Source organism: Magnolia sinica, chromosome 7 (assembly GCF_029962835.1).
Source record: "Magnolia sinica isolate HGM2019 chromosome 7, MsV1, whole genome shotgun sequence".
In the NCBI taxonomy this organism is placed as follows: domain Eukaryota; kingdom Viridiplantae; phylum Streptophyta; class Magnoliopsida; order Magnoliales; family Magnoliaceae; genus Magnolia; species Magnolia sinica.
This window is the reverse complement of record NC_080579.1, coordinates 9,071,944-9,144,032: the sequence shown is the minus strand read 5'-3', so window position 1 is coordinate 9,144,032 and position 72,089 is coordinate 9,071,944. Positions and strand designations below refer to the sequence as shown.

The following is a 72,089-nucleotide window of genomic DNA, read 5'->3' as shown; positions in this document are numbered from 1 at the left end:
ACCGTGATGTTTGTGAGAAATCCATCCCATTCATCCATTTTTTGAGATCATGTCAGGACATGGGGTAAAAAATGAGCTGGATCCAATACTCAAGTGTACTGAAAACATGAGGATTGAATGTTCACGATTTAAATATTCATGGGGCCACATAAGTTTTGAATCAAGATAATATTTTTGTTTTTAATTATTTCAGTAGAAATGATGCTATTAACGGTGCGGATGTCATGTAAACATTGCTGTCGAGCTCGCAAGGCTGTGTATGGCATGTAAACATTACTGTCCACCTTACAAAGCTCTGCCCATTCAGGCCGGCCGGCCGGGGTAGGACGTAATTCCCGTCCAAAACTGACTAGTTGAGAAGACTTGCTATTGAAGTGACGTCACCTAATTATGTGGGCCTCACTATGATGTATGTGTTGTATCCACACCGTCCATCCACTTGTAGAGATCATTTTATGGCATGACCAAAGAATGAATCAGATCAAAAGCTTGAGTGGACCCCACCACAGAAAACAGTGGAGAGAATGATGCTCACCATTAAAAACTTTTAAGGGCCACAAAAGTTTTTCAATCAAACTGATATTAGTGTTTTCCCTTCTTTAATGTCTAAGTTAACTTATGAACAGGTTAGATCTTAAATAAACATCAGAGTGGACCTTAGGAAGGTTTCAATTGTGGGTGTCTCTCTCCCTATTATTTTCTGTGGTGGGGTCTACTTCAGCTTTCGATATACTCATTCCTTTTCTCATGTCCTAAAATGATTTCTAAAACTAGATGGAAGGTGTGGATACAACAAATACATCAAGGTGGGCCCTCAAAACTTGGTGACGTCACTTAGGTCTCACTGCTCAACTTTGCGGTAGTTAATCCGCCTCCCTCGGCGTGAGGGTAAGAGTCTTTTTTTCGAAGACTCTCTCTTTCGCAACGCAGTGAAATCCCTGCCGCTCTCTTCATCCTACAGCGTACATGAAGGCTCGCACATAAATTCCGTGCAATACGGTTCATAGGAGACCGACACTCATATATATATATATATATATATATATATATATATATATATATATATATATATATATATATATGCACCAAATTGAAGCCAAATGCAAGCACCAAATTGAAGCTAAATTGAAGCCAAATGCAAGCACCGATAGTCGAAGCCGAAGCCAAGCTGTCTCCACTATCTTCCAAAAGACACGTCATCAGAAAACTCCAAAAGAGCTACTGTAGCGAATCTTCTGTAGCAGCATGCCATTTCACTGTAGCACTTTTACTATTCACTTTCCAGAATAGTAAAACCATACAGTGCCAAAACCAGTTACTGTGCGCCCACAGTTTCTTTCCCCCTGTTTTGTAAATCCGCTTTGTAATAGTTCCATTCCCAACTCTATATAAGGAATGTAGTTTTCGTTTTGTAGGTAGGAATTCGAATAGCGAATTCAATGTTTAGTCCAAGAGAGTGCTTGACTAGCAAGCAACTGTGAGCTTTCTTAATTTCCTGTTTTTTCTGGTTTTCTCTTTCTGCTGTTTTTGTGTGACACTGCTGTGTGTGTAATACTGCTGGCAAGTAGATCCTGGCAAAAGTGGTATCAGAGACAATCTTGTAAGCAGTTGTATTTGTATTTAAAGTTGTTAGTTGTTATATTGTATTTAAAGTTGTTATATTTTCTTGTTATATTTTCAAACCTTTGTGATTTAGATCAATTCCTTCTTCTGTACTTAGCTTTAAAGTAAAAGAGGTTCGAGGCTTCCTTGTCGTAATACCCTTTAGTCATTAGCCAGTGGTGCGTAAGACTGTTTTTGGGAATTCTATTATTGACAAGGCACTCTTTTAATTAAAAGTTAGGATATGGAACCAAGAAGAAAATCTCTTTCTGAAAGGTCTGCTAAATATTCAAAATTAGATAGATCTAATAGCTCTGCTTCTGTTAGCCAAAATACTATTACCCCTTCTAAAAGTTTAAAATCCAAAATAACCAGATGGTTTTCTACCCAAAGTAATTTTGACTCAGAATCTGCAAAATCAAGCAAAACAATAGAATCTACTAGCATTGGCAAGACAGCCTTTGCTGAGACGATGTCTATTAAAAATCTAGAAGAAATTCGGTACTCAGATATCGAACAATCACTCCAAAATTGAAACTTACCACAAGTTCCTACAAATGAAATATACATTAAGGGATCTTTCCAAAATGATGAGTCACTTGAATCTGATTTCATCATCAAAACTGTCGAACAAACAATTCCTATATCTCACCAAAATGAAGATTTATCTTTACTCTCTGTTCGAGAAATAATCCAAAATTCTTCTAAATATAATTACCTTCATCTAGGGTTTGTTCAGGTTGCTGTAAAACCATTAACTCGATTGGGTTTACAGACTTCTTGCTTGGTGACTTTAAGAGATAAAAGACACATTGCCTTTAATGATTCCTTAATTGGAATGGTTGAAGCAACCCTTGCAGATAGACCTGCATATTTTATATGTATCCCAAACTATGCTGTATCTTTAACAGATAAGCATTTATTAAGATTTCTAAGATTAGGAATCTATACCCAGGGATTCAATATGTTACTAGGAAACGAAAATATTACGATAACATATCGTATATATTATAAATTAATGAAAACAAATGCTCCAGGGACAGCCTATGAAGACAGGGTTAAAGGTTTAACTACTCTTTTTATGGCTAACCTAAACCACAATATAGTGGTTCCCAAAAGAATTAAATGGGATGAAATCAATATTGCTAAATAGCATATTGAAGATGCCCATGAAAAACTTCCAAAAGAAATAACTGAACTAGATATTATACAAGTAAATAATGATGGTTCTGTTGATATCCTCTTTTCCAAATATTCTAAAGAACCAAGTTCTTCTTTTCAACCTACTCCTTTTCCACAACCCAATTCTATTCCAAAAACAGTCCCTACTCATGTTTTTAGTCCTCGATACCAAGAGGATGAATATAACCCCACGGAAAGTGACTTTATACCAAGAGTAAATGTCATTTCCTCTGAATCCAACCTTCCCAAATCATTTGCTATAGATACTGAATATCTAAAGCAAGATTTCCAAAGACATCCTTTAACTAAATGGTATTTTAAAAATATACCTGACCTAGTAAAAAATGATCTTAAAGAAAAATGGTATCTTCACATGGAAACAGTGAAAGAAACTATTCCTTTCTTTACATGGTTTAAATTAAATACTGAACAAATTCCAAATCTCTCAAAGGAAATTCTTATACTCCAAAATCTTACAAGAAAATGGAAATCTCAAGCTGGAAATCAATTAAACCAAACTTTTCCTCCCTTCCAATCCATCAAAATATCTGGTACTATAGCATCTCCCATAAAAATAGGAGAAAAGTTTCCTGCAGATAGACCAGTTACTCCAAAAGATTTAGCTCCTATAGTTGAACAAAACAACTATACGAACACTTTTCTTCATACTCTTGGAGAACAAATGAATTTGAATAAAATACCCTTCTCCCCTGCATCTTCTTCTTCATCTCCAATAGAGCAAAGAAAAACCTCTTCTTTCTTCTTACCCAAAGAAGCTGCTAAGCCAGCATTTCCAAATCCAAATTCACGATCAGATTTTATATCTGAATTAGCCAAAGAACTGGAAAAAGTAAAAAATCCTTCTGTTAATGTTCTTTCCCAAGAATTTCAAGAATCTTCTGAAATAAATAATCAACTCCAACAAATTCGTCTAGATTCTACTTCTGAATCTGAATCTGACAATGAACATAGCAATTCAGAAACTGGTTCTTGTACCGATCCCGATCCAGACATTGAGCGAATAAAAAGTCAATTTATTGAAGCAAGAAATCTTCCCCAAATTCAAAGCATTGTTAAACCTACTAAACAATATTACCAAAGACCTACTCCTGTTGATCTTCAGATAGAAGAACAACAAACATTCTCTAGACTCCATTTTGATGGAAACCATCTTTATGAATGGAATCTAGATGGTATGACTGAATACCAGATTCTTCAGTTATGCAACCAAATGTTAATTTACCAAAACGCTTGTTTAATCTACCATCATACAATTGCCAATATTGCTAGTGCTATTACGCAAGGTTTTACTGGCCAGTTATATGGATGGTGGAATTCCTTTCTTTCTCAAAATCAAAGAGATGAGATTCTTTCTGCTGTTAAAATGGATGCTCAAGGAAATCCTATCCTTGATGATAAAGGAAATCCAATTGATGACCAAGTTATTAGTCTTCTTGTTAATATAATCCAACATTTTGTAGGATCTACAGATGATGTTTCTGAGAAGAACAAAGAACAATTAATGAACCTTAGGTGTAAAACCCTAACTGATTTTCGCTGGTATAAAGATGTTTTTCTCTCCAAATTATACAAAATTACTTCCTATAATGATGTTATATGGAAAGAAAAATTTATCTTGGGCCTTCCTCCTTTGTTCTCAGAAAAGGTCAAAGCTAAACTAAAAGATTTAAATTTCGGTATACTAAATTATAACCGGTACACTTTTGGCGAACTCATTCAAACAATTTGCCAAGTCGGTTTAGGAATTTGTACCGAAATGAAACTCCAAAAGCAATTAAAGCGAGAACAATCTAATGGCCGAAAAGAATTAGGTACATTTTGTTACCAATTCGGATATGACCCCATCGTTTCTCCTTCTACTTGAAAACACTCTAAATCCAAAGCTTACTATCCTCCAAAATACATTAAAAGAAGAACTAGGGATAATCTTCCTAAAACCTACTCAAAACCAAAACCCAAACCCAAGTATTCAAAACAACGAAGAAATTCTTCTCCCAAATGTTATAAATGTGGCCTTCCTGGTCATTATGCAAATAAATGCTTTAAAAATACTCCAAAACGCAGAGTCAGAGAAATTGCTGCTGAACTTCCCTTTGATTCTTCTGATAAGGAGGAGAATCAGCAATGTAAATGTAAATTCTCTGAAGAAGACTCACATCATTCTTCTTCTACTTCTTCCAAACCAAACGTCATGGTGATCACTGCCAAAGATCAATTGATTCTTGAACTTATTAATCAAGTCCATGACCCTGAGGAAAAAACGAAATATCTTAAACAGGCCCTTGATCAGGCTTTAACACCAGAAGTCCATAAAGAAAATTCTAGAAATAACTCAATGCCTTTCCAAAAAATTGTTGCTAATACATCCATGCTTGATGTGTATCAACGCCTTCAGAACCATCGTAACATTTCCCTAACCCAGATTAATTTGCAAGACCTTTATAAGGAAGTCAATATCCTTAAAAAGGAAATTTCTGCTCTCAAAAAGCAAGTAGAAATCTTGTAATCTATTTCTCCAGATGAAGAACTAAATGATCAAATTGAAAATTACATTAATCCAAATATTGTCAATTCTTTGACAATTTACCAATTCCAAAAATGGTATACTCCTATTACCATTACGAATCAAAATTTTAAAAAAGATGTGATTGCTTTAATCGATACAGGAGCAGATGTAAATTGTCTTAGAGAAGGATTGATTCCTACTCAATATTGTGAGAAGACAAATTATACAATTTATACTGCTAATAGCCAAGAATCTCATATTGAATACAAATTACCAAATGTTCATATTTGCAAAAATGAAGTGTGTATTCTATTCACTTTCATTATTGTTAAAAATCTCCAACAAGATGCCATTCTTGGCACTCCTTTCATCCTTAAAATACAACCCTTTACTACCACCAGTAAAGGAATCCAAACAAGAATAAATTCAATAGATTTATTCTTTGAATTTATTAAACCACCTCAACATGGTTTAATATCTGAAGTTGTTAATTGTGTTTCCAATAAGGAGACCCAAATTCATTTCCTAAGAAATGAAATTTCCCATCTTCAAATCCAAAAACAACTTCTACACCCAAATTTCCAAAACCAATTATCAAAATTCCAAAAAACTTTAGAACATCTTTGTTCTGAGGTTCCAAATGCTTTTTGGCATCGAAAATCTCATTTAGTTACTCTACCATATGTAGAGAACTTTAATGAAGATCACATCCCTACTAAAGCACGTCCTTCCCAAATGGATGCCAGACTTCTTAAACTCTGTGATGAAGAAATCAATTCTCTTCTCCAAAAAGGTCTTATAACTCCCTCAAAATCCCAATGGAGTTGTGCTGCTTTTTATGTGGAAAAAGCTCCTGAGATTGAAAGAGGTGCTCCTCGGCTTGTTATCAATTACAAGCCTTTGAATCAGGTTCTAAAACAATCAGATATCCAATTCCAAATAAAAAAGATTTATTAAATAGATTGCATAAAGCCAATCTATTTTCAAAATTCGATCTCAAGTCAGGATTTTGGCAAATCCAAATTCATCCTAAAGATAGATACAAAACAGCATTCACTGTTCCCTTCGGACATTTTGAATGGACTGTAATGCCTTTTGGTCTAAAAAATGCTCCTTCTGAATTCCAAAACATTATGAATGATATCTTTCATCCTTATAAAGATTTCATTCTCTCATATATAGATGACTTACTCATCTATTCCCAAAATATACATCAACATTGGAAACACTTAGAAATTTTTAAATCTGTTATTGAAAGAAATGGTCTTGTCCTTTCTTTAAGAAAGATCAAGCTCTTTCAACCAGAAATTCAATTTCTAGGATTCAAAATCTCAAAGAATACAATCAGGCCAATCCAAAGAATCATTGATTTCGCAGATAAATTTCCTGACAAAATTACTGATAAAAAACAACTCCAAAGATTTCTTGGATGTTTAAATTATATATCAGAATTTTATAAAGATTTAGCTAAAGACAGAGCTCTTTTACAAAATCTTTTAACCAAAAAACCAAAATCTATTTGGTCAGACGACCATACAAATGCTCTCAAAAATATCAAATTGAAAGTCCGACATCTTCCTTGTCTCAATCTTTCGAACCCAGATTTTCCAAAAATCATCCAGACTGATGCTTCCGACATCGGTTATGGCGGAATTCTTTTATAAAAAGATCCAAAAGACAAAGAACAACTTGTTTGTTTTACTTCTGGTACTTGAAACCCAACTCAACAAAATTACTCTACTATTAAAAAAGAAATTTTGTCAATGGTTTCTTGTATCCAAAAGTTTCAAAGCGACATTTTAAACCAAAAATTTATTCTTCGTGTCGATTGCCAAGCTGCCAAAGAAGTTTTGAAAAAGGATGTGAAAAACTTAGCTTCAAAACAGATATTTGCTAGATGGCAAGCTATTTTATCCATTTTTGATTTTGATATCGAGTTTATCCCGGGAAAAAAGAATTCTTTGCCTGATTTTTTATCTCGCGAATTTTTACAGGGTAAACTGAATCGAGATCTACCCCAAACCGCCAAACATGCCTCAAAAGTCCAAAAACAAGGGAAAAGAACTAATGGAATTAGAAATCAAGAATTCCTTCTTTCCTCTTCTCCAGACTCCTCTCCAGATTGGAGAACAGAAAAAACCTTCGCTCCAAATTGTCCCAAAAGACCCATTTCAAACAATCCAAATACCTCCAAAAGCAGCATTCATACCAAATACCAAAAATCCCGAAGAATACAAACCAAAAGGAAAACATAGGGTATTAACCCTAGATCCAGAATTCTCCAAACTTCCAGAAGAAATTCTCATTCAAAAACTTTTTCTTCCAAATAATCATTTTAACCCAAGACAGCCAAATTTCTCCAGAAACTTTTATGAGGCTATTCTGATCCAAACCAAAAGTGCGATTTTTGAGCATCGCACTAACCAAAACCAAAAAGAAATTTCATTTTCCAAAATGAAAATCATCAACATCATTCTCCAAAAGGAATGGGGAGATTCTCTTTCCCAAGTCCAGAATATCCATAGTCCTGATGGAAAATCTCATTCTTTTTCTTATTGGGATTATATGGTTGCATGGAAATATGCTCTTTTATTCCAAAATTCTGAAAATAGCCATTTGTGGTTTTTAAAATTTTCAAGACCATATACCAAATCTATCCCATCATGGTTTTATACTCAATGGTGGATTTTATTTGGTGGCCATTCAAACATTTTGCCAGAAAATTTACTTTCTCATTATTCACATATTGAGAAAGCCCAAAATCCTGAATATCCAGGATCTTGTCTGATGCAATACTATGCCAAACACGGGATCCCATGGATTCTTCAATGGAAATATGAGGTGTTACCCTCTGAATATCAGAATGCCAAAGTTTTATTCCAGTCCACATACATAAAGAGGTGGAATAAATTTGATTGCTCCATTGTTCTCGAAGCAACAAAGAAGCAAGCTTCCTCCAAAAAATTGCCAAAGTCATTCAAAGAGGCTATTATAGCATCATCTCCTCCAGATGAAACAGCCAAATTAAAGAAAGAGTTGAGTGCACTCAAAGCTGCATTCATTGCTTTCCAAGATCAAGTATCTAGCAGACAAAGATCAACTTATGTGGAATCCGAAGAATCTTCAACAGCTGCTCCTGATATTGATCTTCATCCTGATGATCAAGATGTATTTTTCTAAAAATTTTTGAGAAATTCAAAATGCAATTTCTTTCAAAGCACCAAATTGAAGCCAAATGCAATCACCAAATTGAAGCCAAATGCAAACACCGACAGTCGAAGCCGAAGCCAAGCTGTCTCCACTATCTTCCAAAAGACACGTCATCAGAAAACTCCAAAAGAGCTACTGTAGCGAATCTTCTGTAGCAACACGCCATTTCACTGTAGTACTTTTACTATTCACTTTCCAGAATAGTAAAACCATACAGTGCCAAAACCAGTTACTGTGCGCCCACAGTTTCTTTCCCCCTGTTTTGTAAATCCGCTTTGTAATAGTTCCATTCCCAACTCTATATAAGGAATGTAGTTTTCGTTTTGTAGGTAGGAATTCGAATAGCGAATTCAATGTTTAATCCAAGAGAATGCTTGACTAGCAAGTAACTGTGAGCTTTCTTAATTTCCTGTTTTATATATATATATATATATATATATATATATATATATATATATATATATATATATATATATAGATATATATATATATATAATGGTACCATGAGGTCGAGCTATGTGGGCCCCACTGTGATGTGTGTTGAACATCTATGCCATCAGCCAGATGCACCATTTTATGGTGGGCCATAGGGTTAAAAATCAAGTTAATCCATAATTTTTCTGGGCCACATCACATACAACAGTTGAGAGGGGCTATCCTTCCATTAAAACATTCATAATCATTTATTGGGCCCACTGAGATGTGGTTCACAAATCCAGCCCATCCATTGTGTGTGTCCCACTTGTATGAGGGGCCGGGCCAAGTTTCAGTAGCATACAAAACTCAGGTGGGCCCCACCAAATGCTTTTATATGTTTTAGGATGCCTTCACATGGTTTTAGATGGTATGGCCCACCTGAGTTTCCTACATAGCTGATTTTTGGAATATCCCATAACCTAAAGGGGGCCATCAAATGCACTATGTTGATGTTTGACACACATCACAGTGGGGTCCACACAGCTAGACCTTATGGTACTATAAGGTGGGGCCTAGTAATATTTCCATATATATATATATATATATATATATATATATATATATATATATATATATATATATATATATATATATATGGAAAAGGTTCTATGTGGTCGAGCTCATGGGATATCCCAAAAATCAGCCGTATACGGAACTCAGGTGGCCCATACCATCTAAAATCATGTGAAGACATTCCTAAAGCATATAAAAGCACTTGGTGGGGCCCACCTGAAATTTGGTCTGACCCCTCATCTAAGTGGGACACACATAATGGATGGGCTGGATTTGTGAACCATATCTCGGTGGGCCCAACAAATGATTATGAATGTTGTTTTAATGGAGAGTAACCCCTCTCAACTTTTGTACGTGGTGTGGCCCAAAAGCCCAACAAGGCCTATATATATATAAAGAGAGAGGGAGAGTAATGCTCACCCAGTTCTCACACCAACACATGAGCACTCCATGAGAACTTATCTTACAGGATGTGTACATGTAATTCAATCGGTAGACTAGATAAGTCACCTTATGAAATCCTTGTGACCCACAACTTAGCTCAATGTAAAAATCTAGTAAGCCATAGTGAAATGAGAGGCAAATCAAAATAAAAAATTACCTCTCGCTTTGCTATGGCCCATCAATTTTTTTAGATCAAGCTAACTTTTAGACACTAGGGTTTTATGAGGTTACTCATCCAATGGACTGTTCAAATTTTGTGCACACATCACTTGACAAAAAGTTCTCACAAGTTTTCTTGAGAACTAGTCCCATGTAAACATTTCACACACTCTCTCTCTCTCTCTCTCTCTCTCTCTCTCTCTCTCTCTCTCTCTATATATATATATATATATATATATATATATATATATAACACGAGTTCTTGTGAATTTTTTTTGAGAACTCATTGTACATGATGTAAGCCCAAAATCTTAACGGGTCTACATGATGCACCACCTCATGAAACTCTTACCCAAAGTTTTAGTGAGCCATAGCAAAAGAAAAACACTTTCCTCTTTTGATTTGCATCTCTCTTTGCTATAGCTTACCAGAGTTTCGGACCGCTGTGAAAATTGGTCCTTATGGGTTTCATGGGGTGCCGCATCACATGTACCCTTTGAATTTTTGTCCCATGATACGTGTGCAAAGGTGCGCACATGCGTAGGTGAGTAACACAAGTGTCTTAGGCACAAAATCCAATCAGCCGCCGCCCACGTGATGCAACAACACCCCATGAAACCTCCCAGGCCCAAATTTCCGCCTGATCCAAAACTCTGGTGGGCCATAGTAACGAGAGAAGTAAATCAAGGGATGAAACTTTTTTATTTGCCATGGCCTACTAAAGTTTTGGATCAGGCTGAAATTTGGACCTAGAGGCGTTCAAGGGGTGATGCATCACATAGACGGTTCAGATTTTGTGCCCAAGACATGTGTGCAAAGGTGAGCATTTTTTCCCTCCATTGTACTACTATAAAAAAAGGAATAGTAAATCTACGATAAAGACATTTACCATTCAAGTCAAGCTGAAGATCTGATATTCCAGTCTTCAAAAATTTTTCCTCAGTCACGTGCTGCTATCATCCAAAGAACTAATAGTCTATGTGGGCCACCTTTCGCGCGACTATCATGTCCCGCACGTGTGTTGTGTGTACATGTAGGTGTACGGATGGGTCCATGCAAAGCTAGCAGAGCTCCCTCAAACCAAGTACATACACATCGTATTCTCAGCTCATATTCTTCTTGTGGATACCATGGTTCATGGATGGATCTGATGACCCTACAATAGATGGACCACCCCTTCAAATCCCCATGGTCAGATAATTCCAACCCCCTATTGCTTGCCTGCAAATGGACGTTTAAGAGAAGAAATACAGCAACCATCCCCACCATCTGATAAATATGTCAAAGTATTGGATGGCTAGGATCTTCTGAACTGAGAGCTCTCCAGGGCAGGAACCATCCACATTTGTGGGCGTCAGATCAACGATCCAAATCATTCAATGCAATGATGCATTATAATGCTTCTCCAGATATGCCTCCAGCCTACTATCATTAAGGGCCCACTTTGGTGCGGGGGTCCCACAAATTCACGACCATGCCTTAATCCCAGTTTTAGTGGACCCCAAACACCCACATCAGATTCCGCAGTGGGAAAACGGACCTCGGCCCACTTAATCACAATTACATTAACAAAGAGAAAATCTCATTTTGATAAATCTCAATTGCTCGAAATCTTAATATTGGGATTTAAGTTGGAGAAAAGCCAAATTTGACAGAGGATAAACTGACATGGACGTTGTGGGGGCGGCCAAAATCAGGATTAAGTAGAGGTGTACATGGGTTGAGCGGAGTCGAGCTTGGCACAGCTTGACTTGGCTCGGCCACTAGCTGACCCTAGCTTGAACTCGGCTTGGTTTGGTTAGCAGCTTGGGCCAGTTCGAGCCAAGATCGAGCCTCTGCGGCATTTTCTCAAACACATGGAGTGCACCTTCAATTTCTCACGGAATATAAAACAATAGCATCAGTTAGGTATTTCAACAAACACTCATTAGGCAACATAAAAATCAAGATACAAGGGTATTTGTTTCATATCCATACATTCCTCACCACCAGCCAACACTTCGTTGAGTCAATTTCATCAAACACTTATTGAGCAACATCAATATCAAAATAACGAGTCACTGAACTGGTTCAATCCGAGTTCGATTCGAATTGGGGTTTGAACTCAGCTCAAAATTTTTTCGAGCTCAAAAAATCAGCTCTACTTGGCTCGAACTTAGTTCGAACCGAGTTGAAGTTTGAGCCGAGTTAAATCGAGCTTTTTCGAGTTGAGTCGAGCGAGCTAACCGAGCTAACTCGGTTCGTGTACAGCTCTAGGATTAAGACATCACCCCAATTTTCCTTGATTTTCTATCTAAACGGGCAGTAAATTTTCAAAAGAAGCTTGTGACCATAATAATAACCAAAACCCAAATTGCTATTTCATATAAATATTAAGAATACATAATCCGCATATTAGTGTGACAAGCGAAACGGACTACTCTTTCCGAAAATTCAAGCAACTGTAATGACATTTTCTTTGCCAAACACGACACAATTGAGATTGCATTTTACAAAACTCGAGCAGAACAAATGCATTCTCTTTCTCCCCAATACTCTCTTCTCTATGTTGTTTGGTAGGGGGAGAAGGGCTAAAGAAAAGGAAAGAATGAGGTAAGAGATGGTGTTTACCTTAAAGGAATCGAGCCGAAGAGGAATACTACTTGCAAGTGCCCATTGACTGTAGATTCTTGCCAGCGGGGGAACGACTGTGCGACACCCAGGCTGTTTCATCAGATGGGCCCCACAGTGGATACACCCAAAAACCGATAATTGATTTAAGGATAACCGATGGTCCATGATTGATGCACGTGTGGACCACCTGAATGCCTATCAACCTTTTTTCTTTGTCTAGGACACATCAGCAATGGGATCTACCTGATAAACGGTCCGGATCTTGAACATGTGTGCTACATTGAAATCTTGGGGGTGCTTGTGTTTCTGCAGTTGGCGCCTGCAAGCGGCAATCCTAATGGGCTGAAAACATAGGAACAATTGGCTGAGTAACTCAGCTTCCCCCATCATCTTTGGTATAAACAGGTATCTGCCAGCTCTTGGCATTCTTCTTTGGATCGTCTGTTAGGCTCAGATCAGTCCCATCTTCCTTGAATGTCTTTATGAAAGTTCTTGCACCCATCAAAACTAGCCGTTCAATCATGAACAACTGATAATTATTCTTGACCACCGGATCCAAAACGCTGCTGTAGTTCGAAGAATATGCCAATTTATACCTGTGAAAATCCATTTATAGCCATAGTCATGATGAGTCTGTAACCATACAACACCTGGGGTTAGACCTCATGCCACGCCTAAGGTTGTCAAAGGACCGGGCTAGCCCGTTGGAACGTTGGGCTGGAATATTATGCGCGAGGCTGGGCCCTGGCCTAAAATTTAATCATGTTTATTAACCGGGCCAGGCACAGTCAATGTCTAAGAGCCTGTCGGTCCAGCCTGGCCTGTTCAGGTATTCAAGCGCATTTTTGTAATGAATCGTGTATGGTGGGGAATATCTTATGAACAGCTCAGATATGGCACAAAAGTGGGTGATTGGGATCAGGCTCAAACTGAGCCATGTGTAATCATCGTGGGCTGGGATTGGGCCTGTTTGTTTTGGCCCAGGCTGGGCTCGGTCCTATGTTTTAGTTTGTGGGTCAGGCTCAGACAGACCTCCACTAGGCCCGTCGACAGACCTACTCGTGCACTAGATGACAGATCTCTACTGGGCCCGTCAATAGACCTCGTGCCCAACATGAAGGAAAAGAATGCCTCATCAAGGTCACAAGGATTGCTAAGGGTACTCAAAATAGGCAGGACAGTATTCTTGTTAGTACTTTTGCAGAGTATGTACCTGGCAGATAGAGGTGAGAAGAACCCAGGTGATCTCTCGTTCGAAGCAATGAAGAGAGTTCGGCCTCGTGGGACCCACTTCTCGATTCTTGAGGCAATGAATTCAGGGCGGGTATCCCTATCCAGATGAGGGTGGAGAGTACGATTGACACCAAACCTGTCTTTTCTTGTCTTTATCTTGTCACCACGGCGCACATGTATTGCATCATAATCACCAAGCAGCCTTTTAATCTGTGGATATATCATTGTTCAAACGTTGATCAAAACATCAGAAAAAGACAACATCGGGAACAAAATACAACTTCCCAAATCAGATGATGCGCGTGTTTGGTTGCACCAAATATCATGATATTTCTTGGTTAATCAGTCTATTTTGGTGCAAAATATCATGATGTTTGGCACACCACCAAACACACGCCAACATAAATCCTTAATTAAAACTCACTAACAAAAATGAAGGAAAAATAGTTCAACAATATCAAGAACAGTAACCAAGTTGTTCCAAAACGGTAACGGTGGCCGTCATGGCCACTACCGTTACCGTTACGATACAGGCCGTTATGGCCCCATATCGGCCGTAACGGCCTCTTTTTTTTTGAAAAAACTGTTATAGGACCGTTATGGGGCCATTACAGTCCATTACAGGGCAGTTACGGCCAGTTTTTTTTTTTGGTAACGGCCATTACGGCTGTTTCAACCCCATAATGCGTAACACTTACGACCGTTACTGTTACGGCCATTATGTAACCGATTTTGAATACCTTGACAGTGACTTGACCCTGAGATGCATCTTCCACATGCAGTTTAACAAAGTGCTCCTCCAACTTGGCTACTACCACTAGGAGAGAAAGTGAGCTGGGCCGAGGACAAAGGGCCTGTAGGTCGGAGGTCTAGGCCTCAAGGCTTGATTACTAATTAGGATGGTTCTTGGCTTCAGTATATGCAAAACAGCCCGGCATGAGAGCCCAGCCCAGCTTATCTACACTACTCGGTGGTGTACTCGCACATGGAATGGGTCGCTCCAGGTCTGTGCTTGGATGCATAGCCAGCGGGCTACTCCTGGGCACGGTATTTAGCTCATAGCCTTGGCCAGGCATATGGTTTTCTCCGGTTACATTTTCCATCTTTCTCACAACTACAGATTCTTTTATATTATCAAGGCTAGAGTATGACACAACACTTAACGGAGTTAGGGGCCATTTGGATGCCACAAAGTTGCGTACCACACAAGCTGTCTTGAATAAGCTATGTAGGTCATAATAGCTGTATTGTCCCTTATTTGTCAAACACTTGGAATAACGAGTGGGAGCTTAAGATGGTTGGTGGCATATGCAGCATCTAGATCACATGTGTGCACATTGACACGTGTAGCGCTTGAAGATTGATGGTGGCACATGTGGATGCTTGAACATGGATATCAAATATGTAACGCATGTGATGCATGTGCACGGAAAATTATGTTTCTGCATGCACCATACTAGGGATAGCGTATGGATAAGGGACGCAGATTGCCTGTGCCCCTGGCATAGGAAGTTCCTGTAGTCAGAAGCTGTGTGGGGCCCACAGAGATGCCCGTCACAAATCCACTGTCTATCAGTTTTGCAGGACCACAATAGGACAGGAATCTAAAAATCAGGCAGATCCAAAACTCATTGGGGCCACACCACACGAAACAGTGGGAATGGAAATGTCCACCACTGAAACCTTCCTGGAGCTGACCATGATGATTATATGCTATCCAAACCGTTCATAGGGTTATTACCACTCAGATAAACTGTAGCCACAAATATCATCCTGATACAAAAGTTCTGTGGCCCCCACAAAGTTTCCAATGGTGGGCATCTAGTTTCTGCTGTTTCGTGTGGCGTGGCCCACTTGAGTTCTGGATCTGACTGATTTTTAGAGTCCTGTCCTGTAGTTGCAAGTTCTGTGGCCCCTGCAAAGTTTCCAATGGTGGGTGTTCAGTTTCTGCTGTTTCAGGTGGCCCACATGAGTTCTGGATCTGCCTGATTTTTAGAGTCCTGTCCTATTGTCACCTTCAAAAACAGATAGACAGTGGATTTGTCACGGGCCCTACACAGCTTCCAACTACAAGAACTTCCTGTGCCTGCAATCCGCATCCATGGATAACGTATTAGACTTTAGCAAAGCATAGACTATCCTTGCTTAACAGTCATATTTTGAGTACTCGGTAACTCATTTTCCTTGCTCAACGTGCAAGAGTGCACTCGACAAACTACCTACAAGTTGCCTAGATAGGACAGTTCATGCAGTACATACTTTGTGAGCATCCAAACAGCCCCTTGAAAGTTGTTGATAACACAAATCAAGAATGACAACGAGGTCATGGGTTTGAGTACCCATTATGGTGAAATCCCACTGTGGTGTGAGTGCGTGGGTGTGTGGGGTGTGAGTGCGTGTAAACAAAAAAAAAAAAAAAAAAGACTGAATGACAATGCATAACAGGACGATCATGTACTCAACTATAATGCTTGTATACTCCTCAGAGACATGTGGCACTCCTGCACATCAGGATAGCTCATCCATTGGGCCCCATCATGAAAGGGCCATGGACTAAAATCACTCCAGTCCGATGATCCTAACTGCTTGAATGAAAGTCTTCTGCCCATTAAATGTGAACTGTTAATTGAGTACTTCCTGGCTGTCCCTTCTTCCCTTAAGACTCCTTCAACTGAATGGTTGGCATCATCTGATAGGCGTGGTTTTGGGCCTATGGTCAGTTCATGACCGGGCTTGTGGATGAGCCATCCAGATGTTGTACACGTGTCAGATGTCCCCAGGAAGTGCATATTGAGTGTGATATGAGTGTTTCTGTACATGTCATTAATGTAGTACAAAATTACTATAAAAACCAGTTCTGAAACTTGAATCAAGACCCTAGATCAGCTGGGATGGTGCTGCAAGGAGTGCCCCTGATGGACTTCAGTCATTGATAGCACTTTATCAAGCATTATCAATCATATCATGTTAGTACTGCATCACCATCTTCTTCAAATAAGTAATAAGACTCACCCACAATCAAGCATGTAAAGACATTTTATAAAGGCAGCAGAAATGAATAGATCCCAAAATGATCTGAACAAGAATCAAGAGGTTTGCTAAGCCCACATGCACCTCCCCATGGATGTGTACATGCAGACACCTGCAAATTTGTATCAAACATCCATCCCATGCATCAGGTGGCCCCACCCTGTAGATAGCCTGGCCAAAATAACAGTCCAGTCCACTTCTCAGGTGGAGCACGCATGTCGTTAAGACCATTGGAAGTTGATTTTAAACCATTTATTGTCTTTATACATATGTGAACCACCTGATGAGTCAACCAATCTGATTTTTGGCTAGTTCATCTACCCACTGGGGCCGGCCTGATGCACGGTTTGGATGTTGCACACGCATACCAAGTGTGGTCATGTGAAGACATATCCGGGCTTATTGCAGCTCTAAGAATCAAAACTAAAAAGGATGAGGAGACTATTGGAGTTCATCACAAGGCCAGGTTGGAGTGAAGCATTTAATTTTTAACAAGGCACTTGAAGTGAGATGCAGCCATTTAAGTTTTGTACACCAACAAAAAGATTTTAAGTAAAAAGAACATTCATTTACTGCATGTTTGTGTAAAAGAAGTCAAAAATTCTTTTTGATTCTGACATGAATAGGTGGCAGACATGTCAACACATGAGATTTTCAGTCCATGCCACAAGGATCAACAGAAAAAGAATGGAGTTTCTTTCATCTTTTTACGAGGCACTTTCCTGCTAGATGACAAGACACTCCAACAGGGAGGCATGGGCCCCCCCCAGTCGAAACATGTCGGAATCGAAATTTTATTTTAATTTTTAATTTTTTATTCTGCTATATAAGTAGACCTTAGATTGAGAAACTGTTAGCTCAAACATATCATACCTGATCTGCTGCATGTCTTAGTTTACTGGCTGCCATCTTAGGAAGAAATGAATACGGCAAGGAAATTGCACTACGGTTGTTTCGATCCTTGCACTCCATAAACCTGGATATTTGTTGCAATCATGACCTACGTGAGAGGTAATCCTCAACGTTTCAAAAATCATAAAGCAATATTATGAATTCTGCATGCATTGTGATTACATGCTCCTATGAACTGCAGTAGATAGATCTTCTATGAAGTGACATCCACACAATAAATGTGGGAAACATGTAGAGTCATCAGGACCATCGATCTGGTGGGCCACCACTTGGATGGGCTATGGACCAAACATCCCAGTGGTTGGGTAACTCTGATTATTTGGTTATTGCAAGTTGTGCAACTGAATGTTAATGTTGCTCATTTCTCAGTCAATCATCCTTTTTTCAGGACACTGATCATATGGCTACCCCATTCCAATTGCCTGCTCTCTACTTTGTTTTTTCTTTCGGATGATTGATACCTATCCTTTTCGGATATGGGCATGCACATGGTGGCCCATCAAATAAATGGTCCTGATCACCATATGCAAGTCCCACTTGCATGCTGATCATGGTCGCATTTGCCTTTCGTTATAAGCGAAATGACAACTTCCCATGCACACGACAGTAAATAAAGAAACGGCATATAAATGACAGATTTACCATGAAAGAGGGCTTGCAGTACGGTTTATCAGCAACAAATTTGAGTAGGATCTATTTTCTTTGAGATCGACTCTACTGATTCCTTCCACATGGGCCACTCCCCTGTGTCCAAGCTTCATACTTGTTAATAGTACGTGGTACCACATTTTTGAATTGTCTAGAATTACTGGCACTGTGTCGTATATGAGGTCCAAATCATACAACGAGTCCATGGCACAGGAGTTCACTGCCCATCTACCAGATAAATGAGAGAACTTCAGATGATGAAATACAACCTTGGTGTTGGAAAGAAAGGGAAAATGCTAGCAGACGAGCAATCGTATGGAGGGGGAAAAAAAACTCAGGTTATAGCAATTTGATGTCTAAATGTGAAACATTCTATAAAAACAGAAATGCACCTTGAATGTAATATAAGAGGAATTATATGATTCTTTACCCAAGGATATAATGGGCCCGCCATGAATAGACCATGCCCTAAAAATTAACTAGAAGGGTTAATCCCAAACCTAAAATCAGTGGGCTGGAAAGAGATGGTTAAAACAGAGCAACAGCAAGTGGTTCATGTTCAGTATATACTTAAAAAAATGCCAAAGATTGTCTGGCCAGGATCTTCCAATCTAGGAGATTTTCTGGAATTTTCTATTCCCATGGGGTCCATCCAATCAAACAGTCTGGATCACCAAAATAAGGGACCCGCTTGTAGGTTCTAAAGACTCAAGGCACGACGACATCGAAGGTCAAGGATCATGGGTAATGATCTAGATTAAACATTAATACCATAATTATAGTGTGAACAAGATGTGTGGTCCCCAAAGTGATGTGTACAAGACATCCACTCCAACCATCATGAACGCCATCCCTTGTTTGGCTATAGGGCCAAAAATCATGCCAATCCATGGCTCAGGTGGGCCACACGAGCAGAAGCAGCCAGGGGGGGGAGGCGTGCCCTCCCAAGTTTTCCCTATGGTGTGGCCCACCTGAGTTGGACTGGGATGATTTTTGGGCCCAGGCCAAACATGGGAAGGCTTTGCATGATGGTTGGTGCGGAGGTCATGAACAAATCACAGTGGGGCCTGCACGATTCATTTGCACCACGATTGTGGTGAAAACATTTGCATTTGATCATTTTCCAAGGATCATATAATTCCTCATAGCATAAGTAAGATACAACTGAACACATGATGCTTAAAATCAGAAAAGGCAAGGACATAGCAATTAACAAGCATGCAATGTGCATGATGAGAGGGAAAATACTAAAATTTCCAAGGCTAATTGCAAACTACAGGAAAACAAAAAAGCATAACTATCCCCAAGAAGTACATTTTTTGAAAAAACAAGATCAGCTCTGCTTTCTTTAAATTGACCAGAGGCAGCAGTAATGAATTCAGTGCTCAGATTTCAGGTGTAAGAAAATCCAAAAAAAAAAACAAACGCACCTTTCCTCAGAACTCACATTGTTGGTCTGATGGAGGATCCCCTTCTTGTTGTGTATTGGATTGATGCACATTCTAGAAGGCATCACGAAAGCCCTGAAAGAAAGAAAGAAGGAAAGGAAATCTCAGAACGAGTAGTTGTGTTTTCTCAAAGCCTGGGTTTTGAGTCTTCTCATCCCAAACATCTGTCATATGCCAATTGGGGGGGAATGTATGATTCTTAACCACTTGGTACTCGAATCTCTTGCAAGATAAACTTAATATAAGGAAATATAAGAGGGCATAAACCCTGTAAAAAAATTTTAAAAAAAACTTTGAATTGAAATTCTCTGAGTCTTCAAATTCTCAAGCCACAAAGTTCTTGGAAAAAAGCCATGGAAACCCATAGAAGTGGATAAAGAGTAAATAACTAAGAAAAAAAAAAAAAACTTGATCAAACCAACCTAAAATTGCACAATTCCTTTTATTTCCTAGGGGCCTGTTTGCTAGACACCTAAAAATGAGTTCATCTCATTTTAGGTTATCATAATTCGTAACTATGTATTAGAGATCATATTATTTTTGGTGAGGATTAAAATTATATTGACAACCAACAATCATCATCTCGGACACATAATTGTGATTACCTAAAATGAGATGAGCTCATTTTTTGGCGTCTGCCAAACAGGCCTAAAATGAATGCATTTGAGGAAACGTAGGAGTATCACCGATAGGTAATAAGATGATGGAAAGTAGACTTAGATGGTTTGGACATGTGCAATGGAGACCAAGAATGCGCCGGTTAGGAGCGAGTTGGTACAAGTTGAAGGCTCTAGAAGGGCAAGAAGAATGCTCAAAAGGATGTGGATGGACGTAGTAAGAAAAGACTTGATGACCTATGGTATAACTAAAGGTATGGCCCTTGAAAGAGTAGAACGGCAGAGCAAGATTCACATAGCCAATCCCGATTAATTGGGATAAGGCTTAGATGATGACAATGAAATAATGACATAATGACTTATAGTAATAATAATAAAGACAATGAAACAAACTAAATAGAAACAGGAAAGTATTCAAAATCGGTTACATAACGGCTATAACGGCCATTATGTAATGGTAACGGTCATAACTGTTACGCGTTACGGGGTCAAAATGACTGTGCAATTTCTTTTTCATTTCCTAAGACCGTCACAAATTTCTTAGAGAGAGAGAGAGAGAGAGAGAGAGAGAGAGAGAGAGAGAGAACCAAAGGGCCTTCTTTTCGTCAACAGTGAGGACCAGAGAGAGAGGACCAAAGGGCCTTCTTTTCATCAACAGTGAGGACCAAAGGGTCTTCGTGAAAAAAAGTTAAGATTAGAGAGGGATAGAGAGGCTACTTGCAAATTATTGTAGGATTCAAGTACGGAAAGTAAAGGTAGCCCTAGCAAGGTTCAGGAAAGGAAATGTAGGGGGGACATTTCATATACCTATAGAGGTGTGGAAGATGCTGGGAGAAATCAGATGAGTTTAGTTAACTAGTCATTGCAATAAAACTTTCGAGCAAAAAATAAGAGATGAGTGAGGAGAAGCACACTTATTTAAAAGACAAAGGAGATTCAAAAACTTGGATTTGCACCCAACAGGGAATCAAACTCATTAGTCACATAATGAAGCTCCGGAAGAAGGTAGAGGAATAAGATTACAATGAGAAAAAATCCCAAAAAAAGTTTGGCTTCATAGCCCGAGAGATCAACAGTAGGAGCTACTTTTCTACTTTGACAATTGATGGAAGCATATAAAGATGAGAGGAAGAATATGTACATGGCTCTTATAGATCTGGAGAAAGCAAATGATGGAATATCTAGGGAGGTTATATAGTGGTAATGAGGAGTAATGGGGTCCTAGATGAATATATCAACATCGTTAAAGACGTGTGAAGGTGCAGTTACAACAGGGAGAATGGAGTATTATGGTGAGATTAAACTAAGCTCTTACTCGACGTCACGAAGCTCTTCCTTGTTTGCGCTTGTTGTAGAGGAATTAATCACTAGCATCTAGGATGAGTTCCCTTGGCGTATGATGCAATGTTGGTCAATCAGACTAGAGAACATGCAGGCAAATGCCAAATCAGAGGTTTGGATGGAGGTTGTAGAGTCTGAAAGCTTAAAAATTAGTAAAACCATTGGAATGCAACTTATTTTTCAAAAAATATTTGGAATGCAACTTCAGTAGGAAAAATTATAGTGTGAGGTTTTAGTAAAATTAAATTAAATTAACAGAAGTAATAGACTGACGATGCTATATACAGCAAGTGTTTGGTGGTTACAAGGGAGGAGGGCAGATTGAGATGGTTAAGTTGAGATAAATGTGGTAAGACTATGAAGGCTAAATCTAAAAACAGGGTGATTTGAAGCAACTTACATGTCGTTCCAATGAGAAATAAAATGGTGGAGAGCAAATTGAGATGATTGGATGACGCATATTGAAGATAGGAGACAATTACGATAAGGAGGGGAACACTTTACTAGGGTTGAAGCACTTGAAAACATGACGAGAGGAAAACCTGAAAGTATTTGGATCAAGATTGTGAGAAGGTATACGTTTGTTTATTTACCAAGGATAGGGACCTTAGATAGGATTGATTGGAGCGACCCCAGATAGCTGGGATAAGGCTATGATGATTATGATGACGACGAATGCATTTCTTCCCCGAGACCCTATAGCTTAATTTTCCTCGAAAACCAATTCCATTGGCATTTGGCAGATTAACTCTGTTCTGATTGCTTTTCAAAAAATCCCGAGTGCTCACAAAAAATTGGACCACATGGCATGCTGATATGGTGACCCAGACTGCTCACCTGCCCCCCACCAATGAAAATTTAAATAATCAGACGATGATGTGATGGGCGGTAAATAAGACTGCAAGCTACAATTCCACATAAAAGAAGAAGACGATGAAGAAAACAAGAAGCAAAGAGGTCACTTTTTTTTTTTTGAAAGATAACTTATATTAAGAGGAAAAAAAAAAAAAAACAGAAACAAACACAGGACACTGCTAAGATAGCAGAAGAAAAACTAAGCCTCGAGAAAGGCTAGAGGTCACTTATCATCTGCTTTCACAAAACATTGGACCACATGGCACACAATCTGGTGATCCAGACTACTCTCTGGTGGGTCCCATGTGGATGGACCACCAATAAAAATCTCAATAATCAGACTATAATGTAATGGGCGGTAAATAAGAATGCAAGCTACAATTCCACACTTGGTGGCAAAATGTCTACAAACCCAGAACCTAGGGACATGGACTGCCTGCGACTCTCGACTGCAGGAAGTTCTTGCAGTCAGAAGCTATTTGGGGCCCACCATGATGTTTGTGAGAAATCCACCCGTCCAGCTGATTTGCCAACTCATGTTAGGACATGAGCCCAAAAGTGTTGCAGATCAAAAACTTAAGTGGGCCACACAATAAGAAATAGTGGGGATTGAACGCCCACCATTGAAGCATTCGTGGGGCCACAGAAGTTCTGGATCTGGCTAATGTTTGTGTTTTCAGTTAGTCCCAATGGGAATGACCTTATGAACAGTTTGGATGGCTTACAAACGTTACAGTAAACTCTGGGAAGGTTTCACCAGTAGGCATTTCCCTCCCCACTTTTTCCTGTTGTGTGGCTCACTTGAGTTTTGAATCTGCCTCATCTTTGGACACGGATTGGCTAGTGAACCTAACACTAGCCAAGTAGTCAATGTCAAAACTTTGTGGGCCCCACCATGATGTATGTGTTTTATTCACGCCATCCATCCATTTTGTCAGCTCATTGTAGAGCATGAGCCCAAAAATGAGGCAAATCCAAATCTCAGGTGGACCACACCACAGGAAAACAGTGGGGATTGAATGTCCACCATTAAAAACTTCCTATGGCCCACTGTAATGTTTATTTACCATCCAACCTGTTGATAAGGCCACATAGACCTAGATGAAGGGAAAACACAAATATCAGCTTGATCCAAAACTTCCGTGGCCCACAAAAAGTTTTCAACAGTAAGCGTTCAATCCCCACTATTTCCTGTGATGTGGTCCACCTGAGATTTGGATCTGGCTCGTTTTTGCGTTCATGCCCTAAAATGAGCTGGCAAAATGGATGGACGGCTTGGATAATACACATACCTCATGGTGGGGCCTGTAGAGCTTTGACACTAGCTAGCTGGCTGGTGTTGGGGTCACTAGCCAAACTGCATCCCTCATCTTTGGGCTGATAAAACTGGTGGATTTCTCACAAACACAGGCAATCCACGTCCAATCCTAGGACTGTCTGCCTCATGTGATTTTTTATTAGCGGCTGAACGACAGAAAGATACATCACATCAGATGAACCACGACACATCACCAGGTAAGTAGCATTATGCATGTTGTAAAGAATACATAACCCCAATGCAGAGAAACTCTACTAAGTTTTGATGTCTATGACACTGAATTTCTTCCAATAACCAAAAATCAACTGGAAAAAGAAAACCCTCATAAACCCAAAAGGGCAAATCTAACATTATTACAGCATACCAATCTCCTCATACTGCGAGCTAGCACTCGAATTGGACCTTTGAGACAACCTCCATGATCCGGACAGTTCATCCGGTGGGTACATCAATGGACCATGCATCCTAATCACACAGATTTGACAATCACAGCCAACCCATTGGTGGACCCACCTCCCATCCAATGCTGACCATTGCCACTGCTCTTTCCACCATCCACTTAAAAGTCACCAGAACATCGGTGAGAATTCCCTATCATGGAAGATCCACAGTGCAACCCACCGAATGCATGGTCCAGATCATGGACCATAGTCTCACACACCGATTTCCTTATCCGGTGCACTGGATCTCAAACTGGCCCCGTGGCACAACGTCCATGACCAAGACAGCTCATCAGGTGGGTCCACAAGGATGGACCAGTGCACCCAAGTCCAGCAGATTTTGATGATCGCAGCCAACCCAAATGCTGGACCTTTTCCCATCCAATCCTGATAATGACCACTATCCTTTTCCACCATTGACTTTAAAGTCGCTGAGCTCGGAAAGAGAGATTTCCCAATCGCACCTGATCCACAGTGCGAGCCACCTAATAAATGGTCCTGATCATGGACCATAGGCTAACCTGCCAATTTCCTTATCTGATGTGCTGGCACTCCATGAATGGTCCGGATTCTTGGACCATAAACTCACAGAAATGAGAAACCAGGGTGCCCCAAATCCTCACATTGCTCCTATCCATTACCACTATCCACTTAAAAGCCACTGACGGTTAAATGAGCTACAAGATCGTCCAATCAGTGAGATTTCCCTATCGCGGCCAATCGACAGTGCAACCCACTCAATGAACCGTCCGGATTCATGGATCATAAGTTGAAAGTTAGTAGTTCCAGGTGCACTCAATCAATAGCATTGACCCCAAAAATGCAAAACAGCAAAAAATTTTAAAAATTAAAAAATAAAAAAATCCAATCTAAACACAAAAAACCCAAATCAGCAAAAACCCAAAAAACAATTACTCGAAAGATTACAAAAATAAATATTGAAAGAAAAAATACCTTTGAAGAAACATAGCTTCTTCGAGAGCGCACCGCAGGCTCGATTCCTGATGGCCCAATCCCTCGCACGAATCGCAATGCTTCCCCGGGCAATCGATCCGATCTCCCCAATACAAATACTTCTCCGGAAACGGCCTCTGCTTCTTGTCCTTCAACAGATTCCTCACGGTTTTTGCTGTGGGGATCGAGAATCCGAAGGTGGAGATTGACGATGAGAAGACGCAGAAGAATCCGACGACTGCGATGGAGACGGCGAGTAGGAGAATTGGGGATCTGGGTTTTGATCTGTTCTTCGGATTTCTGTAAATCGCCATTGGCATTGCAGAGAGGAGAAAGAAAGGGTTCGGAAATAGTGAAGAATAGAGACTTCAACGGATCTTAAGGAGCGGTTTTGGTATGCCACAGGAGTACTCGAATTTGTAGTCCGCAGTAAAATCCAGCTTGGTGTAACCCACGGTAGGTGTATGATCCTAGGCCCGGATTATCTATTCTATGCTCAGGAGTGGTTTTGCCCAACCCTGACACATCCAGCACTGCGTGTGGTGGGACCCACCGTGGAGGTCAATGTAGGGCCAGGCGGGTGGACCCCTTATGTGGGGCCCAATATGATGTATGTGACTTACATCCACGCCGTCTATACGTTTTAACCTGAACTTTCAGTGTTAGTTCGTCGCATAATGCAAGATGATTATGTCCTAATTGACGCAACCGCATTTAAGTCGTATAAAAGTTTATTACAATCTAAGTGTCAAAATCAAAAGCTTGCGTGGTAAAAAAAAAAACTTGTGTGGCTATGGATAGAGACACTTGTAAGCCTAACGCATTTGTAATGAGAGAGATCTGTAAGGTTGCAAAATGTGGAGGCAACTACACATTACAAACAATCTATTTTATAAGTGATTTTAAAAGATTGTACAACATTGAGATGTATAACTTCAAATTCAAGTAAGTTATCCTCGTAGAGCTGCGAAAAGCCCATGAACTCTAACCACCAAAAAATCATTCTCTCAGCCACACTTGATGTAAAGATGCCGATCATGGTGTGATAGCGATTTGATGCCCTGTAAAGTTGCAAAAAAACGCAGGGAAAAATCATAAGGTTTTCTCAGCCCTTGAGAGACACCTGAGTTATCCTTCAACCAAGACAAGTATTTTGATGATGATGCTTCAGTAGGAATGGACCAGGCTACATCCATGTCTAACTCAGAAGGTGGGATGTCCACGCTTTGGCATTTAGTTGTATTCAATCTCTGCTAAAGGGGGGCATCCGTAGACACATCACCCTTAAATGAAATTATTCATACTCATCCACTTCAAGTGGGCCCTAATCAAAGGGCCTATATGGCTAAAGACGGGCCTGTAGATAGCTATAAGATCGGATCGGTCATTATTAGGGTGCACAAATGGCAAATTGAATGAAGGAACACAGTATCTGGTCTACCCTTGGAGCACCACCAGATTAACACAACCTATGAACATTAGTGTGTAATTGGTTTCTTTGCAAATAATTTATCGATGACCGTATATGCATAAATACAGTCCCCACACAACTGTTTCTCGGGCCAATCTAAGTGATACCATGAGGTTAGCTAATTCCATGCACGTGTGGGAAGCTTGTGCATCCATGTGCAAACACACGTGCCACCCATGGAATATGTGTGAGAGATTTGAGCTCTCCATCTAGTTGGAAACAATGCTTAGATCTTCATCTATTCACTCTTGATGTAGACTCTGATTTTGGATTGTATTCCCAAATCCAAACAGTTTATACCATGAGCCTTCACTTGTACGGTGGATAACTAACAAATAAAATCTTTAAATTGAATTTGTTTATGTAAAAATCTGGTCCACCCTCTTTAAACCTTCGAGTACCTGCACAGGAATAATACAAAGGAGACCCTGGTTAGAGCAGGGGACCCTTCGATGCCAAAGTCAGGATAGGAATCTGGGTCTTATAGTATTGAAAGGTTCGGGGAGAGAGTTTTTGCGTACCTTTCACTCTTGGAGTGTCTCCCATTTATAGGAGAGGGAGGATCCCACCGTACAGGGATTCTCTCTTCAATATTAGGAGATTTGATTTGATTGTAATCTGCTTACGGATGCTTCCCGATCCCGAGATCCTCGGGATCGAGAATCCTTTCACAAGATTTTCGAAACATTATTTAAGCTTACACCATTTCTTCCTTGCTCGGCTCAGCCTTAACTAACTCAAGTAACAGACAAGTCTCGACTGGTTGCAAGGATAAAACTTTTTGCCTCCTGTCGGACAGAACAGGACCGGCTTATGGCCGAAGTACTTTCTCAATCCGATAGCCGACACTATAACAGGTCTAATATGGGTCGGTTTTACAGTCGGTCAGGTGACTTCTAGCGTTCAAGTCTTAATCGACCCTTCTAGACGTTGCTGCCTCGTTAGCCAAGCAAACTTTATGCGTCTTATTTTGCCTATGGCTCCTGACTCTTAAGGTCTCGGTTGGGATTCGTTTCCTAAAAATTCGAGCTAAGTCTCTTCTTTAAGCTTTGTCTCGTCTCGGTCCAACACGTTGCCTCGAACTCTCAGGCAGTGCCAATAGAGTTGGTCTATTCCATAACCGGGTCTCCGGACTTAGTATTTTTTCCCCAACAGTAAGCCCCCTACTCCTTGTGTTAGCTATGTCGACACTAAGGAGTAACGAGTTTTTAAGTCAGTGTACCCTGGAAACCGAGGTTATGAGGGGGCATTTAATACTTCTTGTGTCGTTCTTAACTGACATAAAAAATGAAGGCTCCTCCGAGGTCGGTGCTTCTATCGGACCCTCGGCCTTCAAAGAAGGCGAAGATGCCTCTGAAGGCTAAGGAGTCATCAGCCCCAATTGCCCTTGCTCCGGTCGTCCCCGACCGTCGTCGTGCTTTCTGACCCCAAAGAGAGGGCGGAAGAGGCAGGAGCGGCTCCTGCCGAGTCTCAAGTGGCTTTTGAGTCGGGACCTGTTGCAGAGCGAGTCTCGAAACTAAGAGAGGAGCAGAGAGGGGAGACTTCAGGAGGGGGATGACTCAATAGGAGCCCTCGCTTTTCCAGCAGGTGGTATCGGGGATGATCCCTTGGGCCATCGCTCATGGGAGCGAGAGAGACTTCTCTAGTCTTTACAATGCCTCTTCACTGCAAACTCTTGGTCATGCGACGAAGATACTTCTTGAGGTAACGTCGTGATTTTTCTCTTTTTTTTTTTGTTTGTGATTTCTTCTATTGGTGACTCAGTCTAGCCTCAGATTTTCCTTTTGCAGTTGGCCCCTTGTTTGGTTAAGGTCTGCTCGGATCTTACTGTCGCTCAAAAGAAGGTAGCTGAGGCGAGAGCAAAAGTCGAGGCTACCTTGGCTCGGGCTAGAATTCTGTCGGGCAAGTTGGGACTCGCTAGGAAGGCCACTGCTGATACCAAAGCTGAGTGTGCTCACGTGGCTTCACTACTGATGGAGGCTCAAGAAGAGAGTCGGTAAATCCATCAAGCTCATGCCTCTTGCGCGAATAAGTTGGCTCGGACTAAGGGTGAGGCTGAGGCAGCCATTCGGAAGGCCATCGACGAGGCTACGGAGGCCAAGGAAGCCAAGGATTGGGCTGTGCAGGCCTTTCTCGAATCTCAAAAGTTTGAGGAAGAGAGGGATCGCTTGTATTAGAGCGGATACACAGCTTGTATCAAGGTGATGAAAGAATCTTTTTCCGACCTTGATCTCTCGGGATTTGAAGAAGGTGCCGCTGATTCCGAGGAGCCGGAGGCTGAGGACGCCGAATCTGCTGATGCTGTGGCTGGTGTCGAGGTCGAGACAGCTCCTGAGGTTGCTCCCAGTAGTGGTAGCTGAGTCTGAACCACTTCTTTTGGTACCATCATCAGCTCCATTTTTTGCACTCACACCAGCTCTCTAAACAGACCGAGCTCCAGGGCAGGCTCGAGAGTATCCACGGCCAAGGAAGATGCTTGCGTGTCACGGCCGACCTTTCCTTTTGCTTTTAAGCCTTTTACTTTATCAATATAATGTCGCAACAAGATATAGCTCAATGTAACAAATGTACTGATAAATGAATATACTCAGTTTTCTTTTATTCATCTTGATTCAGTTTACATGCTTGTTAGTTTTGAATCTTTCTGAACGCTTCACTGGGCTGACCTAGGGGTAGTAGATTTTTAGATGCTCAGCATTTTACGGATGGGGTAGCAACTATCCGGTTAAGTCTTCCAATCAATACGTTCCTGATCGGATGATGTTTGAGACGACATAGGGTCCTTCCCAGTTGGGTCCCAGTGTGCCCGCACCAACTTCCTTAGTGTTGAGGAATGTTTTTCGGAGAACCATGTCCCCGACTCGAAATCGCCTGACATTGACTCAGACATTATAACACGGAGCTACTTGTTGCTGCCGAGCCATAGTTCGTAACCGAGCTCTTTCTCTTTATTCGTCTACAAGGTCAAGTCCGAGGGCCAAGAGTTCTTCATTATCCTCTTCGTTAAACGAACTGATTCGGGCTGAAGGCAGCCCGATCTCGACCGGAGTAACGGCTTTCGAACCATAAGTGAGGGAGAAAAGAGTTTCTCCTGTGACAGTTCGAACCGTGGTTCGGTATGCCGATAGTATCTTTGGGAGTTCTTCAGCCTATGTTCCTTTGGCTCGGTCAAGCTTAGTTCGAAGATGCCGTTTGATGATCTTATTGATCGCCTCAACCTGTCCGTTCATCTGGGGATGATGGGGCGATGCGTATACATTTCTGATTCCGAGATTATCACACATCTCATGAAAGCTCTTAGAGTCGAACTGCTTCCCATTGTCGATAACAATGGTTCGGAGTATCCCGAACCGGCAAACAATGTTCTTCCATACGAAGTCTGTAATCTTCTGCTTAGTTATTTTGGCCAGTGGCTCAGCCTCGGCCTACTTTGTAAAATAGTCCACTGCTACGACAGCGAACTTGGTCTGTCCTTTTCCCATGAGTAGTGGTCCGATAATATTAATTCCCCACTGCGCGAAGGGCAAAGGACCATTTATGGAGTCAACTCCTCCGGGGGTTGCCTTGAAATGGCTATGAACCGTTGACATTTGTCGCATCTATGGAAGAGCTTACGAGCGTCGTGCTGGATGGTCGGCTAGTAGTACACCTGACGTAGAACCTTATGCCCGAGTGATCGTCCTCCTGAATTATTTCCACATATTCCTTCATGTATTTCTCGCAGTACGTAGTCGGCTTCACTGGGGTTTAGGCATCATAGTAATGGAGCATAATAACCTTTCTTGTACAGCACTCCGTTGAGTATGGTGTAGCGAGAAGCTCGGATCTTTAATCGTCGAGCCTCGGCATGATCTTCGGGTAACTCTTCATTGTTGAGATATCGGATAATTGGGTCGAGCCAAGTGGGTTCCGAATCAATTGTATGCATGATCAAGTTAACTGGTTCACTGATACTCGGCTTGGTGACGTACTCGATCGGAATGGACCTGGGTATGTTGTCCTCGTTGGCTGAGGCAAGTCTTGCTAACAGATTGGCTTTAGCGTTTTCTGTCCGAGGGATCCGAGTAACCACACACTCTTAGAATCCATCGATTAAATCTTTGGCTTTATCCACATATGCTTTCAATTGCTCTTTACGTGTTTGATACACACCGACGACTTGATTGACGACCAATTGTGAATCGCTGAAAACATTGAAATGCGTAACGCTCAAATTGGCCGCGAGTCGGATGTCGAGCAATAAAGCTTCATATTCTGCTGTATTGTTCGAAGCTTGAAATCCAAGTCTGAAGGCATACTACATGTAGATTTGATTAGGAGTTTTCAGCACTATTCCTGCCCCACTTGTCGTAGAGTTGGAGAAGCCATCGACATATAGCTTCCAAGGGATTGGGTTGGGCGCTGACTCGGGAGAAACGGTCGTCGATTCTTCAGTAGGCTCGGTATTCTAAGTCATTGAATCTGCTCGTGGTGTCACTTCAGCAATGAAGTCGGCCACGGCTTGTCCCTTGATTGCTACTCTCGGCTTAAATTAAACATTGAATTCGTTGAGTTCAATTGCTTACTTCGTAAGTCGGCCTGAAGCTTCTGCTTTCTATAGAATCTGACGTAGTGGGAGGTCGGTCATAACGACAATGGTGTGAGCTTGGAAGTATGGCCAAAGTTGCTGCGAGGAAACTATTAGGACTAAGGCCACCTTTTCTAGAAGTGAATATCTTGTCTCTGCCAGTAATAGTGATTTACTAACATAATAAACCGGCAGCTGCTTTCCTTCGTGCTCCCGTATCAGTGTCGAGCTAACCGCTGCCTCGGACACCGCAAGATTCAACAACAGGGCTTCTTCCGGCTCGGGTTTCGATAAGAGAGGTAGAGATCCGAGATAAGATTTTAATTGCTAGAACACTGCTTCGCACTCTTCCGTCTAATCCACCATTTGTCGTCCCTTCAATTGTTTGAAGAACGGGAGACATTTATCTGTGGCTCGGGAGAGGAAACGGTTGAGTGCCGCTACTCGTCCAGTTAATCTTTATACGTCTTTTATAGTTTTCGGAGACTCCATGTTGAGTAATGCCTCAATTTTCTCTGGATTTGCCTCGATTCCTCGCTGGCTGACTAAAAATTCGAGAAACTTTCCAGAGCTCACACCAAAGGCACACTTGCTCGGGTTCAACTTCATCTGGAACTCGCGTAAGATCAGTAACATTTCTTCTAGGTCGGCTATATGGTCAGCCACGTGTATACTTTTGATGAGTATGTCGTCAATGTACACTTTCATGGTTCGACCGATCAACCAAGCAAAGATTTTGTTCACTAATCTTTGATATGTTGCTCTAGCATTTTTTAAACCAAACGGCTTCACTCGATAACAATAAAGACCTTTGTCGATAACAAATGTGGTCTTAGATTTATCAGACTGATGCATACCCTGAATAAGCATCCATAAAACTAAGTAGTTCTTGCCCCGTCGTGTTATCCACCAACTGATCGATCCTCGAAAGAGGAAAACTATCCTTTGGGCAAGCTTTATTTAGGTTGGTATAGTCAATACAGACACGTCACTTCCCATTGGCTTTCTTCACAAGTACAACGTTGGCTACCTATTCTGGGTAATATATCTCTTCTATGAATTTGGCTTTGAGGAGCTTGCTGACCTCTTCTTCAATGATAGCGTACCTTTCAGGGCCGAGTGGACTCGCTTCTGTCGGATCGGCCGGTAGGTTGGATCGATGTTGGGTCGGTGAGTGATTACTGATGGATCGATTCCCGGCATGTCTTTATGGCTCTATGCAAACACATCGGCGTATCGTCGGAGCAGGGCTATCAGGTTGTTTTTCAGTGGCGATCACAGATACAAGCCAATTTGTACCGTTTTAAATTTGTCAGTCTCGACCAAAGGTACTGAAACAAGGTCTTCCACCTGTTGCCCTCGTTTGTGAGTTTCGACTCGGGGATCCAGTGGCTCGATCATTGATACCTCGGTCGGGACTTTTACGGCTGTTGCGTAGCAGCGTCTTGCATCTTGCTGATCTCCTTTAACGACTCCCACTCCCGACTCAGTCGAGAATTTCATGGAGAGGTGGTATGTAGATACCACGGCTTAGAGGAGACTCAGAGAGGGTCAGCCAAGTATCACATTGTAAACGAACGACTGGTCGACTATCAGAAAGTCGACCATTATTGTCGCCTGATGCGGAGGGTTTCGAGCAGTAAGTGGCAGCGAGATGATACTTTCTGGGAGTATCTGTCCTCCCGAGAATCTGATAAATGGGGTACGCACCGACCGTAAGGTCGATCGTTCAACACCCATTTTGTCGAATGCCTGAGTGAACAACATGTCAGCAGATGATCTTGTGTCGACGAGTATGCGGAATACCTTTTGGTTTGTGATGGTTAGAGTGATAACTAATGCATCATCATGAGGATGATGGATGCCTCGAGCATCTTCATTGGTGAACGAGATACAATATTTTTCTTTCTTCTATTCCTTCGAAGGCCGAGCTATGATCATGATCTCGGACTCGGGTCGACTGATGTTCCTGACATGATTTTTTCGAGCATTATTTGAGTCGCCTTCGCCATGGGGACCACCGACAATAGTCCAGATTTCCTCTGTGGGTCGGTTGTCCCCCGAGCGTTTTTTCGCTGTCCCGGTTCTTTTGACGTATTCTCTGAGCCGGCCTTCTCGGATAAGCCTTTCGATCTCTTCATTTAAGTGATAACAATCACTCGAACTGTGACCATGATCACGATGGTAGTGGTAATATTTATCCTTATTCCACCGGTTCGGATTACTCCGAAGCTTATTCGGCCAACTGACAAATCCTTCACTCTTGATTTCCATCAGCACCTGCTCTTGAGGTTTATTAAGCAGGGTGTATGTAGAAAACCTTCGGTCGGGTCGCTTGCCCGACTTGTGTTCATCGCATGTTCGGTCGTCCTTACGCTTCTTTCCTCCTACCGAGTTAACTTTCCTTTTGGCTGACTCTTTGGCTGAGGTTTTTGCATTCTGGGCGGCCTTACGCAAGTTCCGTGTTTCCTCAGTGTCCACGTATTTATCTGACTGAGTCATGAATTCAGCCAAAGTCTTAGGTGGATTCTTGTCCAGGGATGCCAGAAACGGTTTATCCTTAATGCCTTGCATGATGGAATTGAGTGTCGTCTCCTCTGAATGTTTCCGAACTTGAAGTGATTCAAAGTTGAAACATTTGATGTAGTCTTTCAGTAGCTCTCCCTCCTTCTGAATTATATTGTTCAGATGCGCAGGGGGCTTCAACTTCTTCTTCCCACCAATGAAATTGGTGAGGAAGGCATTGCTGAGTTCTACGAAAGTGCTGAAGGACTTTGGTTTCAGCTGCTTGAGCCAAAGTCGGGCCACGTCAGCTAAGGTGAGGGAGAAAGCCCGGCACGTCACGACATCCGAGGCATCATGCAGTTTCATATACGTTCGGAAGCATTCGATGTGTTTAGTTGGGTCGGTTTTGCCTGTGAAAGGTGTAATATGCGGGAGGCGAAACCTTTCCAGCAGCCGAGCTTGCATCACTTCATCAACGAACGACAACGCTTTTGTTTCGGTCCTGGTTGAATATACATCCCGACTATGCCTCATGTCCGCCATCTCTTCTAGCACTTCTTTTTTAAAGTCTTGAAGGTCAGCTTTTCAATGCTCATTACTTTATGTCACCCCTTCAACCGGAGGCCAGCCACGCCTTCTCCGATTTATCTCGTGTTGGAGATCAGTGGGAGGTAGCACGACAGTCGCGAAATGAGCGGGCGCTGGCTCGGATGGCCCATGGGGCTGACTTGGTTGTGTTAGCAATCGCGAGGCAGTGGGCTAAAGGTCGGCAACTTGTTGCTGAACATTCATCGCCTGTTCTTGTTAAAGCTGCTGAGTCTGTTGATGGTGTATCTGCTCCAACATTTGTTTCATAACATTTATATCGACTTTGAGTTCCTGGACCTCCTAATCCAACCATCCATTTTCTCAATTCCGCTGGGTATTCCTAGTTAAGGCAGATGCTGCAGGACGAGCCGCGAAACCTTGTTGATCGTCAGGTTGGTTCTGAGCTCCCTGGGCCCCATCCAGACCTGATGGTCCAGCGTTATCGGCCTCGTTTTTTGTTCGGTAGAACTAGTACTTCTAGTTCTCACCATTAACGCTCACTTGACACTTCTGGATAGAGCCTGGAGAGCGACTTCTTGTACCGTTTCCCACAGACGGCGCTAAACTGTTGAGGCAAAAATCTGGTCCACCCTCTTTAGACCTTCGAGTACCTGCACAGGAAGAAGACAAAGGAGACCCTGGCTAGAGCAGGGGACCCTCCGATGCTAAAGTCAGGCTAGGAAACTGGGTCTTATAGTATTGAAGGGTTCGGAAAGAGAGTTTTTACGTACCTTTCACCCTTAGAGTGTCTCCCGTTTATAGGAGAGGGAGGATCCTGCCGTACAGGGATTCTCTCCCTAATATTAGGAGATTTGATTTGATTGTAATCTGCTTACGGATGCTTCCCAATCCCGAGATCCTCAGGATCGGGAGTTCTTTCACAAGATTTTCGGAACGGTATTTAAGCTTATACCGTTTCTTCCTCACTCGGCTCGGCCTTAACCGACTCAAGTAACAGACGAGTCTCGGCTGGTTACAAGGATAAAGTTTTTCGCCTCCTATCGGACAGAACAGGACCGACTTATGGCCGAAGTACTTTCTCAATCCGATAGCCGACACTATAACAGGCCTAATATGGGTCGGTTTTATAGTCGGTCAGGTAGCTTCTAGCGTTCTGGGTCTTAATCGACCCTTCTAGATGTTGCTGCCTCGTTAGTCGAGCCAACTTTATGCGTCTTATTTTGCCTATGGCTCCTGACTCTTAAGGTCTCGATCGGGATTCGTTTCCCAGAAATCCGAGTTAAGTCTCTCCTTTAGGCTTTGTCTCGTCTCGGTCCAACACGTTGCCTCGAACTCTCGGGTAGTACCAATAGAGTTGGTCCATTCCATAACCGGGTCTCCGGACTTAGTGTTTTTTCCCCAACAGAATTATTTCATATATTGAAAATGGACGATAAAATTAACTTCTATTTAATCAATGATTTGAAAGATTCAATATAATTAATTTCAGGGAGCCCTATCATATAAACGGTTTGGATCATTTAAAAGCTCCCAATTCCCTTAGTCGATGCCTCACATTGCACTACAACATGATATATTGGAGCAAACCTCTTGATATATAGTAAATGTCAAATGAGGTGTAGACTGATGTAATTAAGGGTTGTAAATGGCCCAAGCCGGCCCATCTACATTTGGGCCGGACCCGGTTTGTGCATGCCTTTTATATCCATATGATGAACTTGGGTTAGGTGTCTCACTTATTTTCAGCATTTATATGATTAAGATGTTTGAAATTTTCAGTTTATTAAGTATCCAAATTAATCTTTACTAAAAATATAAGTCCTTTTTTTTTCCCCATCCTACTCTTGCCCTGACAAATTTAAATGCTTAATGCATCTAGGTCAAGCTAAAAATTTCAGTTTATGTTGGAAAAATGTGTTGAAAATACCGGAAAATAAAATAAATTATTTTATTTCACCTGGCTAAATCACGTAAAATATAGTTGTCCTTAAAGCATGATTCGCCCCCTTATCAAATTGTTGATGGGTTATAAGCGAATTGCTTCCAGGATAAAACAAACCTGTTTGGATCCCGCGATCAACAATTACAAAGGGTCCACCTAGAAACAATTTCAACGCAGCGGGTCTTCTAGTAGAATCAAAATTGGGATGTGTTAACAGTATTTTAAAATGGAGATGCAATCCTTAGGATCTGATGGATGAGGAGAGATGTGAGTTTGGGATGATGAAATTTGAACTGGAATGGTCTAGTTTATATAGGCACCAGGGAGTGGACTGTTGCTAAGTGGCCATCAATGGTTCAGAACTTTTAAAAAATGTTTCTAACCGTTGATCATTAATTTCAATCGTTTTTGGTCGTTAGATCAGAAGATCTGACCGTTGGATCATCATAGTCTGTCTATTTTCGGACAGTTGTTACTTTCAAGGTAGCTAGCTGTTTTTAGAAACGGCTGACCTTTTTGAATTAATAATCAAACTGTTCTTAGTCGCCTATAAAGCCTTGACTCATTTCAGACCTATCGTACCTAGCCTCATACTAGACTACTCGCATTGTGATCGCACTGTCTTACGACGATTCGCGTAAGGTCGCGAGGGAGCGACCCCTCTGTAACACGATGCGCACGTACAAAGTGCAAAGTGTAAAGTACGCCAACTAGCGCTACTATAACCATACTGCTCAAGCCCACGCCCGAGCGCGCACATGCATAATTCGAGCGTCTCAATATCCAAAGCTCCAAGTAAGAATACTACACACAATTACACGTATAAACCTCAAATCTTCTCCTATTATTTTCGATGTAAGACAAAAGCACACATTGCAGTTTTTGATATGAAATTTCAAAAAAGCATTTTGGCGGCAAAATCTCAAATTTTTGAATATTTGATTTTTTTTTTTCCCCCCAAAAAACCACAAATCTCAATAGTTTATCCATGTCCTCTATCCATTTTTTTAAAGATCATCTTAGGTTGTGAGTTTAAAAATTAGGTACGTCTAATGCATAAGTAAACCACATCATGGGAAGCAGCGATGATAATGAAACTCATCATCGAAACCTTCCTAGGGGTCACTCTAATGTTTATTTGCCATCTAACCTGTTCATAAGGTCATATAGACTTGAATGAAGGGAAAACACAAATATCAAATTAATCCAAAACTTTTGCCGCTCACAAGAAGTTTTTATTGGTAAGAGTTCAATCCCTATTGTGTCTTCCACTTGAACTTTGGATCTACTTCATTTTTTAGATTATATCCAAAAATGATCTGAAAAAAAAATAGATGGATGGTGTAGATAAAACCCACACATCACGATGGACCCCATAGAGCCCTGTCATGCGGATTATCATCCAAGCAAGGGCAAGACGCAATCCGCTTCCCATCACTTAATGTTGAAGGCCGAATGCTTAAAATGGCAATTCATTAAAATTTATTTTTTAGTTTATCAAAGCTTGGGCTACCCCAGAACAAGTCGAATCTGTCGGAGCCCATATATTTTTAATACATATTTTATTTACATATATATTGCATATTATATTAATGACGTATTTTATTTACATATATATTGCATATTATATTAATGATAAGGTGTATATGTGAGCTCATCATTACGATGAACCCATGAGATAGATGAATGGAGCGTGCTAGAGGTGCTCGCCCGACGCTCTTAAAATGAGATTTTAGCCCTTTGGGTCGTTTGTGTGATAATGCACATAGGCAATGTAAGGTGTACATGAGTGATATATGATGATGCATGGTTGACTTGAATTAGAATTTTGATTATTATTTTCTTTTCTTTTTTACTTGGATGTAACTTGAGATTTCCATTTAAATTCCAATCTCTTAATTTTATTTCTACACATTTGGCATATGCAAGCGGTCAGGGGCTGGCTAGGCACAAACACAAACATTGCCATATGGGCTAGGTCGTGGTTAGTACTTTGGATTTTATTTTGGACATGGGCTAGGCTTAGGTCAGCCCCAAGAATTTTGGGTTGGGATTGGGCACCATGAAGTTCGACCTTGTCCAAACAACACTTTGAAATGTGATAGTCAACTACTATTCTCTATTAGTTTTGTCATTTTATCTATAAAAGGAATATTGACTTTGGGAAGATATATTGTAATTAAAAAAAATTGCATAGGCAGCTTTTTTTTTAGTACTTTGGACATGATGCGTGAGAGAGCAGATTAGGTGAGGCCTTTACCTGGGCCTCACCTTGATGTATGTATTTTATATTTATATTGTTTATTCATTTTGTGAGATTGTTTTAAGGCAAGCTAAAAATAAAAATCCAAATCTCAAGTGAACCATATTGTACGGAACAACGGTGATTGAATGCTTTACCACTTTTGAATGCTTTACCATTAAAAACTTCTTAGAGCTCAACGTAATGTTTCCATGATGTTTTATTAGGCGCCATTCAACATATATATATATATAGGGAAAAGGTACCTCACGATTAGCTTCCGTGAGGTTGAGCTGTGTGGGCCCCACCACGATGCATGTCGACTATCAACACCGTGCATTTGATGGGTACCCTCTAAATTATGGGATATCCCAAAAATCAGCCGTATAAGGAACTCAGGTGGGTCATACCATCTAAAATCATGTGAAACACCGTTAAAACATATAAAAGCACTTGGTGGGGCCCACCTGAGTTTTGAATGCTGCTGAAACTTGGTCTGAACCCTCATGCAAGTGGGACACACATAATCGATGGGCTGGATTTGCAAACCACATCTCGGTGGGCCCAAAAAATGGATTATGAATGTTTTAATGGTGCACGGCCCCTCCCCACTTCTGTATGTGGTGTGGCCCACACAAGTCACGGATTAACTTGATTTTTGAGATCTAGGTCCACGATGGAATGGTGCATCTGACTTATGGGTTAGATGTTAAACGTATCACGGGGGGCCCACACAGCTCGACCTCATGGGATGGACTCGTGAGGTCGAGTCGCATAGTACCTTTTCCCATATATATATATATCCCAATGCTTAACTACACAAGTTCTCACGTTCATGTGAGAATTTTTTGAAAACTCATTACATGTGATGTGAGCTCAAAATATGAATGGTCCATGTGATGCTGCACCTCGTAAAACCCTCATGGCTCAATTTTTGTCTTGATCCAAAACTTTGGTAGGCCATGGTAAAAAAAAAAATAGTTTCCTTCCTTGATTTGTATCTTTCTTTGCTATGGCTCATTGGTGTCTTGGATGAGACTTAAAATTAATTCATAGGAGATTTCATGAGATACTGCATCACATGGATTGTTCGAATTTTAGGCCCATGACACATGTGGAAAGGTACGCAGGTGAACATGAACATGCCTCTCTCTCTCTCTCTCTCTCTCTCTCTCTCTCTCTCTCCACGGTAACAGCCACCACTAATCGGCTACATACCCTGAGTATGCAGGGGCGTAGACATTCTACATGTGCTATAGATGCATTCAACTTAAATTGTGCAAGAAATTGCAAATAGTAAAAATATCAAAATTGCATTGTTCTAACCATCTTTTCCTTTTCTTTTCTTTTTACACACGCACACACACCCCCACACACTCACACTAGTGGAATTTTACCACCTATGCATACTCAGAACCCTTGATCGGGTGTTGAAACTCCTGAGAGTCTACCACCCGAGCAAGAGTAAGGATCCCATTGTTCTAACCATCTATCCCTATGATTCATGGACACTTTTATGCTGAAATAGGACCATTGGATATTTTTCATTTCAACCATCAAATAAATGTACACTATTTTATAAGTTGAGATACATAAGTTTGATGGTTTCAATTTGAAGTTTTTTAATTCCACATGTACAACTTTTCAGTACTTGCATATCATCCTTCACACTTTGCCAGAGTATCGAAGTTTTCTCTGTGAAGAAATTCTGGGTAATTCTGGCAAAGGGAGGTTGACAAGGTGAACTGTGGTATAAGTGCAAACCAGGCAGAAGGATGTGAAATCCATGCCAATCATTAGGTGGGCCCACCATATTTATTAGGTCTTCTTTTTAGATAAGGCTAATCCTCTAATAAAGTAGACATTATTTTTCCCTTTAAGTGGACAGCTAGAAAATCACCACCAACATTTTTTAATGTACATGTGTGGCCCACCTCATGAGTGTACTGACCTGTATTGCAAAAGGGATTGTTTATTTAGAGATCCACCTAGTGTGTGATGAAAAGCTCACACGTATGCAACATTATCATGTGTTGCGATTCTACTTTTTAGTATCTCCTCAAGCTAATCTTTGCTCATTTGGCAACTTGTATTTAGAATTCATTTGAATCGAAATGATAATTAGACTGTAATCTAAGTGATTTAAAATCTTCAATCATATTTGATAGATTGTAATTGAAATAGTATGGAATCTAAAAATTGTGTTTGATAGCTTAAAATTGCAACGTTTCAAAAGCTGGTGACAATGACAATAACTACAAATGAGAGTGTTGTGCACCTATTGGAATCAATGATAGACAGTGACCATGCTGAAATCAATGACACGTTCCAGCATTCGACCCATCTTTCAACAAGTGGAAAGGAGTCGCAACAAGCATTAATGATGGCTAAGATACAGTTATTATTATTAGTTATTTTTATTATTATATTTTTGCTTTTATCACTATTAGAGTTGAGCATCGAGTCAAGTCAGATCGAGTTAGAGCTGACCCGATTTGATCCAGTTTTGAAATAGGCCTGACTTGAACTTGACCCGACTTGGTACTGAGTCCAGCATGCCTAACCTGATCCGAGTCTACTTTTGGCCTGGACTAATCTAGACTGAGTCCGACCTAATCACAAATACCAAGTCGAGTCGAGTCGACGCCGAGTTGGGTTGAGTCGGTGCCGAGTTGAGTCAGGTGTAACACGTATCCACAGGCTAATATCACAATTCAAAGCCTAAGTGCACTTGACAGAATTGCAACATCTCCATCAACTATATGGCATCTCATATCTGAAACGCCATATCTAAGTTTTTTTTAAATATATATGTACAAGTTGAATTTCGGATCGATTCGAGTCGAATCAGTAGGTGGATTTCAAGTTGAGACGAGTTGAGTTACTAGGTGACCTAAACTCAACTCAATTTGAGTTCGGATTGGACGAAGTCAACTCAGTTCAGATTGACTCACCCACTTGGTTCGGATTGAGCCAGATCTAAAGCCCAACTCTAATCACTGTCGAGGTTAAGATTAGGTTGCTAGATTTGACTGATACTAGAATTAGTTGGAAATTAGACCAGGATATAAGGTGCCTGTGCTGAGAGAGAGGGTTTGCATCGGTGAATAAAGAGCCATTGAAGGGGAATCATCACCCGAAAATGAGGATTTAGATTACACTGCAATTTAGATACACCCAATTCTCTCTCTCTCTCTCTCTACAAATTCCTCACATTCTACCCTACCATTAAAAGAGTCATGCAGAAGAAAAGGATAACCATCAACATGGTTCAAGGTACAAGTATGGCCCACTTGATGAGTGGATCAAACTTAACTTTGGTTCTAGGTGATTTTCAATGGTATGGATAAAATTTTGAATGGCACAGATTTCATAAAACATGACACATAGGCAGTCATACACTTGTTATCATCCAACTAGTTATAACTTTCATTAATGATATGAAAAAGCTTATTATTTATCTCAAAGATTATTTATTTCACTAATTACTATAGTAATCTAAAGGAAGTATGCATTGATTACAAATTAGTTCATGTATCTCTCAAAATATTTGCGTTTGACAGTTGATTTTCTTGTTAGGTTTGTTAGGATAAAATTATTAATGATGACATTTTTCATTATTTTAATATTAAATTATTATTATAATATATATTGATGTGGCTGTTTGGATTTAAAAATTTTATAATAATGTCATGAAAAAGTATAATAAATACAAATTATTTTGCACAAGAAAATCTCTTTAATAAAATTGTAATGATAACACTTTTTCTTTATATTAGTAAAGTAATTACCAAAACAAAAAGGTTATCCGCATGTTTAGGTAGCTAGACCACTTGAATGGGTGGCATGAACAAGTGCGGGCCCCCCATTGAATAGTCGCAACCCGAGCATCCCACCTCGATGCAGTTTGGCGAGTGACCCCATAACATCCTACTAGCTCATGCCGAACGTCTATAGGCCCTATTTTAATTTTTATTGACATCGTGCATCTTTTGTTTTGTTCAACTTACTTTAAGGCATGATTAAAAAAGGAAAAAAAAAAAGAAATAGATCTAAATCTTAGGTAGACCACACAACAGTGATGATTAAATGTTTACCATTGAAAACCTTTGAGCGCCTCGGGAAATTTTGAATCAAGTTGATATTTGTATTTTCCCTTTATTTAGGTATGCCTGACCTTATCATTAGATTTCAAGGCAAATACACGTTATAGTAAACCCTATGGAAGCTTTTAATGGTGGATATTCAATCAACAATGTTTTCATGTGGTGTGGTTCACCTAAGATTTGGATCTGCTTCATTTTTTGGGCTCATGCCTTAAAATGAGCTGAAAAAAGCAGATGAACAGCATGAATAAAACGCATACCTCATGGTAGGTGGGCCAGAGATCTTTGACATCAGCTATCTAGTTGGTGTTGGGTCACTAGCCAAACCACGTACGTACCTCTTTAAAATGAATTTGATAGCCTTGACGCTTGACATCGATCATTCCCTTTACGTGAAGCCCACGCGATGGACACTGCTGGTTGAGAAAAACATTGATACTCTTGCGGTGCGTGATGGATGATACACACGCACTAAGAATTTGCCTATGTGGCATACAACTGTTTCAATTAGAACTGTCCAAATTATGGGTCCCAGTTTAGATCTATCATTAACTAAAATTAAAGCTTATTTCATTATCTGGCCATCAAATTGGTGGACATTTATTAGACGGTTAAAAATTAAAAAATCCAAATGATCAGGTATTAGAATTATTCAACCAATCTGATTTTAGGATTGTAACTCATCTAGAGCAGGCTCCACAATCTGTTCGGTTTCATTTTAGCTACTATATGCCACGTGTACAACATCTAAGTGCCTGCATATCGACTATCGTTCTCTGTCAGAGTATCATATGACTTACCTTTCTTGGCAGTGGGCACAACCATAGGGAATTCTCGCTGTAGTGAATCTTATATCCATCCAACCAATGGCTGAAGATCAATTTATAGAAAGTGGGTCCCACTTTTCCCACTAATACGAGGGGGTTCAGTTGTCCCATCAACTTTTCGACGGTTACAGCGATAAGATTATAGCATTCAACTATAACAAAACTCCAATGTGGTAGTTAAACCGACGTAACTGTCTTGTTTTGGGTTGGTTTGGTTTGGTTGGTTTCGTTATGGCGACCAGCTCCATTGGGACGGATTACGTGAGGGCTGGGTAACATCTCAGTCGTTGAGGTCCTGACTGTGGGGCTCACCTTGATGTGTTTGTTGTATATCCACACCGTTCATCAAAAAATTTAGATCATTTTAGGACATGGTTCCAAAAATGAAGTGGATCTAAATATAAGGTGGACCACACTATAGAAAACAGTAGTCATTGAAAAGGTCACCATTAAAAAATTCACAGGGCCCACTGTAATGTTTATCTTCCATCCAACCTAATTAAAGGTCATAAATACCTGAATGAAGTAAATTGATCTAAAAATTGTGTGGCCCCAAAAAAATTTAATGGTGGGAATTTGATCTCTAATGTGTGGTCCACTTGACAATTGGATCTACTTCATTTTTGGTACCATCATATAAAATGAGATGGAAAAACTAATGGACGGCGTGGATATACAATACATACATCAAAGTGGTCAGGGCCTCACCCACTTGGTGACACCTAGACCTCACCTAATCCGCTCCCCTCGACTGACCAACCGGAGACAACGGCCGTCCCATGGGTAGAAAGGGCAGTTATTCAATACACTGACCGGGTATTACGCTTGATACGCAGGCATTTAGAAACGTTACACGTGGTATATATGAACTCAATTTTAAACCGACTAAAGTATGGAAATCTGTAAGTTATGTTCTGAAAAATAGATTGATGGAACAATCCTAACCTCTGATCCGTGGACACTCGCTTTTTGAAATAAGACCATTGGATTTATTTTTTTTCCTTCCAATAAATGGCCAGCAATCTAAAAATTAGACCACCATATAAGAATGATATTTTTTTTTCATGAAATATCTAAACTGTTACCCATGATTTGGACGGTTTATTTTGAAATAATAGCATGCCGTGAGTGCATTTTTTCATTAATATATAACCGCCATCCATCACACTTTGCATGCGAGTATCAAGGTATTTGCCTAACTTAAAGCTGAGCACGCGATGACTCGACTCATCTAACTCCTTCAGGCATGACTCAATCCGAATTGAGTAGGTGAGTTGATCCAAATTGAGTAGACTTTGTCCAATTCAAACTCAAACCAAGTCAAGTTCGAGTCACCCAATAACTCAATGGACTTGACTCAACTCAAAATCTAACTCAGTACTGATTTGACTCAATTCAAAACTTGACTAGTGTATGTACACACACTGTGTGTGTATAAACTTAGATTTAATGTTTTAGATCTAAGATGTCGTGTAGTTGATCCAAACTGAGTAGGTGAGTTGATCCAAATTGAGTAGACTTTGTCCAATTCAAACTCAAACCAAGTCAAGTTCGAGTCACCCAATAACTCAATGGACTTGACTCAACTCAAAATCCAACTCAGTATTGATTTGACTCAATTCAAAACTTGACTAGTGTATGTACACACACACGTGTGTGTATGTATAAACTTAGATTTAATGTTTTAGATCTAAGATGTCGTGTAGTTGATCCAAACTGAGTAGGTGAGTTGATTCAAATTGAGTAGACTTTGTCCAATTCAAACTCAAACCGAGTCAAGTTCGAGTCACCCAATAACTCAATGGACTTGACTCAACTCAAAATCCAACTCAGTACTGATTTGACTCAATTCAAAACTTGACTAGTGTATGTACACACACGTATTTGTGTGTGTGTATAAACTTAGATTAAATGTTTTAGATCTAAGATGCCGTGTAGTTGATGAAGAGGCTACAATTCTGATAAGTGAACTTAGGTTTTGAGTTGTGATTTCAACCCACGGATAACCGCTACGCCTAACCCAACTTGGTACGGATTCAACCCAACCTGGTACTTGTAATTGGGTTGGATTTGGTCCGGAATAGTCCAGGCTAGACCTAGATTCGGATTGGGTCAGGCATGCTGGAATTGCTACCGAGTCCGGGTCAAGTGTATTTCAAAACCATATCGAGTCTGGTCAACCCTAACTCGGTCCAACTCGACTCGATGCCCAACTCTATTTCTGTTCATAGGAATCCATGAAACCCTTAAAATGACAATTCTGCCCTGCAATTATTTTCTTTAATTAGGTGATATTAATTATCAACCATCCATGAATTTGAGTGGACTGATTGGATCATGTACAGAGTACAGTCGATTGCAGGTTAGCTTAAGATCCAACCCTTCTCTGGGGGGCAATGGGTCTCATGTGGGGGACATCCAAGCCGTACAGAAAGAGGGCCCTGACACCAAGATCAGATAGGCCAAAATCCAGCAAGTGGCCTCATCGGACGTCTACGACAGCAATGGATGGCTTAATTAGACCGGCTGATGGTCTAACTCAACATGCTTTGGGGCCCACTAGTGGGTAGACCAGCTTGATTTGCAGCAACTGATTATCATGGTGGGGCCCACCTTTTTGAACGGCTTGGATTTCCTGCACACGTGACACATTTGCACTTACACGTGTGACAGGTTGTAACTTGCTCTCACCTACAAACAGCTGTAAGTGAATGATTACTCTCAAATGGGTGGAGGACAGATATTACCAATGATTGCTTTTCTACTACAAACAGGCCCACCCAGGTTATTGCACTGGGCCTGGGCCTGAGCCATCACAAACTGGCCCACCCATGGATTGCTGACTCTTATGAGCCGACTCGGATCTGGTTGCCTTCAATCCAATTTAGCACCATGAGTCACCTTACACCCAACTCACCAACCTAAAGGCAGGTCAAGACGACTCGAATCGAGTCGATGAGTCACAAAACCATGGGCCAACTGCAGCCTTGAGAGAAACTCACTTGTGGGTGACTAGTTCTCCTCTTGTGGTTTAGGCAACAAAGTGATCATATTATCCTTACTAAGATCTCAAGGGTATATGTGTCTTTTTTCCCAATGGCCCACACCCTTGGATCTTCCCATCATTTCAAACCGGTCATTTTTTTTTTTTGCGTTAGCTTGTTAGTACACCCACTGTCAGTTCACACTTCACTGTTAGCCACCACCACTAGGGAATCGATACCAAGACCTCAGTGTTGAAACGATGTATCTTTCACTCGGTCTACCACTTGAGCTATGGATCAGGGTGTATCTAAACTCTCTACCTTATCAAAAGCTCTCTCAATTGAATTTTGAATTTCGAGAGAAAAGAGATTCGAAAATGAGATATACAATTAGAAATATTCCGAAGGAAAATTGTGTGGGATCTACTCACAAGTGGGCCCCATGGGCCCATATCTAATAACCCATGGTTGACATATCTTTCATCGTGTGAAAAAGCAAATAGTAATTTATCCATAGAGCTAATGTAAAATTACATTTATACATAGAGACCTTTGTTACACCAAGGCTCCCAAACCTTGTGATTGGAAACATAAACTAGAAAAGAAAAGACATTTTAACGAGCCGTTTGGCCGCATCATTGCATTGAATTGCAATAATTAGTTAAATAGATCTAAAGTGACTAAATTAATATACATTCCTTAATATTCATAGCTAGGTACGAATAACATTCCTCTCATCCCCAACTTGAAATTAACATAATTACAATCTAGAGTATTATAACTTCACATGATCATTTTGATCATTTGCACTTTAGTTAACTAATTACTGTGATTCAATTCACTAGTGCATCCAAATACATCATTGAATTGAATTGCAATAATTAGTTGAATAGATAGGAAAACAACCAAATTGCAATTATTCATTTTCGATCTAGTTTGCTAGTAACATAATTGCAATTTAGTCTTTTCCACTTAAATTAACTAATTGTTGCAATTCAATTCAATGGCGCATCCAAACGCAAACACCACAATCTTAGGAGGGAGACCCAAATTCCTCTTTGGAATTGTATCCCATGCAAACAAAAAGGCCCGGTTTGTATGGCGCCGCGGTTTTCTTCTTCTCCTTTGCCATCTTTTCTTTGCATTTAGTCTCATGGAAAGGCTCCAAAACAGGACTCTTAGCATCCTCTTTCTTTCTCAAGGGATCAGTATGATCTCTTAACTTGTCTTTCGATTGAACCCGGCCTTGCGATGCACTTCTAAATAAGAAATTCTTGATCCTTTCCCTCTTGGAGCCCTCTGGAAACGATCGCCACCGTTTAGTAACCTTGGCCGACGGCCCATCTATGTCCGTCGCAAGCCTAGGAACCGGGTCCAATCTCGTGGGCAAGACGGACCTCGCAGAAGCGGACCTCTCGGGCCTAGTGGGCCCTTTAGTACAAGATAAGGGACCCACCTCTTTATTTTGGCAATGGACCCCTCTAGTGAGCTCGTCGTCTAAATAATAGGTCCTCGATGTGGTATGCGATTGTGTCCTTCGATAAGTAGTTTGTGGGTCCTTTTCTATCTCCTCTTTCGTAACATATTCTAGAGCCACCTTGAAAGGATCAAATTCATTGGGCTTGAAATTGCGTCCCGAAAAGGGCACACATTGTGCCATGCCTGACAACTTGGTGGAAGAAATGGTGGAAGAAATACTCGCGCTCGAACTATTAACAAATTGAAGGCGGGGTGGAGGTTTTAAAGGAAGGACTTTACCATTTCTAAAAAGCTCATCGGCGTAAGCCATGGTTGGAACATCTTTTACTTGATGTTGGTCTCGCTTCTGGTGTTGCTTTTGTCGATGTAGTTGTTCTTCGAACCTTTGAGAGGTTCCAAATTCAAAATCAATAGTATCCTGATTACTTTTCATGCATTTAGGTGTGTTGAGATCCAACTCCCAAGGAGGAACCGTCGTTAACCCCCTCGTTGGACTACACGGCGCACTATAGAAGCAAGGTGGACCATTGAAGCTAACCCCACTTGGGCTTGAAGGTGCACTTACATAAGGTGTGGAGGAATTGCTTTCCAAGTGAAAATCCATCGCATGGCTTGGGCTCTTGAGTGTAAAAAATTCCATGTCCAAAGAGGACTTGAAGGACAAAAGATTTCTACTTTGATGGTTTTTTTTTGGAAGGAGATTGTGTGTGACCTTACAAAAAATGAGAGGCCACACTTATATAGCAATCTCCCTTTCCTTACTAAACTAGGATTCAATGGTTCATTAATATAATATATTTTCAAGATAAACACTATTAGAAGAAGTATTCTACGACGGATTTTGACCGTCGAAAGTGAGTCAAATCATTGCTAGCTTGATCTTGACGGTCCACATGGATATGGTGGGCCATCATGTCATGAAAGTGACAAATTTATGTGTTGATTATGACATGCACTATCGTGTCTACTACGACGACGAAAATTATGGATTATGAATTTTAAATTGTCCTTAGTTTAGTATGGGAGTTTTATTAAGGGAGCTTTGTTAAGCCCACGTGTGTATAAGGATGCTCATCTACTCGCCAGAATATGGGTCTACTAGGGACATGTGCAAGATCTAAACCATCCATCAAGTGGGTCCCAATACATCGATGCTGCATCATAAAAATCAGGCTAGTTAACTTATCGGCTACAGCGTAATGTTCTAAACAAATCAAGGGCTTAGAAAACTTGTAATAGTTTTCTTAAGCTGTCCACTTTCTTTGAAAAGTGCAGCCAACTTGATGAGTGGTCTAACCCAATTAACTGGCTAGAGAATCTACACAGTGAGGTCCACCTAAATGACGGCTTAGATCTTACACACATGTGACAGATTGGCACACATGTTGGCATTGCACAGCCATTCATATGACCATTTTTTTGTCTTTGATGAAAGCTTGACTGTATTTTTTTATTAATTTTTTTTATTTTGAGTAAAAATACTCTTTTAGGTGCATTTACAAAGTAATATCATTTACTGGTCCAATCAAGCTATATCCTGCTACTTGGAAAAATGAGTCAAAGGAAAAGGGAATTTTACAAAATGCCACCCGTTTTCATGCATGATTAGACAAAACCACACACATTTACAAATATATATATATATATATATATATATATATATATATATATATATATATATATATATATATATATATATATATATATCGAGGGTCTTTTTATTTTACTACTCTCCATCAAATTCAAGCAACGCCTATTACCCTATTTTTAAAAATTACTAAAATTGTTTTAAGAAGAGATCATATCTTTGCATATATATGGAACGGTCAATATTGTTGTCCACCTATTTTTGAACGGTCCAAGAGGCTATTCAATATTTTGGAGGGATCTAGATAGCTGCCAATGCACTCTAAAACAGTTTGGATAGTTGTCTACTTACTTTAGACGGTCCAACTTAGCAATAATTTCATCTTGAACGGTTTAGATCGTTGTTTACCTTCTTGGACTGCTCCAAATCACTGTCCATGGTTACTAATTGTTACGGGTATTTTCATTATTTTCAGAAATACACCAATGTGAATTTGACGAAAATTAGGGGTGTACACAAACCGAGCTATCTCAGTTAGCTCGCTCGACTTGACTCAAAAAAGCTCAATTCGACTTGGTTCAATGCTGAATTTGAGCCGAGCTGAGCTGGTTTTTTTTAGCTCGAACCTAACTTGAATTGAACTCGAATTGAACCAGTTCGGTGACTCGATTACTTTGATATTGATGTTGCTCACCAAGTGTCTGATGAAATGACTCAACGAAGTGTGGTTGGTGGCAAAGAAGGTATGTATATAAAATCACTGCTGTTGTTTTACATACAGTGATATTTTGAAGGTGTAGTACATGTGTTTGTGAAAATGCTACACAGGTGAACTTGGCTCGATCTTTGCTCGAACTAGCCCGAGCTGGGTCAACTGGTGGCTGAGCCAAGTCGAGGCCAGTTTGACTCGGTTCGACCTGATGTACACCCTTAATGAAAATTAGTAAACTAAAGAAGCCATTTAAGTAGTTTTGTCTAATTAATTCAAAAAATGGGTGGCATTTGAGGTAGGCCACACCACGTGAATCCAGAGGATCTAGGCTTCATTTTATATTATTACCTTTATTGTGGCCCACACCACATGAATTTAGAGGATCTAGGCTTCATTTTATATTATTACCTTTATTGTGGCCCACCTAAGTTCTAGATAAACTTGACTTTTGGGTTTTAGGGCGACCATGAGGGGCCCACATGGTGGAACTTGATGGAGGAAAAGTCCTAAATTACATCTCCATGTATTTATAATTAGGAGAAATGACAGCCTCCTCACCTTCCCCAAAGCTTTTCCATGACACATGGATACCTGAATCATCAATCCCCGCGGTCCATTCAATAGTACTGTTTGGATCAAGCCATGGTCCAAAATTCACACTAATAAGATGATCCTAACCCTTTAAATGAGGCCAATTTGTTAGTACCGTCCGTTTTTATGAGCCATAGATCAGACGATTAGAATCATGAAATGAAACCAAAGTTAATTTGGAATCATAAGAAATAAAAAGTGGGATTTATCGGATAGATTTTTCAAAATAATGATTGGAGCTACTTTATTTTTCTACTCAATCTGGACTGTTCATTTTCTACATTATTGGTCGGAGGTTTAGGATCATCCAATGGCCGTGATTTTTTGCACGATGGGCTGCACCTACTTATATTAATGAATTAACGGTCCAGATCGACCATTGATCATTCAACAAAGGTAGGGACGTTAGCATTACCCTATAATTAAATAAAGGATGAAACAAAAATCTGATTTTTCATCTAACACGATTATTAATCAGGTTAGATCCAGATCCGATTAATTCGGATCGAATACCTCAGTTATGCTCAGATCTCGGTGCCCAATCCATAGACATGTCTTATTAATTAGAAGAATTATCGGGTCCTATCGGGTCTGAGTTAGAGTCAACTCAGACTCGGTCAATCCGTTCCAGTTCGTCACCCTCAACTCGTCTGGGTTCGTGTTTTGGTGATGATGACCGTTAATTTGATGGACCCCACGGGGGCGGCTCAACATTTTTGGGGGCCTTAGGCAAGTCATAAAAATGAGGCCTATTAGTTTAATTTTTTTTTTAATTAATAAATTCAAAATTAAATTATAAATTTGTTTCTTGTCTTTTTAGATGCAAAATTACTAATTAAACTTTTATATTTAAGTTTACCCAATAAAGCAATTTTGATAGATAAACTTGTTAAACCGTTTAATCTATCTTGAGACATAATTGTTCGTAAATAATTTTTTATAATCTTAGTTTTGAAAATTTTCTTTCTGTAGATGCAACTGTAACAGATATGATAAGTAGTATTCTATATGCAATAAAATAATTTGAAAAATAATTTAATTCTTTTATTAGATTAATTATTTCAATTGGAGTATTAATTTCTATTTTTGCAACTTTTTTTAAAATTTTTAATTCCGAAAATAAATTCAAACCGTTAGAAAAATGAAGTTAGAATTTAACTTTAAAAAATAATATTAGAATTTAATTTTTTGAGAACTTTATTAGCAATAAAGTAGGTAGTTGTGGTCCCAGGTTTCAGGAGAAGAATTTATTGAAAATGATGTTATTTTGAAAAGAGACGATAGAGTTAAACTGTTATTATTAATAGTACTAGTTTTTAGAATTTGTTTTTTATTTTCAATTTTAAATTTGTAAACTAATTTTTAAATGTTCTTATTTTGTAAGCCTTTCAATAAGTTTTATTTCAAAAAAATTTGGCTTTTTTTTTCTTCTTCTTAATTTTAATTTTAATTTTACTATAATATAGTCATAATTAAAAAATTTTAATTTTGCTATAATATAGAGCTTTCATAATTAGGGGGCTTTAGGCAATTGCCTCACCCGCCTACCCCTTTGAGCTGCCCCTGGACCCCACTGCAGATGGTAATGTCTTAGAATGGTTATAGCCAACGGATTTACATACAACAGCTGTCCACATTCTCGTGGGAAGAAAAAAGCTCACTAGGGTGACTTTTGGGACTGAACATTTCAACCTTGGAAACTTCTCAGGCATCTCCCCATCAATGTTGGGGCCCACCAAATGACTAGTTTGGATCCTGATGGGGCCCACATGTCCAAAAATGCCCCAGATGAGAAAATCCCAGCCACCCTTTCGACTGTTGGCCCTTCCATGATCCGACCTTATAGATGGCCCAGATCACGAGGAAAATCGTTTCTCGATTATACAGGCTAAAAATCTTGCCATTGTTTCTAATATGGACGGTGAGGATTGATACATGGCCCATGATTTTTAGATTTATGTTTGAAGTAAAATATCAGAAAGTCTTTGAGCAGTTAATGGGCATTTGGTCTAGTGGTATGATTCTCGCTTAGGGTGCGAGAGGTCCCGAGTTCAATTCTCGGAATGCCCCTTTTTAAAAAAATCTTTTTTGGGAAATGTGGATTGAGGCCCATGATTCAATGGCTGAGATCAACTTATCCCAGACACTTTTTTTTTTTTGACCTTTGATTCAGTTGGGAAATGTGGGTTGAGGTCCATGATTCGATGGCTGAGATCAACTTATCTCAGACACAGTCCAACCCAATCCAGTAACAGGCTGGCAATTGCACGGGCAGGGCTGGATGGTCGGGTTTGTCCCTATCCGATTAGGAGGTGGGCCCTGGCTTGTGATAGAGTCCCAGATGGGCCATGGTCTTTATTGTTCTAATTTTGAAGACAGATCTTCGTCTGATAGCTAGAGCTTGGACCCGACCCAAAAACAGGCTCGTTAATGATGGACCCGAATCAAAGATCCAATCACTAAGATGGCCGGACTAAAACCCGACTTTTTTTTCTCATTAAAAATTTTGGGCCGTTGATCCTCACCTGGCCCATCGATCATGCCCCCAATAATCTATAACGGCTAAAAATCCTAACCACTAAAATTTGATTTTTGTGATTGGATCCGTACCATTGTAGTTTCATTATCTATTTTCAAGCTACAAATTTAAATTTAATGGTTAAGATCGTCCCATCGATGATTGACACGTGGTCCATCCATAGTGGGACCCAACAAACCAGTACTGATCATGGACCACTGCATCCTTCTTAACCTCAACTTGTAGGTCACTGATTGAAGGATCAGCATGCTTCCACGTCGGCATCCAGAACTCATTATCTGATTCAATCTGGTCCATTGGATCCGTTTGCTATAACAACAATGGTATTTACTGTCCCTTCAAATGGGCCCAATTTTGCTTTTGTTGCACTCAGGATCGATGATCCTAACCATGTATTTGTGTAGCTAAATGCAGATCGTCCGATAGGAAATCTTCTACAATGCACACTAGACTCAGGCAAGGCAATGTAGAGGATAATCCTATCCGCATGATTATTGGACCATAGGCTATCTAAACATGGATAGTGTCAATTATCAGACTATCTCTGCGTGTGGGCCCCATGGTTCCTGGGCCCTCATATATGTATACATATCGCCCGAGTCAGGGCTAACTCATTATCGAACCAGACGGAGTCCGAGTCGACTCGGATGCGTCGCATCAGACAGGTGGGCCGAGCATGTGGGCCATGCCTTCCAACGTCTTGAATTTTCTCGGCCTGGGCAGGCCATCAACAGCCTCTCGTTTAGAGGACAGATTCGATTGGATGACGTTGAGCTGGGCCTATTGCCCTAGATCCATTCAAATTTTCATTTTTGGGCCTGAGCCCTCCCCATTGATGACCCTCAACTTCATCAAATGAGGGCTATCCGAAAGTTGGCACCATGGCCAATCTTATTGGTGGGCCCAATCACTGATCACCCTTTAAAGGCCCCCATCATATTCCACCTGGACACGCAGCTGACGGCGGATCAAGGGTGAACAGTGTGGACCCCGCTAATGATGTGGACCACCATTTTCTCTCAAATTTCCTAGCTTAAGGCCATCCATTAACTGCTGTTTTAAAGCCCCGCCGATCTGAACGGCGGGGATCAAACAGACTAAGATTTTCAAACCACTGTCTATCTGCAATTAGGCCCACATGGTGAACGGTCCGATCGACCATTTGATAGCCACTTGCAGCATTTACATGCTCCAAGCCTCCAACATAACCACCAACAGTCCATTCTTCTTCCTAACTAATAAGATATACAATGTTCAACTAAGCAATTATCTTAGCCCAATTAACTAGACGTGGGGCCCACTTTTGGTCATCCAACCATAATTACAATCAGGTTGCATCAACGATGGAAAATGCCCCAAAATTCTCCCTCAGAACATGATCCCAATCGTCCCACCAATTCCATATTTCTCCATACTGGATCATTGGATTCAACTGTTCATTTGCAGAGCAAGGATCATCCAAGAGGCATGGCCCACCCCAAGATACAACCCATCAGATGAACTACTTCACAAAAACAAAAGGCGGGCCCCATGCACTTCCCAAACCTGTACACCTCACAATGATACATTCTGACTGGAATTGCATGAACAAACATAATAAGAGCTTACCTGCTACGAGCTCCGGCTGAGCCAACGGTTCGAACCATGCTTCTCCTGTGAGTAAACCAGACCAAGCTCCTTACACTGCTCTTCGTCTGGGCGCAAGCTCCCCGGGACTGCACCAAAAGCACGCCGTGCAGCTTCAATCCCAGAAGCTGTGTAATGAACAAATGCTGACACATCTTCCATTTTCCTCTTCAAGTCTGCCATCCTCAACGACAATGCTGCAAACCGTGACGTCACTGCTGAAGTGGGTCTCTCTTTAAAGGCCTGATCGAGCTCAGCGGCCTGCACAAACCTCTCCGTGGCAGCCTCCCACGACAGTTCATGCCTCTGGTCATCAGTCAGTGGAGCTGGCTCATCAGCCAGCGCCGCGCGGGTTGCTTTCACAAACTCATCTCCACGATTGTACATGCGGCAGTTGGGGAACTGCTTGAAGAAATCGTTGGAAGGATGGTTGGCGCAAACAGCGATTTTTCCCATGGCCAGTGCTTCTGCAGTCGTTGTGCAAACCACATCAGTTGTGCTTGGATTCAAGAACACTTTGTACCTGAAGAGGGAGTGAAAAATAATCCATAAATAGCTGTTTGACTAAATGTTTAAAAATCTGTTTTGGCACATCGTATCATTCACCACTGATACCAGTGCATTGCCTAATGCATACCAGTTTTTGACAATACTTAAAACCTTGATTTGATCACCTCCTAAGAATAATTAAACTTGAAGGGTGGCCCACCCAACCTGACTGACCTGGCTTTGGGCCGGACTCGTGTCTCACATGCATGGTCCAATCAATTTTTGGGTTGGGCTTGAGCTTAGTTGTTTTAACCCGACTCGACCCAAACCAGCCCAGCATGACCGAACCGACTTAATATGTATGTGTAATAATACCCTACAAATATGCCATTCAAATCGTCGGTTGGGCCAGGCTCGGGACATGGGTCCTTTCAGTGTCAGGCAGGTGAGACCCATGGTTCATAGACTTGACAGGCCAACTGCGGATAGTTGTGGCCCAAAAATATCCGAGGTTGGATATAAAATACACAGTTAAGATAGGCCAATGATCATAGGATCTTCCAACCAAGGTATTCAATAATGGTACGATGGCAGCCGTTGAACTGTTACATTACAGTGGATTGCCCTCTTTTTTGTTTTGAACATGTTTATGATAGTATAACAGTCCAGTTGTTTGGTAAGAATGCTATCTCAAACTACCTGATGATATTATTAACTTGAAAGGCTTAGACTGACTTCAGAAACCCTATATTTAGTTTTCTAATATCTAATATCAATGATTCAATAGGGTCTTCTTCTCTTGGCTCGGTGGTAGACGCTGTGTCTCATCTCTGAGGTCACAGGTTCGAGAACCCATGCATGCGTGGGGTGGTCGTGTGTGTGTGTGTGTTTCTCACCTTTCGAAAAATAATAATAATCAATGATTCAATATAAATCAAGATTATAAGAGCATGAATTTAATGATTAGATAATTATATATTTATATTTATATAACTATTTGAATGCTCCCAAAACAGGCTGAAATTTTTGTAATCCATGGAATTCATCCGACTTATACATATCACTAACCATTTGACACCATGTCCCTCAAGAAATTTGAAGAAAGAATTAAAAATTAAAATTGGGCATACAGTGTCGAGCTGATTTGGGACTACTTGAATGCCCCAAAAACAGCCCGAAATTCATGCAAATTATGTAACTCATTCCACTAATGCATATCCCTAACCATTTGACACCATTTCTCTCAAAATATTTGAGAAAAAATAAAATAAATTTTGGATTAATAATGTTGGGCTGATATTGAACTACTCGAATACCCCCACAACAAGCCAAAATTCATATAGTCCATGGGATTCATCCCACTAATGCATACCCCTAAGCATTTGATGTCATTCCCCTAAAAAAATTAAGAAAAAATACAACCAAAATAAATGAAAAAAAATGAAAATGTGATGAAAAACACTGATTTAGTGCATGCATACGTAGATCTAACTCCACACATGTATATGAATCATCTACACTCCAAATATTTTGCAATTTTTTTTTTAAAAAATGAAAATTGATAAAAATTATATAAAAACCAACATTTAATGATAAAAGATTATACAAACATGGTCAAATTGAATACAAAATCTAGCAAGATTTGGTTGATTTGATAATACAATGTTGAATCAATAAATTTGCAGCAAGAAAAGAAAAAAAGAAAATTTTCCTAATTTTTCGATTTTCCCCAAATTCAAATCCAAATATTCGATTCTTCCAAAATGACTTCAAAACTCGTGTTTTAATCTTCTGGGATAATCGAAAATGGATCGAAATAGTCCAAGAAGTAAAAATGTCAAAAAGTGAAGGAGAAATAGGAGAGAGTTGAAAAAATACCCCAAAATGAGAATTATACATGCACTAGTCATAACAGCCCTGGGCTGTTATGCAAGGTTGTAAGGGACCGTTAAGGTCCAAAATATCTGACAGACTGTAATGAACCCATACTGCGTAACAGCCCCTTCCATTTCCATTACATAACCATTTTTTTGAATACCTTGCTTCCAACACCAAACAATTGGATCCTGCATGTACCAAACCATGACTACACACAACCTCTTGTATCAGAGCCTATGCACTTTTTTCCCTGTATTGACAAAAAATCAGGTCATTCCAAAACCCAGGTGGGCCACACAACATGAATTTTTAGGTCTTAGGCATGATTTTACATTGTTCCCTGCACTGTGGCCCACCTTAGTTTTAATCAGCCTGAATTTTTTTTGTTTCTACAGTGATCATGAGGGGGAGAAAACAATGGGTTGGGTGGATCGGAAACACAGTTGAGGTAGGCTCCACAGCAGCCTGGTAGCACCACAAGTACCATTTCTGCACACCTCCCAAGAATAATTAAACTTGTACGGTTCCCTTTATGCAGAGGAATTGTGGGTTCTTGATGCACCATGATTAGAAGCGTTCTCACATGCATGGTTCATAGACCCGATGGGCCAGACCACAGATAGCCGTGCTGCAAAAATCTCTCAGGTTGGATACAATTAGACAATTAAGATAGGCCAATGACCACAGGGTTAGGATCTTCCAACATCGAACCGTGGGTCCCACATGTTCCAAACCATGACCAGACACAACCATATGCATCAGAGCCCATATCCTCTTCTTATTTTCATATGTCAACAATAGCTAATGAGAGGTGACGGGAAATCAAATGGGCAATGGCTAACTTACTCATAAAACAAAGGATCGGCATGATCACGCCCCGGGTACACTTTAACAGCCAGTTTCAATTTTCTAGCAGCTTCCTGGACTTGATCCGAATCTCCACCATCCCCATACAAATCCACTTGGAGATCGGATAGTTGGTTTTGGTGGGCTGAGAGAAGTTGAAGGAGCTCTCTGTAGCCTTTGCTCCACACCATCTTCCCAATATAGTAGGCACCCTTGGTGAAGGCATGGTCTCCGTTCTGTTGCTGCTCTTGCTTCCTCTTGCCAATCTGGATGAACTTGGGGTTCACACCATGGACATTGCAGATGATCGATCTTGGAAGATCTTGTGTTGCAGCTGATAATCTTATAACCTGCGGCATCATCAGAGATTTTAATTCAAACAGCAGCATCGACTTTTCCAAAAAAAAAAAGGAAGAGGGAAGCTGGGAATGTCTATTGCACCATGTTCGATGCTAGTGGCTCATCAGCTGCACATAGCATACATGGAAGTCAAGTCAACCTGGACCATCCATCTCAAAGGCCCAATTGCTGGCCATCAATTGGACAGTTATGAAGGAAATGGTGAGTGGTCAAACAGATGGTTGAGATTGTCCAATCAGTGAGTCTCAGGACTATGCTCCATCCACAATGGGGCTTGCAATTTGGATGGTCTGGATTGACGTACATGTATCATGTATGCCTTGTATATGATAGCCAAGTTAGCAGTATTTAATACACGGTCCGGGACCTCGAACCAAAGTCTTAACTGGAAATGATTGAATGAGCAATAAGCATGACCATTTTAGATGATTGCTAGCATCATATGCACCTTTACACACAGCATTTGTGCCAACCTGGTAAGAGCGTGGGACACCTGAACGGTGAATGAAGTGGCCTCATTGTGAAGATGAATATTTGCAAAAACCATACTGATCCACTCATCAGGTGGGCCATCCCTATACAAAAAGAATGGTCAATTTAAAAAACTTACTAATGGTCCACATCCAGTGTAAAAGTTCAATCTTCCTTATAAGCAAACCAGTCGGATCCTTTCATGTATGCACAGGTTAGATGTTACACACTCTACAAGTTGAGATGTGTGCTACATGTGGAGAGGGGTGCTTGTGGGGCTATTGAACAGGGGTGCCTAACCACTGAATTTCTTTTTTTAAATTACTAACAATGCAGATGTCAAACACATAAGAGGTTGGGACAGAGAGAACCATCCAACCACAACCATAGTGACAAATCTCATCCACGGGAATTTCTCAGCTCAGGATTTTCTCATGAGATTTTAAATTTCAAGGTTTTTTCTCAGGATATTATCAAGAAAACTCTTGCTAAAAATAAGAATTTAAAAATATTTATTATAAATAGATAAATTATATTAATACTGTAATACATGATTACATAATGAGTTGTTAAAATGTAAAATTATTTTTACTTTTTATTTTGGGATATTTTTTAAATAAAAATCACAAGAAATTCAAAGCTGCCGATATTTTGCAAATCTTGTGATATTATCGTGATAACATCATTTAGTTTATTTAGTGCAAAAATATCTCGAGAGTTTCAAAACCTCGGCAAATTTCTCACATTGACCACAACATGCCATGCCATGCCATTGCATAGAGAACTAAGCCTTATGAAGAAATGCACCTTGTGGCAGAAGATGTTAACAACCCAGCTGTTGATGCGTTTCAAGAAAAACGCATTCAGCCGTCCATTTTTCTCTCTCTTCACATACTCCAAATAATTCGTATGGACAACCCCTATAACATGCCGGAATTTTTTTTTCCATCTCTGCCCATGATGAAACCATGTAAGATGTTCGGGCTCCTCGAGGACGGCAATGTCAGCCTCTTCATTAGGAATGACTTCAGTAATATCCCCGACAGCTAGAATACTCCCTTTGTCTTTTGCAAACTGCAAGATACCACAAAACATTTCCAAAGAAAGATTAGAAGAAATGTGTTTCTTCTATGTGTGGACTGAACATTGATCAAGTGAACTTGACTCAATGAGTCCCCATCATAAGTCTGGATATATATATATATATATATATATATATATATATATATATATGGATGTTGGTAAAGACCAAGCTGAGACACAAGCCAACCCAGCTGAGCCCTGAGTCCAAACCTTGGGTTTGGACCCATACATGAGATTTCTTGTTTTTCTACTATCAATGCATCTTATAGGGTGTTAATGGGCCAGGCTGCCTGGGAGACCTGGCCCTATGGGTCAAGGGCTTGGGCCCCTAAACTTGGCCCAAGGGCTGGGCGCAGGCTTCAAATCTAAGCCCGATTGCTGGGACCCAGCTAGGCCATGGCTAATGATGAATGGCCCAGCCAGCCTGTTGGTCCAATCCGATCCTTTAGTGGACTACCATTATAATGGTTTAAAAACACTTGTTAATGGTTCCATCGACAGACGTGTAGTTTAAATAGGATCATTGGATCCGGGGTCATGTTTCAATGATCCAAACAGTTTTTATGTAATATTTATTGTGGATGGAGGATGTACCCAAAAAAAAAATCAGAAATTGGACCTATTAAAAATCTTTGTCACATAACTCATTTCCTTAAAAGGCTGGCCCTGGCCCAACCCTTCCCGTTAGGGTCTAGGTCAGGCTAGGGCCAAGTTAAGGGGTTAGGGCTGTGCTAGGGCCACCTTGGCCCTGCCCTAGCCCGGCCCATTGCCAACTTGAACATCTTAAACAAAGCCTACAGGTCCATACCTATTGCAATGCTGAACCCAAGCTTTAAATTCATGAAATTGAACTTTACCTTTGCAATGTACAAGCAAGGAATGACAACTCGTCCAACCTGATTCGGACTCGGTTGAGTCCACTCTGGTTTGGCACCATGAGCTAGCATTGAAATTATGACCTAGTCAGCTCAGTCATCCCCAACTTGGCCGTGACGAGTCACGGCTCAACTCAGGACTGAGTCAGTCCGAATTGCCTTGTCATAAAACCATAGGTACAAGCAGATGACACTATGGTGATTTCTGGTTTGATGAGGAATTCAAGTTTTTAAAAAGAATTTGATTAATTTGCTAGGGTTGCATCAGGTGTCTTCGGAATGCATAAAGGTGAAATTGACTTCCACTCAAAACTGATACACCTCAAACAAGAATATTGTTTTGGGGCAGAAAAGGCAGAGAGGTGATAGCCTGCCTGATGCCATCTTTGATTCCCAACTTGCCCCAAATGCAGGTGCTGAATCAATCAGAGGTGACCCCAAATCCACCCCAATTGTGGTTTGGTTTCACTTCCAAACTCACACAAATGATAGGCAGATCTGAAATTTCTGACAGAAAGGACAGCCATCCATCATGAAGCAGCACAGAAAGCCATTGCTATGTTAAGACTTAAGAAGGATGCAATTTTCTGGCCTTTTTGCCCCAAATCCTCCTATAGCCTGATGTGGCCCATTGTAAAAGTACCATATGTGCCCGTCAGACGTGGGCCCTACAGTGAAAAGCAAAGATACCCCCATGTGAAAGGACGCTTTGCCATTTTCACTGCAGGACCTACATATAATAAGCGCATATGATGCTTTTCATTGGGCCACATCAAGCTGCAGTAGGATTCCTGCAACCCCTGATTGCAGGCAATCCGCATCCAAATCAATATCTTATATTTTTCATGTCACGGGAGGAATAGACATTTAGACAGTTCTAGTTTACCTTCCCAGGGTAGAAGCATATCTTAAATCCAGATATAAAACCAGTCCTCTCTTCAAGCCAACAACGAACATAGGTTTCTTGCTCTGAAGGTGAGCTGAATGTAATCCTGTTTGGATAAACTAGCCCTTGATCCTTCAAAGATAGCCAAGGAATCACCAAAGTGATGTTTCTCTCTCCATCCTTTGCAAGATAAGCTGCACGGAACAAAGGGTTGACAGCAGTCCCAGTCATCCATGGAAGGCTCGCTGTCGTGAATATTGCAATATGCTGCTTTTCATCCATCAAGTCATCAGGCAACACCACGAAAGCTAACTGTTTCTCATTATTTTATCTATTGACAACGTGCAAGCCGCATCTTGAACAGAAAGCAATTTTGATGTTCGAGCTGCTTTCAATAAATAGAGATCATAAATCATTAGAAAGAACCATCTTTCGGTATGCATCGAAACTTAAATCATTATCACATATGCTTAAAGCTGACTATGAGTAGAATATCTTTTGAGTCCTTCAGTCTGTACAAGTGGAGCCCTGCTCTGATGGGCCCAACTATGGATGGAACATGAGCCAAAATTCTCCATGATGGGATAATCCTTACCCTTCAATAGGTGGCCTGCAAATTGATGATTATGAGAAAAAATGCAGCCACTCCACATTCAGCAGGAAAAAGAAAAAATTGGAAGGCTAGAATTTCTAATCTGTGTGATATTTTAGAACATGATCCATCCATGGTAGCACCCATAAGGGCAACAGTCTGGATCCCTCGTCCCTGAACCATGAGCCCACTTGTATAAACATATCCTTGGCTCGAGGATAAAATGGTTCCTCCAAAACGACAGATTTTACCAAGAGAGCTTACTTAAATGAAAAGTGCTGCATACAATTACTTGGCACATCATGCGCCGTTTTCTTGCAAGAGAGAAGTAATTTATCTTTTGATAAATCTTTAAATCATTGGCAATCTTCAATTTATTGGTCTTAACAGTAACTGCATGCTTCTTTTGTTTTATGCTTTTGTTTCTCTAGTATCATAAGTTGGGGTTGAACTTGGAACCTAATGGCTGATACATCAGCTTCAAACTAGAAGCTAGAACAAAGACCCTGAAAAATCTTAAAGCCTGTTTGATAAGACAGAAAAGAAAAGAAAAGAAATGGAAAATGAAGAACTTATCCCATGGTGGGAAATTTCGCTATATGTTTGGTTAGCAAAGAGAATAATGGATTTTAATATTTACTAAATGACAATAATGGATTCCACATAGCAACCACTATCCTTTTCCATATTCAAATTCTCATGAACAAGATACAAGATAACCATTGTCTCACAAATATAGGATTTCCACCTGCTATTTAAACAAAACCACCAGAAGAGAAGTCCATGGGAATCCATGTTTCAATAGTACTCATGGAATTCCTCCTTGGATAATTATTACGTTTTCTTTTCCCACTAATCAACAGGCCCTTGCTAGACTGGAAACTAATCTAAAATGCAAGTTATTGGTGGAAAAAAAAAAAAAAAAACTACATACAAATTATTCTTGTTGATGTTAATGGAACTTGGAACTCCGGCCCATGGCAGTGGAGAGTTCCGTTTGTCACAAAAGCTTGACCGCATTATTGCGGAATCACCAAAACATGTGTATTGTCATTGTTCAAACACAAGAAATATATCAAACACATGATTACGCATTTTCATTTCCCTTTGCTAAAGTACACTGATTCAATCTAAAGTACAAGACATGTTAGAGATCATCATCATTGCAGTCTTATCCCAGTGACGTTACAGTAAATTGCAATTTGTAAATTGATGTTTAGACTGGAAACGAGGGCCAACCGTAATTTTTAAATTGAAGAGTCCAATTGATTTATAGGCATACGTTCTCCAATTGAAGCTAGTGATTTCCGTTTATTTGCTTATTCTCTTTATGGCATGCCCCTGACTCACGCATTGTCCTTGGACCTTGATATTATAATTAAGAGAAATGCATTGATACTCTGGCAGAATGTGATGGATGATACGCAGGCAGTTAGAAATTACTCAAATTTGTTTACATGGCCTAAAGTAATCCAAAATAAACCCTCCAAATTGTAAGATAGATCGAAGTCTTATTTGAAAAAACAAGTGTCCACAAATCAGAGGTTAAGGACAGTGGTTTCCACATTCTAGTCGGTTTAATTTGGGTTGATATACGCCATGTGTACCATTTTTAAGTGCCTTCATATCAAGCATCATATGTAGCCGGAGCATCAAATAACTCCATTATAATTCTATGTTCTTTTGTTATTTGTAGAAAAAACAGACAAAATTGTGTTGCATGATTCTCCGTGTCTTGCACATTGGTTGGTGCATTTCCTGTGAGGTTTCATTGATGGATCCAAAAACATTCTCAAAAGGATTCAACTCCAAACAGACAGAGAATACTGCAATCAGGACTTTCTGGCAATAACCAGACATCTTCTCCACCATTGAAAAAGTCTACAGACAGAGGTCCATGACTACTTTAAATGAATTCCCAATAAAGGCACTCACATGGCACAAGACAAATAGTTTTGTCATGGGCAAGGCTCTTCCAAATAAAATTGAAGTAGAGGAGTATAATGGCAATTTAGAATGTTCAATTAACATACTTGCTGATCTTTTTCATTCTGAGACTGAATTAGTAATATAAGATGCCGCTCCACGGAACCTTGACAACTACCAAATAATTGCATTACAGGCTGCTCTCCTAGAATTGGGAGTTTCTGCAGAAGGCAAGAGGGTGCAATGTTTCTGCTTCCCATATTAAAAAGAGAGATGATATAGTGGGCGATGTGGATGGAAACCTTGCCATGCACATAGTTGCATTTGGACTTGTCATCATTCACATGGCCCATCTAGTCTGTCCATTGCATCTGTCTAGTCTTCTTTCATCACTATGAAAAGACTATAGAAATCAGCAGTCCTAAGCATCCGTGACTCATCCATCCTTAATGAACAATCTTGTCCATCAATTTCTGCAATCCACTGACTAGATGGTTTGGATCATCTGGTCATTATGATTTTTTCAAGGCTGCCTATTAAGAGGGGGCTGCACCTAACGGATGGTCCGGATAGGTGATGTGAATTCCAACAAATCCAAATGCATGTGCATGGTTGGTTCCAATGCACTCACCCCACTAGATCATTACTCATCACAATATCTACCCCCTCCTCAAGGTAAGAGAATTATGATACTGTGTTAAGATTGCCATCGAATATGGCAATATGTCATCAAAGGACTGTGGGCTTTGTTTGGGGTGGAAGGTTCAAGGATTGGGTGGCTCTTGATGCGGTAGGTTCAGCAGGTGGTATTGTGGTGATGTGGGACTCCAGAATTTAGGTCGAGGATTGGTGGTGCAGCCTGTTCTCTGTCTTGGTGTTGCTGAGGGATGTGGCTTTGGGTCTCAGATGAGTGTTCGCTTGGGTTGACGGACTGAATTGTCCAAGTCAGCAGGCACAGATTTGGATTCATTCGCAATAAGTAGTTGTTGTTATGATCGCCACGTCAGGTTCTCTGGAATGAGATGGTGGATATCCCAATGGGAGATGTGAGGTTTACCTGGACTAATAGGCAACAACGGGTGTTGAAGTCTACGCTAGATCGGTTTTTAGTGTCTTCGAATTGGGTGGAGAAATTTCCCTTGGTGCCACAAAGATGGCTCCTAAGGTCGATTTCAAGGTCAATCCCTTATCATTGCCTGATCGCCTTGGTGGTGGTGGATGATAGTTGGGGTCCACAGCCATTCAAATTTGAGCTATCATGGTTAGAAGTGGAAGGGTTTCCAAACCTAGTAAAGGAATGGTGATCTTCTTTCAAAGCTGAGAGACATGGCAACCGGGAGGCAAAGCCAGAATCCATCCGTCGCTATATTCAAGCCTTGGACATTAAGGAATGGAATTGACAGAAGAGGAAAAGTCCATGAGAGATAAACAATCTCTAGAATACAGGAACAGATTGAAGGAAGAGGAAATCAAATGATGATAGCAATCTATAGGATATCAAATGGCGGTAGTGATTTAAAGATATGATCGCCTCAGGGCTATACTCCTATGTTAGTTGTTGTTAAGAAATAAGATAATTCAAACTCAAATATTCAAAACTACCGCCACTCCTGTTGCAAGAGAAATCAATTCAAATTCAAATGCTCATAACCGATGCCATTGTTGTTGTAAATTTCCTTTATTGTGTATTTATAATTTTGTCTATATAAAGGAGTGTCCACTCCCTATCAGGATGTGTGTGAGAATTCCAATTCTCATTCAAATTCTCTTTATTGTCTATTTATAATTTTGTCTATATAAAGTAGCCTCCACTCCCCATTAGGTTGTGTAGGAGAATTCAAATTCTTATTACAATTATATGATATCAGAACTTCTTCGATATGCTTTCTTCCTTCTTCTGTTTTTTCTTTTCTTCAACAATAACTACCTTTACTACAAACTCTTCTGATTCGTACTTGGTACTTTACCTTCACCATTTTCTACACATCAAGCTACATGACAACAACTATATGCTTTGGAAATCTCAATTCATACCACTTCTCTTTGGGCACGAACTTATTGGATATCTGAAAGAAAGTGGATTGAAAAATCTCTGAAACCATATAATTGAAATAAGAATTTGAATTCTCCCAAATATAGACAAAATTATAAATACACAATAAGGAGAATTTACAATAAATTTCTGTTACAACAAGAATGATGACTTGTATGTTACAACAATAAATTTTGAATATTTGCATTTGAATCGTCTTATATGCTAATAGTTTTGCACCATTTAAAAAATATGATGAATCAACCGTACACATGTCAAAGTCGTGCATCAATCCAGACCGTCCAACTGTGGATGGAGGAGCATAACTGAAATTTTTCACTGAGAAGATAATGTTAACCATCTGATTTTTCTCTTAAATGTGGATCACTCACTATTTTACTTCTGACTGTCTATTTAATATCCATTAATTGGATGGATAGGATTTCTTGATCAGTGTGATTTTAGACAAATGTTTCTCCTGTTAGAAATTTAAGTGTTTCTTGTACACAACGGAGGATAGAAGAAAACGATAACGAAATGATCAGATCTATCGGGTTCAAGGCTCGACTTGAATAGTCAATTTCTCAAGACAGATTTGCTGTCCTTTTTCTGAAAATTCCAGCAAGTGCAAACGAAGGAAATCTGCAAATTGTCTTCAAGATACAATGAACTCTCAATCCGATTTTCAACACGAAAATTTGCACATTTAAGTGTTGAACAGATCTCTAGTTTTGACACCGATATGCCTTAAGACGTTTAGAAAAAACTCAGCAAGAGATTAGATCGAGAGTAATTGCACAGAAGATGATATAATCTTAAGGATTAAGAGTTTTAGATCGAGAGTAATTGCACAGAAGATGATATAATCTTAAGGATTAAGAGTTTTAGATCGAGAGTAATTGCACAGAAGATGATATAATCTTAAGGATTAAGAGTATCTTCTTCTAGATTATAGTATCCAGGATTTATATCAATTGAAAGGTTATGGATTTCTTCCTGAAGAGGTGCTAAAGAGCCTCTTCAAGAAATCCATACCCATTCACAACAAATAATTGCCTTTCCATGAAAGGACATCACTCTGTCCTATGGCAGTTATTTCTGTACCCATTCAGACAGGAGCAGTTATCCAACAGGAAAAACTATATCCACATAAGCGACACGTGGCATAGGTGCCACATGTATAATCATGTCACAATTACTCTCAATCATTAAAAAAAGGTAATAAAACATCATAGTAGACCCCGGTTCAATACCGGTTGAACCAAGTTTGAACCGTGTGCCAAAAAGACTAAGACCCTTATTGCTCCTTGCAAAAGTGCTAAGTGCACCTAATAAAGTGCCAAAAAGCGCCCAAGCAGCCCTACAGCCAACGCCGTGCATAAGCAAAAACCCCTTCTCTTACCGACTAGCTATATACAATATTTATGGAAAGTTAAAATAATTAATATATTTATTTACTTTCTAAAAATAACTTTTATTTTTGAAATTTATTTTTATTCTAAAAAACACAACATCTCCCACAACTGGACCAACAAATTGGATGGTCAGGATAGGTGTACATCAGTACTTCATGTGGGGAGGATGGATCACCACCATCTTTTTCTAAATGGTGGGTTAGGGAAGGAGATTTTTGGTGCATGGACTATCAACAGTGGGGCTCACCACGAACGGACCCGATCACCGAAAGGTGGGGCCCACTTATGGAGCTGCAATCTCAAAATATGCTAACTGTAATCGAGATTTTCTGCACTAAGAAATGGAAAAAAAGAGACTAAAAATTAAAATCCAAAATTGTGAAATTCATACCTTTTGAAAGAATTTCGCTTCTGAAAATTAGAGTAATTCGACGCGAATTTGAAGAGAATTTCGGAGGAGAGAGAGGGGGGGGGGGGGGGGGGGGTTGGATGAAGTTCTTCACGTGAAGACTGGTAGGCAGCAGAGCAGCGTATTTTATTTTATTCTATTCCAGAGTATTTTATTTTATTCCGAGAGGATGACAGGTAAAATACGCCGGAGGGTGCCGTACGCTTACCAAAGAAATGCCGAAGCATTTCGCGCGGGAAGAGACTGAAGAGCCGATCCAATCAAACACGTGTAAGAAGGACACACGTGTTGCGAAAGGCCGTACCAAGCAGAGTAGGCTGCCACGTGGCAGGTTTGATTGGGAAACGGATTGGCTACTCTCCCTGCCACCAGCCAATGGCCGATGGTAGGTGCTCTGTGGGACCCACCATGATGTATGTGTTTCATCCATTCTGTCCATCTAGTTTTCTAGATCATTTTATGATATAAAACAAAAAATGAGGTATTTCCCAATCTCAAATGGACCACATTACAGGAAACAGTGTTGAATGAACGTCAACCATTAAAAAAATTTTGTGGGCCATAAAGGTTTTGGATCAAGCTGATCTTCTTTTTTTTTTCCCTTCATCTGGGTCTTTATGACCTATTCAATAGATTGGATGTTAAATAAAAAGTACAGTAGACCTTAGGAGGATTTTAATGGTGGATATCTAATCATTATTGTTCTCCTGTGGTGTGATCCACCTGAGATTTGTATCCCTCTTATTTTTGGGTTCAAGCCATAAAATGATCTTTAAAAATGCATGAACAGAATGGATGAAACACATACATCATGGTGGGTCCCACAGAGCACCGACCATCAGCCACCGGGCTGTTGGTAGGGGGAGTAGCCAATCCGTTTCCGTTTGATTGCTCTTCGACGAACGCTGCGGCATCAGACCGTAACCATAAGTTACATCATCACACTATCTCCTGCATGTGGTCATCCACCATGAAGCATCTATAATCTAAACATTAGTTCATCTTAATCATGAATATATTATCAAATATACTTGGAATAAGGTATATGGGAATCCTGTCCAAAATACTTAACGTGGATCATTGATAGTCATTGCGGTTCGCGAATATATATTGTATATTGAAGAAGCATAGTGACCACCGATTATCTACATTGTATATCAGCAAATCAGGAAGGATATTGGCGATCCCCAGTGAATATCGGCAAACCAAAGTATATATCCATAATCCAAAGTGTCTTGGATGGTAATTAAATAAATAAACAATTTCAAATGGGACCACCATAATCTCCACCATTTATACAAACACTACATCCTTCCTTTCACAAACTTTTACCATTTGGAAAAAACAAATAAACTAAAAAAATCTATAAAATAACCACCACACCTTTCTCCCTTTCACCTGGTGTATCAACAATCTACAGTGAGTATTAGCAATCCTCACTGCCTTGGATGGCTTTTAAAACAAAAAAACAAAAAACACACATTTCAACATGGGACCAACACATAAAACAACCATCCAGACAATAAAACAAAACAAATAAGTAAAAAACTAAAAACAAAAACAAACTAGAAAAGGAAACCACCACACACTCCCCCCTTTCACAAACTCCTCCCCTTTATAAACACCAGTGATAACAAGAACAACATATAGAAAATTTTACATTCAACCGCATCATGGCCAGAGAATATAAAAAAACCTCATTTTTTTTCAACCACGACTTCGTCGGAACTTGGCCAGAGTTACATGTGAAATTTTTTCTGAAGATATTAAAATAAATTATTTTATTTAAAAAAAAAAAAAAAAATCTCTTCTTCTTGCCAAGAACTTGCTAGAGCTTAGCCAGAGTTTGTCGTCATCATCAGGAGTTGGATGTCAAACCATCAACCATAGAGGATGCCTGGTGCACCCTTTCTCTGACAATGCAAGGGACTCACCTATTGAACCTCACATGAGAACCTATGTAGGACCCAGTATATAGTTAATTCCAAATTGTCCACATGAAATGGGTTTTAATTTCAGGTCATCAGATGAAGTTTGAGGGCAGAACTCATCACGGATGGACAAGATCGGTGGAAATAATCCAAAATTAATGCAAAATGCTTATGCAGTAATGGGCCATAGACAACTCCAAAAAAAAAATTTGAAATGACTCTACCGTGGGTTCACGGTTGTTAGATTAAAGTGAATAGATGAGATCAACTGATCAAGGATGGTCTCGATCGTTGATTTGGTGGGCCCACGCCCCTATAATGAACCTGAGTTTTTGAACCACATGAGAACTAGACTAACCAAATTAATAATTTGCTTTTATGATTATTAACAAAAACCGAACACTTAGCCTAGTTAATAATGGTACTCTTGGTGGGAGGATAAGTTAGGCGATTTATTCTTAACATTATTGAAGTTTTCGTTTTTGTTAAATTCCACAAAAACATGGTGAAAACTTCAAGATCCAAGGCTCTTTATTTAAAGGGAAGGACCACATGAAATTTTTAAAAAAAATCTTAAAGTTGAGAGCAACAGTAGCAGCAGCAGCGCACACACACACACACACACACACACACACACACACAGAGAGAGAGAGAGAGAGAGAGAGAGAGAGAGAGAGACCCTGCAAAATAGAAACCTTCATTGGTAAGTTTCTATGGAATTCTCTTTATATTTTTCTGAATTCTCTATCTAAAAATCCTAAATCTAACCAATAAACGTGGTGGATTAACCATACGTTGATTATTTTGATCTTTGAAAAAATTTTAAAGGAAAGAGAACGACATGTGTGCGACATTTTGTATTATGGGAGATTAAATTTAAGAAATCCAATTGTATTAATATAGGAAGACTCAAATCTTAGGATCCTAAAGTCGAACCGTGTTAGGACCTTGAATCCTAGGGTGATTCGACTGAGGGATTTCCCACAGCGATATATGAGTAGGTTGGATGATGTCAGAAAAATATTATAAAATAATTTTTAACCAACGATTACAGATTTCTAGATAATTAGGATCCAAGCAATTCCTTAGCTACTTTGAATTTAACAATCAGAAAACCAATCGAATGGGTTAGAACCAATTATGAAATCGATGGAATACACCAAATCTAAGGTAGTAGAGAAGAAACCCTAAGATTTTTCAAAAAATCGAATTGCATAACAAAACCTAGTTGACTTGGTCAATCGACCCATCGAACGTGTCAATTTTTGTCCATCAACCCAAGAAGAAAAAATCCTATTGTGGTCCGATTGATCGAAGTCCAAGTTCGATCGATCGACGGTCTTCTCAATCAATCAAGGGTCTTCTTGATCGATCAATCAATGGCACTGATCAAGAATGACCAAAATTGTTCAGCAACTAAATTGAATTAAATCTGACATATTTCGATCAATCGATGGACAAGTTCGATCAATCGAATGTGGCCAAGTTTGTCTAGAGATTTGAGATGTTAAATTCTAAATTTCCTCGATGTAAAGCCAATCAATCGAGGGCCATGGAGCTGGCTTAATTGATCAATAGTTTCCTTTTTGGATTTCAAATTCAGTTTAAAAAAGTAATTGTGGGTCATCTTAGGTTTGATCAAAGG

The 72,089-nt window shown here is 40.1% G+C and overlaps 3 protein-coding genes and 1 non-coding gene across 6 annotated transcripts; 1 reads left to right on the top strand and 3 right to left on the bottom strand.

Annotated features, from left to right (window-relative positions):
- Positions 1-12,437: 12,437 nt before the first annotated feature.
- LOC131251008 (uncharacterized) lies at positions 12,438-25,917 on the bottom strand. Its single transcript, XM_058251446.1, has 6 exons — positions 25,524-25,917; positions 19,981-20,073; positions 18,545-18,778; positions 17,864-17,966; positions 13,941-14,170; positions 12,438-13,323 (listed from the first exon to the last, which is right to left on the bottom strand). Exons 1-6 carry the CDS (start codon positions 25,841-25,843, stop codon positions 13,101-13,103), a joined length of 1,203 nt encoding a protein of 400 aa, XP_058107429.1. The 5' UTR covers positions 25,844-25,917; the 3' UTR covers positions 12,438-13,100.
- Positions 25,918-47,582: 21,665 nt separating this feature from the next.
- LOC131251951 (uncharacterized) lies at positions 47,583-48,677 on the bottom strand. Its single transcript, XM_058252933.1, has one exon. The coding sequence runs from the start codon at positions 48,626-48,628 to the stop codon at positions 47,750-47,752; it is 879 nt and encodes a 292-aa protein (XP_058108916.1). The 5' UTR covers positions 48,629-48,677; the 3' UTR covers positions 47,583-47,749.
- Positions 48,678-53,084: 4,407 nt separating this feature from the next.
- TRNAP-AGG (transfer RNA proline (anticodon AGG)) lies at positions 53,085-53,156 on the top strand. The gene has a single exon. It is a non-coding gene; the product is annotated as a tRNA-Pro (tRNA).
- Positions 53,157-54,873: 1,717 nt separating this feature from the next.
- Positions 54,874-68,582, bottom strand: LOC131251007 (digalactosyldiacylglycerol synthase 2, chloroplastic-like). Of its 3 annotated transcripts, none has more exons than XM_058251445.1 (5): positions 68,496-68,582; positions 62,140-62,494; positions 60,103-60,369; positions 58,465-58,814; positions 54,874-55,774 (listed from the first exon to the last, which is right to left on the bottom strand). In XM_058251445.1, exons 2-5 carry the CDS (start codon positions 62,419-62,421, stop codon positions 55,237-55,239), a joined length of 1,437 nt encoding a protein of 478 aa, XP_058107428.1. In that variant the 5' UTR covers positions 62,422-62,494; positions 68,496-68,582; the 3' UTR covers positions 54,874-55,236. The 3 variants fall into 3 exon arrangements, with proteins under 3 accessions (XP_058107428.1, XP_058107427.1, XP_058107425.1); XM_058251444.1 differs by having other exon boundaries at positions 62,140-62,524; positions 68,496-68,580; XM_058251442.1 differs by lacking the exon at positions 68,496-68,582 and having other exon boundaries at positions 62,140-62,527.
- Between the last annotated feature and the right edge of the window lie 3,507 nt (positions 68,583-72,089).

Excerpts from the sequence above, each read along its gene's own strand:
- LOC131251008 (XM_058251446.1), bottom strand. The coding sequence starts at position 25,843 with ATGCCAATGGCGATTTACAGAAATCCGAAGAACAGATCAAAACCCAGA. Across the intron at positions 20,074-25,523 it reads GAAGCTATGTTTCTTCAAAG|GGCTTTCGTGATGCCTTCTA; the intron begins GTATTTTTTCTT and ends TCTTTCTTTCAG. Across the intron at positions 17,967-18,544 it reads ACTGCAAGCCCTCTTTCATG|GTTTATGGAGTGCAAGGATC; the intron begins GTAAATCTGTCA and ends ACAAATATCCAG.
- LOC131251951 (XM_058252933.1), bottom strand. The coding sequence starts at position 48,628 with ATGAAAAGTAATCAGGATACTATTGATTTTGAATTTGGAACCTCTCAA.
- LOC131251007 (XM_058251445.1), bottom strand. The coding sequence starts at position 62,421 with ATGGATGAAAAGCAGCATATTGCAATATTCACGACAGCGAGCCTTCCA. Across the intron at positions 60,370-62,139 it reads TATGCTTCTACCCTGGGAAG|TTTGCAAAAGACAAAGGGAG; the intron begins GTAAACTAGAAC and ends GGTATCTTGCAG. Across the intron at positions 55,775-58,464 it reads GCCGATCCTTTGTTTTATGA|GTACAAAGTGTTCTTGAATC; the intron begins GTAAGTTAGCCA and ends CTCCCTCTTCAG.